This window comes from Leptodactylus fuscus, chromosome 1 (genome assembly GCF_031893055.1).
Source record: "Leptodactylus fuscus isolate aLepFus1 chromosome 1, aLepFus1.hap2, whole genome shotgun sequence".
Lineage (NCBI taxonomy): Eukaryota > Metazoa > Chordata > Amphibia > Anura > Leptodactylidae > Leptodactylus > Leptodactylus fuscus.
In genome coordinates, this window is record NC_134265.1 from 224,453,816 (window position 1) to 224,525,904 (window position 72,089).

Sequence of the window (72,089 nt, forward strand, 5' to 3'; positions counted from 1 at the left end):
TCTTTAGAGATGAGCGAACAGTGTTCTATCGAACTCATGTTCGATCGGATATTAGGCTGTTCGGCATGTTCGAATCGAATCGAACACCGCGTGGTAAAGTGCGCCATTACTCGATTCCCCTCCCACCTTCCCTGGCGCCTTTTTTGCTCCAATAACAGCGCAGGGTAGGTGGGACAGGAACTACGACACCGGTGACGTTGAAAAAAGTAGGCAAAACCCATTGGCTGCCGAAAACATGTGACCCCTAATTTAAAAGAACAGCGACGCCCAGCTTCGCGTCATTCTGAGCTTGCAATTCACCGGGGACGGAGGTTTCCGTCCAGTTAGCTAGGGCTTAGATTCTGGGTAGGCAGGGACAGGCTAGGATAGGAAGGAGAAGACAACCAACAGCTCTTATAAGAGCTAAATTCCAGGGAGAAGCTTGTCAGTGTAACGTGGCACTGACGGGCTCAATCGCCGCAACCCAGCTTTCCCAGGATCCTGAATGGAATACACTGACAGTGTATTCCCGTATACCCGATATATACCCCCGATACCCGTTCCAACGGTGTGCCCCCCCACCTTCACCCCAGAAATACCCTGCAAGTCCCCTAGCAATAGAATTGGGGCTATATACACCCACTATTTTTGCTACTGGTATATAGTGCCATTGTCTCACTGGGAATTCAAAGAATATATTGGGGTTACATATAACTTCAATTCCAGGGAGAAGCTTGTCAGTGTAACGTGGCACTGACGGGCTCAATCGCCGCAACCCAGCTTTCCCAGGATCCTGAATGGAACACACTGACAGTGTATTCCCGTATACCCCATATATACACCCCAAATCCCCGTTCCAACGGTGTGCCCCCCCACCTTCACCTCAGAAATACCCTGCAAGTCCCCTAGCAATAGAATTGGGGCTATATACACCCACAATTTTTTGCTACTGGTATATAGTGCCATTGTCTCACTGGGAATTCAAAGAATATATGGGGGTTACGTGCACCCACAATTTTTGCTACTGGTATATAGTGCCATTGTCTCACTGGGAATTCAAAGAATATATTGAGGTTACGTGCACCCACAATTTTTGCTACTGGTATATAGTGCCATTGTCTGACTGGGAATTCAAAGAATATATGGGGGTTACGTGCACCCACAATTTTTGCTACTGCTATATAGTGCCAGTTTCTGACTGGGAATTCAAAGAATATATTGGGGTTACGTGCACCCACAATTTTTGCTACTGCTATATAGTGCCAGTTTCTGACTGGTAATTCAAAGAATATATTGGGGTTACGTGCACCCACAATTTTTGCTACTGGTATATAGTGCCATTGTCTGACTGGGAATTCAAAGAATATATGGGGGTTATGTGCACCCACAATTTTTGCTACTGGTATATAGTGCCATTGTCTGACTGGGAATTCAAAGAATATATGGGGGTTACGTGCACCCACAATTTTTGCTACTGCTATATAGTGCCAGTTTCTGACTGGTAATTCAAAGAATATATTGGGGTTACGTGCACCCACAATTTTTGCTACTGGTATATAGTGCCATTGTCTGACTGGGAATTCAAAGAATATATGGGGGTTATGTGCACCCACAATTTTTGCTACTGGTATATAGTGCCATTGTCTCACTGGGAATTCAAAGAATATATTGGGGTTATGTGCACCCACAATTTTTGCTACTGGTATATAGTGCCATTGTCTGACTGGGAATTCAAAGAATATATGGGGGTTACGTGCACCCACAATTTTTGCTACTGGTATATAGTGCCATTGTCTCACTGGGAATTCAAAGAATATATTGGGGTTATGTGCACCCACAATTTTTGCTACTGCTATATAGTGCCAGTTTCTGACTGATAATTCAAAGAATATATTGGGGTTACGTGCACCCACAATTTTTGCTACTGGTATATAGTGCCATTGTCTGACTGGGAATTCAAAGAATATATGGGGGTTATGTGCACCCACAATTTTTGCTACTGGTATATAGTGCCATTGTCTCACTGGGAATTCAAAGAATATATTGGGGTTATGTGCACCCACAATTTTTGCTACTGGTATATAGTGCCATTGTCTGACTGGGAATTCAAAGAATATATGGGGGTACGTGCACCCACAATTTTTGCTACTGGTATATAGTGCCATTGTCTCACTGGGAATTCCACAAATAATTTGGGGATTCATTCACCCTACATCTCAGGCTCTTGCCATATTCACCCAGGTTGTCAGTGCTGCACCAGCTCGTTCCCAGACAGCTCGGCCCGAAAAACATGTTACCTATATAGAGGATTTGGACAATGAAGACAACATGTTCTAAATCTAATGTCTGCACCTTCTCCAGAATTAAAATAAAGGCAGCGTTTAACTTTCAAATAGCACTGCACAAAGGAAGAGCTTATCAGCTTGTCTCATGACATGCTACTGAAAAGTGTCATTTGTGTATCTTAATGTAAATATAGTTGTATAAGCTTTTTGGGTTTTAGGCACTGCCAAGTTATTTATTACCACCCGCTCCCTTATAATGATGATGACGCCAAAGTCACTGTGGGTGTTCAGAGCTCACAGCTTTGGTTGACATTTGTCTTGCTCTCTGTTGGTACCAGCTGTCTTTTTGGATACCGTAAAGTTATGTTGACTTTATTAACAGCTATAGAAGCTTTAGCCAGGTTGTGACGGTGTGTAACCCTAACAACACTAAGTGGGATACACATTAATAGTCAGTCTATGTACGCTAAACGTATCACTGAAGTAATTTTTTTTCCCTCTCCCCTAATATAAGAAAGGAACAGACATTAGACCTAGACCGGGGTTCGAGGCTTGTAAAAATCCAGTATTATTTGTTCTTCATGATGTGAAATATGTGTTGAAAAGCAACCCAAGATGAAGTCAGCCATGTGTGCCAGTGTGTTACTTGGCATGCCTTTGCTGGCCCCAACTGTAAGGGTCACTCTCCATTTCCTCCATTTTCCACTCCCCTTCACACCATTTGTGGTGAAGCAATGGGATGCACTGAAGTGCACCCTCTAGCCTCGTGTGGGACAGGGACATCAGATGCCACTCCAACCCCCTCGTCTTCCTCCGCCAGCCAACGGTGCGAAGATGAGAGGAGTGTGCTCTGAATGTTTTCTGCCTAGCAGAGGCTAGTTCTCACTTACGAAAATGGCCCCACTTTGACCTGTATATCAGGCACAATGGTGTAGGTTTCAAAGAAACATGGCACCAACAAGTTGGAAAATGTGGGCCATGCGTGGACCGTGTTTGAGTCTGGCAAGCTCCAGATCTGCTACCAGGTTCCAGCCATTATCACAGGCGCAAAAATGCTAGGCCCCAGGTGTAGCAGGGAAAAAAAAATGCCATCTCAGCCAGGATGGCATCCCTGACCTCGGAGGCACTGTGCTGTCTGTCCCCCAAGCTGATCAGTTTCAGCACGGCCTGCTGACATCTCCCCACGCCAGTGTTACAGTGTTTTCCGCTAGTAGCTGGGGTGGAGGTTGCAGCATCGTAGGGTTTCAGTCTACTCCTGCCATGAATTTTGGCCTGGGAGAGGAGATAGGCCACCCCAGTTTGCACCCGGGGACCAGACTCCACCACATTCACCCTGCCTGTCATTAAAGATAAGCACTGCAGCATCCCTGACCACAGGCGCTTGTCCATGTGTCGGTGGTCAAGTGGACCTTGCAGCAAAGCGCAGAGCTCTGGGCCCGACTGATGTTATGGGACACATGCAGGCGCAAGGCAGGGACAGCACACCAAGAGAAGTAGTAACGGCTAGGCCCAGCATAGGGAGGTGCCCCAGCTGCCATCTGCTGACGGAAGGCCTGGGTATCCAGAAGCATAAACAAACACCAACATCTCCAGGGCCAGCAGTTTATCGATGAGGCTGTTAAAGGCTTGGGCATGGGGGTGGGTTGTGTTGTACTTCTGCCTGCAATGAAAAGCTTGGGAAATGTGGAGTGGCTAGGAAGAGGCGCATGATGGTGCAGGCCAAAAGGGCGCATGAGGGTGAACTCCCCAATGTATCAGAGATAGGTGTGTAGGTGTCCTTGCATTATATACTTGCACCATATTTGGCTTTGGAAGTTAATTTTGTGCCAAAAAGTGGTTAAGACAGCGATCCCTCAGCTACTCCCGTTACACTGTCTAGTGAAATTACCATCTTTGGAAGTGGACCACCACTTGTAAGATCCCAAAGGAAGCAGGCAAGAGATGTGCAGTGCAGAAAAAAAGATGAGAAAATAAGTGTAGGCTGTAGAGCACAGAGGGATCGGAGAGGACAGAGCTGGTGTCGGCCAGGTATTCCCACAACATGCGCCTATACTTGTCCCTCCTGGTGACACTAGGCCCCTGAGTGGCAGTAATTTGTCCAGGGGGGCCATTAACGTGTTCCAGACCTAGGAATAAGTCTTCCAACAGGGTAGAGTTTTGCATGCCTTTGCTTCTACCCACTGTTTTTGCTGCTTAGCTTCCCTCCACATCTACACTGCTTTCACCCCTAAACATCACCCCAGTTTATGCCTTTGTTTCTACCCTGTTTTTTTTGTTGAATTAGCTTCCCTCCACATCTACACTGCTTTAGCCCCTAAACATCACCCCAGTTTATGCCTTTGCTTCTACCCTGTTTTTTTTGTTGAATTAGCTTCCCTCCACATCTACACTGCTTTAGCCCCTAAACATCACCCCAGTTTATGCCTTTGCTTCTACCCTGTTTTTTTTTGTTGAATTAGCTTCCCTCCACATCTACACTGCTTTAGCCCCTAAACATCACCCCAGTTTATGCCTTTGCTTCTACCCAGGTTTTTTGTTGATTTAGCTTCCCTCTACATCTACACTGCTTTAGCCCCTAGACATCACCCCTGTCCATGTGGGGTCGGTGGCCTCGTCATCTACCAACTCCTCTTCCAATTGCGCACTGGCCCCTTACTGCAAACCGCACATGACCACAGCTTGCCCTGATGGCAACTGTGTCTCATGATCCCCACTTAGGTCCAGACAAGTCGGTGGCGGGTCCAAAACCCCAAAATTGGAAGGAAATGGCAGATGCTGCAGTATTTCTAACACCTGTTCCTGGTGCTCGGGCCTGGTCTGTGTTGTACCCTGCACCCTGCTTAACGCAGCTGCCATATCCGAAGTTGTGCTGAGCGCATGCTAATGTTTCGTGTCCAGTGCAATGGATGGGATGGGATTTCACATAAGTCTGCCACCCATGGCCATTCATGGTTGAGCAACTGAGGGAGTTGACTTTGACGAACCCGAGGGTTTTGGAGTTGGAACTACATCAAAGGTCTGTGCTGCTCACACACTCTGCTCAACACATGATATGTTTAGTGCCAGCAGTGTGGAGACGTCGCACAACAGCCGTTGTTCCAGCAGGTACAGGCGTTGTAGGAGTGCATAGAGGCTAGCAGCGGCAACTATAGACTTTAAAAACTATCCGCACAAGCGCCACACTTTCACCAGTAGCTCAGGAACATTGGGGTACCTTTTTCAAAAGATTAGCAGCAATGAGTTAAAAACGTGGCCCAGGCATGGAATATGTTGCAGGCTGCCAAGCTACAGAGCCGATCCCAGGTTACGGCCATTATCACACATGACAACATGCCTGGGCCCAGGTGCAGTGGCAAAAACCACATTGCCGTCTCATCGAGGATGGCATGACTCACTTTGTAGGCAGTGTGCTGTCTGGCCCCCAAGCTGATGAGCTTCAGCACGGCCCGCTGACGTCTCCCCACACCAGTGTTGCAGCGTTTCCAGCTCGTAGCTGGGGTCAATTTAACAGCGGAGGAGGGTGGTGTTTCAGCCCTCCTCCCAGGAATGTTGTGTGGGGAGACAAGTCAGGCCACCACATTTTGCGACCCGGTCCACGCCTCAACTACATTCAACCACTGTGCCAAAATTGAAAGGTAGCGTCCCTGTCCGCATGCACTTGTCCATTCGTAACTGGTCACGTGGAACTTTAGGGCTAAGCGCTGAATTTAGGGACCGCCTCATGTTTGGGGGAAAGTGCTGGTGTGGACGGCACAGTGCGGTGGCGCAGTAGACACTCTGCCCAAAAAGGGCAGAGTGTCCCCCAGCCGGGATTCCAACATCTCCTGGGCCAGATTTCTTGAGATGAGGCCGTTGAAGCCTTGGGCATGCGGGTGGGTTGCGCTGTACTTTAGCATGAAATGAAAGGCTTGGGAGATGGGGAGTTGCTGGGAAGAGGCGCATGATGGCGCGGGCAAAAGGAGAAATGGCAGGAAAAGGTGAGGATGAGGGTGAACTCCCCAAAGTGTCAGAGGCAGATGTGGAGGTGTCCTGGCTGCTGGTCTGGACTGCAGCGCCAGCCCTGTCAACAGTGGGAGAGGCAGTGGCCGCCAGGCCAAACGACGATTATCCTGCGCTTGCTCTCACCCACTGAGCACAGGGCTTGCCTTCCAAATGATGGCACCCGCAAGAGGTGGTGAGATTCCTCTCTGCAGATCTCCAACCCATCTTGGACTTGCAAATTGCACTAAATTTGTCATGTAACTGACATGTATATGATGAGTCTATCCATTGTCTGTTCATTTTGGTGAAAGTCAGCCTGTCAGCTGACAGACAGCTGTGCTTGTCAGTGATGATGCCACCGGCTGCTTGTACCCCCAGTTTTTGCTGCTTAGCTTGCCTCCACATCCACACTGCTTTTGCCCCTACACATCACCCCTATCCATGCCTGTGCCTCTAGCCATAAGTCTGCCACCCATGGAAACTCATGGTGCAGAAAGTGAGGGAGCTGACTCTGAGGAACCCTTGGGTTTTGTAGCTGGTACTCCATCAAAGGTCTCTGCTGCTCACACACCCTGCTGAACATACGGTATCTAGGGTTAGAGCGTGTGGTGACCTCGCACAACAGTAGGTGCTTCAGGCAGATGTAGGCCTTGCTGGAGTGTATTGCGGCTAGCTCCAGGTACTGTAGACTTGGGAAAGTGGGTGTCCAAGTGCCGCACTTTCACCCTTAGCTCAGCTAATTTGGGGTATGTTTTTAAAAATCATTGCACCACTACATTGAACACGTGGGCCAGGCATGGAACATGTTGGAGGCTGGCAAGCTCCAGAGCCCTCCAACAAGACAAAAAAGACTGGCCCCAGGGGCAGCGGGGATAAACAAATTGCCATCTCATCCAGGATGGCATCCCTGACCTCAGAGGCAGTGTGCTGTCCGTCTCCCAAGCTGATGAGCTTCAGCCCAGCCTGCTGACGTCTCCCCACACCAGTGTTGCAGCGTTTTCAGCTTGTAGCTGGGGTCAATCTAACAGCGGAGGAGGAGGAGGGTGGTGTTTCAGCCCTCCTCCCAGGAATGTTTTGTGGGGAGACAAGTCAGGAAAATTCTTGAAACAGGGGAGAGTTTTGCATCTTTGCCCTTGCTGCCTATGGACATCCCTTTGCCTCTAGCCACCATTTTCCCTGCTTTGCTTGCCTCCACATCCACACTGCTTTTGCCCCTAGACATCACCCCAGTCCATGCCTTAGCTTGTACCCCCAGTTTTTCCTGCTTAGCTTGCCTCCACATCCACACTGCTTTTGCCCCTAGACATCACCCCAGTCCATGCCTTAGCTTGTACCCCCAGTTTTTCCTGCTTAGCTTGCCTCCACATCCACACTGCTTTTGCCCCTAGACATCACCCCAGTCCATGCCTTAGCTTGTACCCCCAGTTTTTCCTGCTTAGCTTGCCTCCACATCCACACTGCTTTTGCCCCTAGACATCACCCCAGTCCATGCCTTAGCTTGTACCCCCAGTTTTTCCTGCTTAGCTTGCCTCCACATCCACACTGCTTTTGCCCCTAGACATCATCCCTATCCATGCCTCTGCCCCTAGCCATAACTCTGCCACCCCTGGAAACTCATGGTGCAGAAACTTTGGGAGCTGACTTTGAGGAACCCTTGGGTTTTGTAGATGGAACTCCATCAAAGGTCTGTGCAGCTCACACACCCTGCTCAAGATATGGTATTGTAGGGTTTCAGCGTGTGTGAATGACGGACAACAGCCTGTGTTTGAACAGATGTAGGCCTTGCTAAAGTGTTTTTAGGCTAGCAGCGACTCCTGTGCACTTGCAAAAGTGGGCGCACAAGCGCCGCATTTTCAACAGTAGCTTCGGTACATTTGGGTATGTTTTCAAAAAACTTTGCACCACTAGGTTAGACGTGGGCCAAACATGGAACGTGTTGGAGGCTGGCAAGCTCCAGAGCCGCTACCAGGTTCCAGCCATTATCACAGGCGTAAAAATGCCAGGCCCCAGGTGTAGCAGGGAAAAAAAAATGCCATCTCAGCCAGGATGGCATCCCTGACCTCGGAGGCACTGTGCTGTCTGTCCCCCAAGCTGATGAGCTTCAGCACCACCTGCTGACGTCTCCCCACACCAGTGTTTTAGCGTTTGCCGCTAGTAGCTGGGGTGGAGGTTGCAGCGTCGTAGGGTTTCAGTCTACTCCTGCCATGAATTTTGGCCTGGGAGAGGAGATAGGGTACCTCAGTTTGCACCCCGGGACCAGACGCCACCACATTCACCCTGCCTGTCCTTAAAGATAAGCAGCATCCCTGACCACAGGCGCTTGTCCAAGTGTCGGTGGTCAAGTGGACCTTGCAGCAAAGCGTGGAACTAAGGGCCCACCTGATTTTGAGTGACACGTGCTGGTGCAAGGCGGGGACGCCACACCGGGAGAAGTTGTGACGGCTAGGGACGGCATAGTGAGGTGCCACAGTTGCCATCAGGTCTGGGAAGGCGGGAGTTTCAACAAGCCGGAACGCCAACCTCTCCTGGGCCAGCAGTTTAGCGATGTTGGCGTTCTAGGCTTGCGTGGGTGGGTGGTTAGCGGTGTATTTCTGCCGGCGCTCCAATGTCTGAGAGATGGTGGGTTGTTGTAAAGAAGCGCCTGATGGTGCCTTTGATGGTGCAGGAGAAGGGGATAAGACAGAAACAGGGGAGGATGAGGGAGAAGTCAACAAAGTGGCGGAGGCAGATGAAGTGATGTCCTGGCTCGTCCTCTGGAGTGCATCGCCAGCACTGTGAGCAGAGGCAGTGGCATGAACGGCGGGCGACATTTGTCCTGCCGTTGCTGCCTGCCACTGATTCCATTGCTTGGATTCCAAATGACGGTGCATTGAAGTGGTGGACAGGTTGCTCTTCTCAGGGCCCCTACTCGATTTCGAGAGGCAAATTGTGTAGACGACACTATATCTGTCCTTGGCACATTCCTTGAAAAAACTCTACACCTTCAAGAAAGGTGCCCTCTATGGGGGAGTTTTTCTGGGCTGGGTACAAAAGGGAACATCTTCGGACATTCCGGGTCTGGCCTGGCTTCGGCAAAGCAGCTGACCTCTGCCTCTGGACATGTCTCTGCCTCTAGCTACCCTTTTTGGTGCTGCACCTGCCTCAACATCCACACTACTTTCCCAGCTTGACATCCGCCTTGTCCAGGTGGGGTCGGTGTCCTCGTCGTCCACCACCTCCTCTTGCAACTCCTGTCTCGCCTCCTCCTCCTGCACAATGCGCATGTCAACTGGCTGCCCTGACAGCAACTGCGTCTCATCGTCGTCGATGAGGGTGGGTTGCTGGTCATCCGCCACCAAATCGAGCGGAGATGGAGGAGACTCTAGTGTTTGAGCATCTGGACACAGATACTCGTCTGTTAGGTCCGTGGAATCGCGAAATGGAGGGGCAGGTTGCGGTACAGTCAAAGGAAGGGAGAACAGCTCTGGGGAGCAGGGACAGTTGGGGTTATTGTTCTGGGAAGATTGGGAATTTTGGGTGGAAGGAGGACAAGACTGTTGGGTAAGATGAGGTAGAGGCTGACTGGCTGGTGGACAATGTGCTTTAAGCGTTATCCGACAGCCATTGCAAGACCTGTTCCTGGTTCTCGGGCCTACTAATCTTTGTACCATTCAGCCTAGTTAATGTGGAACTTTTGTGCAAAGCGCAGAACTTAGGGCCCGCCTGATGTTAAGGGACACACGCTGGTACAAGGCTCAACTCACCCTAAGTGCCAAAAACACTGCTGGTGCAAGGCTCTACTCATGCCAAGGGCCTCAATCTCTGCTGGTAGCTCAGCTTAAGGTCATGTAACTTTGTTTGGAAGGGCTCATGTTAAGGGCTAGAAAAGTGAATTTTGGAAGGTCTTACCACATCACACACACACACACACACACACACACACACACACACACACACACTCAAAATGACAGTTAAGGGTGAGGGCTTTTGGAATTCCCATTGCCTATTCCATTTGTGGTTGTCATGGGGAACGTGATTTAAAGGGGTGGTTGTTACTGTTTGTTGAGCTTAAATTGGGGTTTGTGTCCATCCATTTGGGGAGTAAAGAAGGTTTCCAGGTATTTTCCCACTTTGATAGAGGTTTTTTTTGAATGTGGAAAGTGTGTAGTTGTTAGGCAGTGATGTTGGGGTAATAGAGGGTCTTTGGTGTGTTAGATGCCCCCAGACATGCTTCCCCTGCAGTCCCAGTGTCATTCCAGAGGTGTTGGCATCATTTCCTGGGGTGTCATAGTGGATTTGGTGACCCTCCAGACACGGATTTGGGTTTCCCCCTTAACGAGTATCTGTTCCCCATAGACTATAATGGGGTTCGAAACCCGTTCGAACACACGAACATTGAGCGGCTGTTCGAATCGAATTTCGAACCTCGAACATTTTAGTGTTCATCTCTATTAGTCTTACTTGCAGAAAGGTATTGAACTATAGAAATTAGCAAGAATCTGAAGCAACATTACATTGTGAATATTATTTTGTTTACTCAAACCAATACATAATGACCATAAGCTGATCTTGATATTTTTTAATAATTAATTCATTATAATTTTTTTCCAAACATCAAATCTGAGTTTCTGTTGTATTGAATGGTGATGTTAAAGTTCATTCACTAAGGAACATTGTAGACTGTGCTGTGTACTGCCTGTGCCTAGAAAGCCCACTGGAGAGAGCTGGGTATTAAAATAAAATCTATATGGCAGAAATTTATCATAAGAACTGGCACCAGGGAGTCTAATCTATTTACTCAGACAGGAATCTTAAGCTGAGCAGCTAATGCATCATTTCACCATAATAACTCTAATGAAAAAGGCTGCAATCCATTGCGGCAAATAGTATTACTAGAGAATTGTTTCAGAGGAAACTCTGACCTGAGGATAAATGTATTATCCCACAGAAGACAAAGTAGATAGATGTAGATAGTAGATAGGTCACGCCTGAAAAACAGACTCAGACATTGAATAGGTATATATCAACAATTCTCAAGACAGTCTGGAAAGACGTAAAATAACAGTGCGATTCATTAGAAAATCTAGAAAAAAACACAAAAAAGCACCGCGCGGCACCTAGTGCATTACCTTTGATAGCAACACAAGACCAATATTAATGCATATGCAATCACCTTATGGTGCTGTGAAATGATCACAGCATTCAAAATAGCCCCACATCCAAATTAAAAGTCAAAAGCAGCAGATGACAAACGCACTAGGCGTATACAGGATATCCAACCATGGACCAGTTCAAACTTCCACCAACAGTGTAGGGAAAATGAAAGAAATCCGCGCTTACCGACTTTATTCTTTGCCAATAGACCTTTATTAAAACCTTCCACTCACACAACGCGTTTCGAAACCTATAGCTGGTTTCTTCCTCAGGTGTACATAAGGGTAGTAAAAGAACAACATGCCCCCTCCATATATATATATACAAATGACCGGGACAAGGAGGCAAGGAAAGGAACCCGCCCCCTCATCTCGTTCCATTACAAATTATCTCTCTTATTTCCCAATACCTTGTATAGTCCACATATTAAACATACATGACATGCCGGCATAAAAGAAAAAAGAAAAAAGAGTCATCATTACCTTCCGTCGGCACATGTCTGCGGCGTCTACCACTCCCCCGCTACACAACGGTGTTGGGAAGGTCGCCCGGAAGTTGTCATACAAATGCCGGTGGAACGCAAATGCGCTCCAAACACCGGAAGTGGTCATACAAATGTCGGTGGAACGCAAATGTGCTCCAAACACCGGAAGTGGTATATGCAGGGCACATACGCTCCTGCATTCCATACACCGAAAGTGGTGGGATCCCGACAAGGATCTCTTCACCCAAACCTATCGCTGGGAAACTATTTATCCACATCAGTTACTTAAAAAAGAGGGATAACATACAAAATGTAAAATACACAATAAAAGATTAAATAGAAAACATAAATATACACATTTCTGTCCTATTTAAACTACCATCATCAGATGTCTCCATTCTCCCTCCAATACCACTCAGATAATTTCAGAACATTCCCACCATTAGATATAGACAATTACAACTAATAAATAACTATACCACTAAATACATAAACAAATATATATAATACACATAATACTATTAAAATAGATCCCCACATTTGAGAGATATAAGTATAAATATAAATCAATAAATAAACTAGAAAATAAATAAACTGACTACTCACCATAACTGTAAACACCCCCTCCCCGAGGATTATCTTATTTAGGAGGTAATGTCTTCCAACGCCTCATTTAATCCAATTGGACTCAATGTATTCAATTGGTAAATCCAATATATTTCTCGGCGTTTAAGTGCCTCGAATCTATTTGGTGTACTTTCTGGAATATAATCCAAGGGGACAACATGAAATCCTGTAAAATCTCTATTATGTTTATATAAGAAATGCCTCGAGACACTATGTTTAAGGTACCCATTAAGTATATTAGATCTGTGTTTGTTTATTCGTATACGTAAATTCATTATTGTTCTCCCTACATATTGGAAACCGCATGGACATTCCACGACGTATACTACATAGGACGTGGAACAGTCCATGCGGCAACCCAGCTGGAATACTCTTCCAGTTGATCTACTCGAGATCTCAGTCACACCGTGACCTATACACTGGCAACACTTACACCGTGTGTGTCCACACCTATAGCTCCCTTTCACCCCTGGAGGGGTGAAAGGGAGCTATAGGTGTGGACACACACGGTGTAAGTGTTGCCAGTGTATAGGTCACGGTGTGACTGAGATCTCGAGTAGATCAACTGGAAGAGTATTCCAGCTGGGTTGCCGCATGGACTGTTCCACGTCCTATGTAGTATACGTCGTGGAATGTCCATGCGGTTTCCAATATGTAGGGAGAACAATAATGAATTTACGTATACGAATAAACAAACACAGATCTAATATACTTAATGGGTACCTTAAACATAGTGTCTCGAGGCATTTCTTATATAAACATAATAGAGATTTTACAGGATTTCATGTTGTCCCCTTGGATTATATTCCAGAAAGTACACCAAATAGATTCGAGGCACTTAAACGCCGAGAAATATATTGGATTTACCAATTGAATACATTGAGTCCAATTGGATTAAATGAGGCGTTGGAAGACATTACCTCCTAAATAAGATAATCCTCGGGGAGGGGGTGTTTACAGTTATGGTGAGTAGTCAGTTTATTTATTTTCTAGTTTATTTATTGATTTATATTTATACTTATATCTCTCAAATGTGGGGATCTATTTTAATAGTATTATGTGTATTATATATATTTGTTTATGTATTTAGTGGTATAGTTATTTATTAGTTGTAATTGTCTATATCTAATGGTGGGAATGTTCTGAAATTATCTGAGTGGTATTGGAGGGAGAATGGAGACATCTGATGATGGTAGTTTAAATAGGACAGAAATGTGTATATTTATGTTTTCTATTTAATCTTTTATTGTGTATTTTACATTTTGTATGTTATCCCTCTTTTTTAAGTAACTGATGTGGATAAATAGTTTCCCAGCGATAGGTTTGGGTGAAGAGATCCTTGTCGGGATCCCACCACTTTCGGTGTATGGAATGCAGGAGCGTATGTGCCCTGCATATACCACTTCCGGTGTTTGGAGCACATTTGCGTTCCACCGACATTTGTATGACCACTTCCGGTGTTTGGAGCGCATTTGCGTTCCACCGGCATTTGTATGACAACTTCCGGGCGACCTTCCCAACACCGTTGTGTAGCGGGGGAGTGGTAGACGCCGCAGACATGTGCCGACGGAAGGTAATGATGACTCTTTTTTCTTTTTTCTTTTATGCCGGCATGTCATGTATGTTTAATATGTGGACTATACAAGGTATTGGGAAATAAGAGAGATAATTTGTAATGGAACGAGATGAGGGGGCGGGTTCCTTTCCTTGCCTCCTTGTCCCGGTCATTTGTATATATATATGGAGGGGGCATGTTGTTCTTTTACTACCCTTATGTACACCTGAGGAAGAAACCAGCTATAGGTTTCGAAACGCGTTGTGTGAGTGGAAGGTTTTAATAAAGGTCTATTGGCAAAGAATAAAGTCGGTAAGCGCGGATTTCTTTCATTTTCCCTACACTGTTGGTGGAAGTTTGAACTGGTCCATGGTTGGATATCATTAGAAAATCTATCATTCTTAAAAAAAAAATAGCAAATTTGCCAAATACTGCTTTAGGCGAAGACCCCCACATAGCAAAGCGCATCAAAAAAAAAAAAAATGCACGTTTTCCATCACGATTTCACAGAGTTTTACACTTTGTGCCATTTAAAAAAGAAAGCATGAGCGATGTGAAAAACAGAATCATTTCCTTTCCTTTTTATTTTTTTGGATATTAACATAAAGAAAATACATGGAAAAATAAAAAAATTAAATTTGGGGCAACACGGTGGCTCAGTTTTTTGCACTGCAGCCTTGCAGTGCTGGAGTCCTGGGTTCAAATCCAGCCAAGGACAACATCTGCAAGGAGTTTGTATGTTCTCCCCGTGTTTGTGTGGATTTCCTCCCATACGCCAAAGACATACTGACAGGGAAACAAAAAAAAAAGTACATTGTGAGCACTATATGGAGCTCAGAATCTACATAAAATAAAATAATAATAATAGTAAGGAACAAAAAAAAATCTCTATTTATCACCAATAAATGATGCAAAAGTTCGAATAAACCAAATGAAATTTTTTTTTATAGACCTCAAAAGTGTATGCATGAAAAAAAAAAACAACTTAAGAAACCGTCCCTCAACCCGTCCTCTCCTGCCAACTATCGTCCCATCTCACTACTCCCGTACGCCTCAAAACTTCTTGAGCAACATGTCCACTCTGAACTCTCCTCCTATCTCTCGTCCAACCTGCTCTTTGACAGACTTCAGTCAGGCTTCAGACCCCGGCACTCCACTTTAACTGCCCTAACAAAAGTCACTAACGACCTGCTAACCGCCAAAGCCAAGCGCCATTACTCTGTCCTCCTCCTCCGCGACCTCTCCTCTGCCTTTGACACAGTTGACCACTCCCTCCTGTTAGAAATTCTCTCATTCCTTGGTATCTCAGACTTGGCCCTTTCGTGGATCTCCTCATACCTCTCTGACCGCACATTCAGCGTCTCCCACTCGCACACCACCTCCTCACCTCGCCCTCTCTCTGTAGGTGTCCCCCAAGGCTCCGTCCTAGGACCCCTCCTGTTCTCCATCTACACCCTTGGCCTGGGCCAACTCATAGAATCTCATGGCTTTCAGTACCATTGCTATGCCGACGACACCCAAATATATATCTCTGGACCAGACATTACCTCCCTGCTGGCCAGAATTCCAGATTGTCTAGCGGCCGTAGCCTCCTTCCTCTCCTCCCGCTTTCTCAAACTCAACATGGAGAAAACAGAGTTTATCATCTTCAGCCCATCCTGTATGGCCCCTCCACCTGACCCATCTATCAAAGTTAATGGAACCCCACTTACCCCTGTCCCACAGGCCCGATGCCTTGGAGTAACCCTGGACTCCGACATCCTTCAAACCACATATTCAAACCCTCAACACCTCTTGTCGCCTCCAGCTCAAGAACATCCACCGAATCCGCTCCTTCCTCACCCCAGAAACTACCAAGATGCTCGTCCAGGCCCTCATAATCTCCCGCTTAGACTACTGCAACACCCTTCTGCATGGACTCCCGGCAAACACCCTCGCCCCCCTCCAGTCCACCTTAAACTGTGCTGCTCGCTTAATCCACCTCATGCCCCGATCTTCATCAGCTGCTCCCCTCTGCCAGTCCCTCCACTGGTTACCCATAGCCCAGCGAATTGAGTTCAAGCTACTAACGCTAACATACAAAGCCATCCACAACCTGTCCCCTCCATATATCTCTGACCTAATCTCCCGCTACCTGCCCACACGTAACCTCAGATCCTCCAATGACCTCCTACTCCGCTCTGCCCTCATCCGCTCCTCACACAACCATCTCCAAGACTTCTCCCGTGCATCCCCCACACTCTGGAACTTCTTACCACGACACATAAGACTGACCCCCACAATCACAGGCTTCAAGAAGGCCCTGAAGACTCACCTATTCAGAAAGGCCTACAACCTCCAATAACACTATCACCGCACCCCCATCTCTACAGTCTCCCCCTCTCCTTCTGTCTCTCCCCCCTTCCCTCATAGACTGTAAGCCCTCACGGGCAGGGCCCTCTACCCCACTGTGTCAGTCGGTCACTGTTAGTATTATATCTACCTGTATATTCTGTGTATTGTATGTAACCCCCAAATGTAAAGCACCATGGAATTAATGGTGCTATATAAATAAACAATAATAATAATAATGTGTCTGGTTAAAGAAAATGTTTTTTTTTTGTTTGTTTGTTTTTTAATCACAGCAATAGATATCTCATAAAATTATTTTATATTGCAATCAAATATATTTTTATGAAATTTTTGGATGTCTTTTTGAAATTATCACTGACTAAATAAACAAAAAAATAGAATTTATCTCATTGGCATCATACAATGTCTTACAATGAAAGGTCATACCTCCATTATAAAACTGGAGATAGATAACACTTACTGACAGTAGGTACAGCTTTTTACCCTCTGTGCAGACTAACCTGTATAGACGTGAAAGAACTTACCTATAACATCCCTCAACACATGTCAAGATGCACAGCGGATTTCGTATACACTATGCACATGCAATGTTTTTCCATTTTGCTGCTACAGTGCATCACAAGACACTATCTGAATGGCAGCTAATCTGCTGTGTCTATATCCTATGATCCTGTGGATCCAGCAGCATCTATTATATTTTTGGTCTTGTGGACACACAATTTATTAAATTTTTTTGTTTCCTTTCCAGGAGTCATAACTTTTTAGTTTTCCCAGTGCTGTGGTTACATAGGGGATTCTTTTGTGGGACAAGCTGGATTTTTTAATGGAACATTTAATCTCTTGAGAAATATTTATAACTTATGTTCTCCTACTTTTACAAATAACAATACTTAAAAAAAAACAACTAACTTTTGTGTTACTGAAATCCATACTGTAGCTTTCTTATCTTACCATCAATGTAGTTATACAGTATGAGGGCTTGCACTGATGTTTTCAGTGGTGCTATTTTGGGGAACATAAGACATATTGCTTAGGTTTTTTTGTAAGGGTGCAATTTAATTTTATTTTATTTTTTCTGTATTTTTATTTTAATTTGAATATTCTACCAAATTGCAATTTTTAATAACTTCTTGAGTTGTACTTTATCTTGTAGGGGATCTGACTTTGCTAACATAAAATCATGCAATAGTTGGCTGTCGCAGTGAAGTCTCTACTGCAATATGCGACCAACACCCACTGTGGATGGTGTAAGCATACAGAACTGACACCCACTGTGGATGGTGTAAGCACACAGAACTGACACCCATACAGAACTGACACCCACTGTGGGTGGTGTAAGTATACAGAACTGACACCCACTGTGGGTGGTGTAAGTATACAGTACCTTCTGTGCAGTGCCATCCCAGTACTATATACAGTCCTATGAAAAAGTTTGGGCACCCCTATTAATCTTAATCATTTTTATTTCTAAATATTTTGGTGTTTGCAACAGCCATTTCAGTTTGATATATCTAATAACTGATGGACACAGTAATATTTCAGGATTGAAATGAGGTTTATTGTACTAACAGAAAATGTGCAATATGTATTAAACCAAAATTTGACCGGTGCAAAAGTATGGGCACCTCAACAGAAAAGTGACATTAATATTTAGTAGATCATCCTTTTGCAAAGATAACAGCCTCTAGTCACTTCCTGTAGCTTTTAACCCCTTCCCGCGATGGCACTTTTTGACTTCCTGACCAAGCTCGATTTTTCAAAACTGACATGTCTCACTTTATGTGGCAATAACTTTGGAACGCTTTAATTTACCAAAGTGATTTTAAGATTGTTTTTTCGTAACACATTGTACTTCATGTTAGTGGTAAATTTTGGTTGATATGTTTTGTGTTTAATTATGAAAAAATAGGAAATTTGGTGGAAATTTTGAAAAATATGCATTTTATAAAGTTTGAAATGATGTGCATTGCATACAGATAGTCAGACCACCAAAATTATATCATAAATCTCATGTCCCAGATCTCTGCTTTATGTTGGCTTCAAACTTTAGTCACCCTTTTAATTTTTACGAACATTAGAAGGTTTACAAGTGAAACAACAATATTCAAAATTTTCAAGAAATTTCCAAAATCCATTTATAAAGGGACTAATCCAGTTATGATGGGGTTTTGAAAGACCCTTGTATTAAAGCCCCCCATAAATCACCCCATTTCAAAACTGCACCCCTAAAATAAGCCAAAACAACATATACCTAGTAGTTTAACCCTATAAGTGCTTAACAGGAATTAATACAAAATGGAGGTGAAATTTTCAAATTTGATTTTATTTTACTAATATTTTCGTTTGGCCCTAGAATTTGCACATTCACAAGGGGTTAAAGGAGAAAACACATCCCACAATTTGTTATGCAAGTTCTCCCGACTACCATAGTGTAAACTATTATATGGACGCACAGTGAGACGCAGAAGGGAAGGCGCGCCAAAGAGCTTTTAGAGGGCAGATTTGGCTGTGAGCAGTTTCAGGAACCATGTCGCATTTACAAAGCCCTTGAGGAGTCAGAACAGTGGAAACCTCTAGAAAGTGACCCCATTTTGAAAACCGCACACCTCAAAAAATTTATCAAGTGATGTAGTGAGCATTAGTAACCCCGAAGTGAATGTGTAAGCTGTGCGGAGTAAATTGGGTACACCAAATCCCATTCTATTTTCCCACAAGCTCCTATGACACGGATGGGGAAGAGGGGCATTCTAGGGGATCAGCGCTGGTGTATTATCTCTCATAAGATCTAAATATGGGGGGTCCCCTGAAAACGCTCGCACAGCTTATACATTTCCTTCTAGTCGCAGCCACTTACGTCCTAATGATTTGGCGACTTTTGGGGGTTTTGTCTTCACATTGTACAAGCTAGATTTTTATTTTTATTTTCTGGCAATGTGGCCATATGAGGGCTTGGTGTTTGCGGTATTAGATGTGCTTTTCAATGCCACCATTTTGGGACCTGTAACTTATTGACTACATTTTATTAACTCTTTCTGGGTGGGATGTAAAAGGAAACATCAATTCTGGCATTGCTTTTTAGCATTTTTTTTTTCCCCATGCAGTGTACAGCATAAGTAACATGTTACCTTTATTCTGCGGGTCAGTACGGTTACGGCGATACCTCATTTATATGATTTTTTAATGCGTTGCTATTTGTGCAGAATAAAATTCAATTTAGGGAAAAAAAATCAATTATTTTTGCATCGCCATCTTCTGAAAGGCATAACGATTTTATTTTTCACTAGACAGAGCTGGTTGAGGGCTTTTTTTTTGCGAGAAGACCTCTTCTTTTTATTGGTACCATTTTGGTTTTCATCTGACCATTTGATTACTTTTTATTGAACATTTTGTAAGGGAAAGGTGGTGAATAATCATTATTTTGTGCAGTTTTCTACGTTTTTTTTTTACGCCGTTCGCCGTTCGTCGGGAAGGGGTTAATCAGTTCCTGGATCCTGGATGAAGGTATTTTGGACCATTCCTCTTTACAAAACAATTCAAGTTCAGTTAAGTTTGATGGTCGCCGAGCATGGACAGCCCGCTCTCAAATGATCTGAAAACAAAGATTGTTCAACATAGTTGTTCAGGGGAAGGATACAAAAAGTTGTCTCAGAGATTTAACCTGTCAGTTTCCACTGTGAGGAACATAGTAAGGAAATGGAAGACCACAGGGACAGTTCTTGTTAAGCCCAGAAGTGGCAGGCCAAGAAAAATATCAAAAAGGCAGAGAAGAAAAATGGTGAGAACAGTCAAGGACAATCCACAGACCACCTCCAAAGAGCTGCAGCATCATCTTGCTGCAGATGGTGTCACTGTGCATTGGTCACAGCGCACTTTGCACAAGGAGAAGCTGTATGGGAGAGTGATGAGAAAGAAGCCGTTTCTGCAAGCACGCAACAAACAGAGTCGCCTGACGTATGCAAAAATACATTTGGACAAGCCTGCTTCATTTTGGAAGAAGGTCCTGTGGACTGATGAAACAAAGATTGAGTTGTTTGGTCATACAAAAAGGCATTATGCATGGCGTCCAAAAAAAACAGCATTCCAAGAAAAACACTTGCTACTCACTGTAAAATTTGGTGGAGGTTCCATCATGCTTTGGGGCTGTCTGGCCAATGCCGGCACCGGGAATCTTGTTAGAGTTGAGGGTCACATGGATTCCACTCAGTATCAGCAGTTTCTATGAGAATAATGTCCAAGAATCAGTGACGAAGTTGAAGTTACACCGGGGATGGATATTTCAGCAAGACAATGATCCAAAACACCGCTCCAAATCGACTCAGGCATTCATGCAGAGGAACAATTACTATGTTCTGGAATGGCCATCCCAGTCCCCAGACCTGAATATCATTGAACATCTGTGGGATGATTTGAAGCGGGCTGTCCATGTTCGGCAACCATCAATCTTAACTGAACTTGAATTGTTTTGTAAAGAAGAATGGTCCAAAATACCTTCATCCAGGATCCAGGAACTGATTAAAAGCTACAGGACGCGACTAAAGGCTGTTATCTTTGCAAAAGGAGGATCTACTAAATATTAATGCCACTTTTCTGTTGAGGTGCCCATACTTTTGCACCGGTCAAATTTTGGTTTAATGCATATTGCACATTTTCTGTTAGTACAATAAACCTCATTTCAATCCTGAAATATTACTGTGTCCATCAGTTATTAGATATATCAAACTGAAATGGCTGTTGCAAACACCAAAATATTTAGAACTAAAAATGATTAAGATTTATAGGGGTGTCCAAACTTTTTCATAGGATTGTATTTATCACACTTGGCCCTAACAATACCAGCTCTAAAAATACCAGTATCATATATATATATATATATATATATATATATATATATATATATATATATATATGGTAGATAGCAACAAGGGATTTAACAGTTAACCAGTGCTAGAGATGAGCGAATAGTATTTGATTGAATACCTCGCTCCTATAGGAATGCGTTAAGCGCAGTGAATATTTGATGCACTTAACCCATTGGTGTTCGGCCGCTTACACACATTCCTATGATAGCGAGGTATTCAATCGAATACTATTCGCTCAGCACTCTTGACCACTAGATTTAATTACATCACGCCAGGCCTTTTTTTTTTTTTTTTTTCTTGTATTCCAGTTTCAACTAAATCAAGTTGAAGTTGAAGTTGAAGTTACACCGGGGATGGATATTTCAGCAAGACAATGATCCAAAACACCGCTCCAAATCGACTCAGGCATTCATGCAGAGGAACAATTACTATGTTCTGGAATGGCCATCCCAGTCCCCAGACCTGAATATCATTGAACATCTGTGGGATGATTTGAAGCGGGCTGTCCATGTTCGGCAACCATCAATCTTAACTGAACTTGAATTGTTTTGTAAAGAAGAATGGTCCAAAATACCTTCATCCAGGATCCAGGAACTGATTAAAAGCTACAGGACGCGACTAAAGGCTGTTATCTTTGCAAAAGGAGGATCTACTAAATATTAATGCCGTGAGGCAAAGCTCTGGAAATGTGTCCTGGTATATTATGGTAGTAAATTGTACATACACAAGCACTGGTCATATATTGTGGAGCCAAGTTGTCGAAAGCCTTTTTGATTTTTCTTTCTAAACTCCCAGTTAATATAAATCTTCATCTTGAAGTCAGTCCAATACCCCCAACATTCATGTAAAGAGTGTAAATTTCCTTCTACAGTGGGGAGTAGCAGAGTCTTCAGCAGTAAGAATCCAATGAAGTAAATTAAGAGGTCACAAGTCTACTTAGAATGTGTACAGAAGGCAAATCCCCTATTGAGAAATATTAATGATTGGCCATTGTGAAATTTTGTGTGGTGTGGTGAATATTAATAAATCGGAACACTTATTGTGATTCATATTTAGTGCAGAACATAAGAAATTTGCTTTAAGCTTATTCTGCAACATGAACAAGATAAGCTATGATTTCCATAGCACAACAATAGTCACATTTTCTTTCTATCATCCTACTCCATTACTAGACAAACTGGATATAATTATATTCTGTATTTGCCCCACTCGTCTCTACATGCAGACAATATGTGGCATATAAATACATAGAGCTTTTGCAGCATGTAGGACGTTTATTTTGCATTTTGCTTTATAATAACAGATGAAATAATAACATGGGAGAAGTTGCCATATACTCACCCTAAACCACAGTGACATCTACTGGCACAAATAGATATAACTCACAAAAGCCCTAATAAAAAATAGTAAAGTATATTTATTTGTTGTAGGACGTAAATAATTGTATCTTTAACCCCACCAGAATTGTGATATAGTTGAATGAAATGACCAGATAACATTTAGTACATTATGGCAGAAAATAGCTACCCCACAAGCCTCCAAATAAAAGCTCTCCCCCTCTTGAGAGCCAGCCACAGCTCCCCCTATAAAAATGTGTCCTTCCTTACCTTTCCTCTTAGCTGGACACAGTGGCATCATGGACACAGGGGGGACCAGCGCGACTGGGCCCAAGAAGGGTATGGGGCCCGCAGCCAGCTGGAAATGGCCAGGGTCCAGGACCACCATGACAGCGGTAGGGGAAAGCCTGGTTTCCCGACCACTATACATATTATTAATGGATGTTAATTGCAATAAATTCCTGGCCAGGGATGGTGATTAAAGAGAGTTGGATGGCGTGAGGATGCCCAGAAGAGGTGAGGCACAGTAAGTAGTGTTTGTTACTTTCAATCACTTACCCTGGGCCTCTACTCAGAACCCAGGGTATATTAATTGCACCAGGGCATATTATACTTTGTGGAGTCACAGTGGAGTATATTACACTATGTGGGGGCCACTGTGGAGCATATTATACTGTGAGAGAGCATCTAAATGAAAAGTTACCTTTTTAAAATGTAATATTTTTATTTTGCTGTTATGCTTCTCCTACTTGCATGTGAAATAAAATGATTGCATTACGGTCATTTCACCATTGCACATATGATGCAGAGGCCAAATACATCATACTTCATTATGTACACACTAGCTGCCACTGGAGCGTGTTTATGATATAGCCCTAGTGGAAAAACTCTTAATAGTCTTCCTTTTAATTTTTTTTTTTATAGCAGCATTTTTTTATTATTTTGTTTACTTCAAACAAATATATGAGATCAATATTTATTTATTTTAGGGTTTAAATTTTGTGTACACTGTAGCATGTTGGCATGGAACATTGGGGCATACTTTTCTGTCTACATTTTTTAGTGCACAGCATTTATGACGTATTTATGAACAATGTGCACCAGAAATAAAATTAAAAAAATGACAGGTTAGAAACTTTTGGAAAATGTGCACCAGAACGGGCGAGGTTTAGAAGTGTCTCACTTTACGACAAAATTATAAAACAGAAAAAAATGAATATGGTGCAGATTTCCTGTCCAAAGTAGACCAAGCTTAAAATGGTGCAAAGAATTTATGACAATTTTACTTTGTGTGCCAAAAATTCCCACGCCACATATTTGCAAAACAAGACGAAACACAAATTTGTCATATATAGGGCATTGTCCCCTTTACAAAGTCCTGTACAATGGCATAACTAAAGTCCTGTGGGCCCCAGTGCAAATTTTGACCAGGGCCCCCTACACCATTCCTATGATATATTATTGATAGCCAATGTTATGGATGCCACTGCGGTGTCCCATTGACTGGAAAGGAATACCCAGCTATAGTACCCACAAACACGATTATTAAGTGGCACTTCACTTAGTGTATAAATAATGCTGGGCACTGCACACTCTGAGAAACAGCTGATCTGTGGGAGTCCTGACAGACTCCTGCTGATCTAAAATTGATCACCTTAAACTGGATGTCCAGCATATACAGTTTCTCAGTATGTCATCTACCATGCACTCCCATATAAATTTGTAATTGACAAAGTATACCTAAATTGTACCTGTCCTATATACCAGTTACATGACCTTGCTATTCTTGATCTCTTTGTATCTGCTGACTTGGAGGGATAAGAGTAGTCTAGGCACATCCATAAAAAGACCTGATCAAGAAAAGGGTTGGCGGTATCATGTCTCAGTTGTTGTGCATTCCCTCTCCTCTCTAACCACACCCAGTGGACATAGGAGGACACCCAAGAAGTGGGCAAATTTAGCCCCGTCCACTGTTGTGTTGACCCCGCCCATTCTCATTAATTTTTCATGTGCCCGCACACAGTATAATCCTCCTACAGTCACCCGTAAATCATATGTCCCCCTCTATCTCTCCCCCAGTTTCATATACACCCTTCATCTGACCCCAGTTTCATGTCCCCCCTCCATCTCTGCCCCCAGTTTCATGTCCCTCCATCTCTGTCCCCATTTTCATGTCCCTCCATCTCTGCCCCCCAGATTCATGTCCCCTCCGTCTCTGCCCCCAGATTCATGTCCCCACATCTCTGCCCCCAGATTCATGTCCCTCCATCTCTGTCCCCAGATTCATGTCCCCCATCTCTGTCCCCAGATTCATGTCCCCCCTCCATCTCTGCCCCCAGATTCATGTCCCTCCATCTCTGCCCCAGATTCATGTCCTCTCCATCTCTGCCCCAGATTCATGTCCTCTCCATCTCTGCCCCCAGATTCATGTCCCCTCCATCTCTGCCTCCAGATTCATGTCCCCACATCTCTGCCCCCAGATTCATGTCCCCTCCATCTCTGCCCCCAGATTCATGTCCCTCCATCTCTGTTCCCAGATTCATGTCCCCTCCATCTCTGCCCCCAGATTCATGTCCCCACATCTCTGCCCCCAGATTCATGTCCCCTCCATCTCTGCCCCCAGATTCATGTCCCTCCATCTCTGTCCCCAGATTCATGTCCCCTCCGTCTCTGCCCCCAGATTCATGTCCCCCCATCTCTGCCCCCAGATTTATGTCCCCTCCATCTCTGCCACCAGATTCATGTCCCCACATCTCTGCCCCAAGATTCATGTCTCCACATCTCTGCCCCCAGTGTCATGCCGCTCTCTCCACGCCTCTCTTTCTCTTGCACACAGTTGTAGACGTGATGTGACATCATCACATCGAGTCTACAAGCCAGTAGCCGGTGTGCAGCGGTGAAGCATGGAGCTGAGCTGTGACAGCTCCTTGCTTTAGCCGCGTATGTGTTCAACTCAGGAGGAGGATGCAGAGGACGCAGATCTGAGTTGAAATCGGGACATACCTCCCTCCAACCGGGACCGCGGGACACGTCACCGGAATTGTGAATGTCCCACGGAAATCGAGACGGTTGGGAGGTATGATGGTGGTGATGTCACAGGGTAGGCTGAGTACACTCAAATTAACTTTTCCAGCTCACCTCCCAGGTTAGATACTGACGAGGGGGGCCTGCATGGTACCTGATGGTGACGCTAGTTGTTCCGCCAGGACGATTCCATTTGGAGAGGAGTCCTCTCTCACCCTGAGCCATGTGGTGGAGTTTGGAAAGTACCCTGATGGTAAGCGCAGGAATGACTCAGGAGGCAGTGGTGCTCTGAGAACAATGTAATTCTCAACTTGTGCAACTTCCCGGTGGGGGTAGTAATCTCCAACTTGCTGGTTACACTCAGGCTTTGGAAGAGGGATTCCCAGACTATGGTGATGATGGTATGGTTTTGCTCCACTCCAAATAAGTAGTATATCTCCCTTCTCCCAGTATTGAGAGGGGGGATATATTTTCATAACTCTCCGTTTTCCCCCTTCCCATATGGGAAAGTAGTGGACCACATACCTGTACTAAAGTGATAATCTGCTCAACAATTTTGCGTAAAATTGCTTACATGCTCAGTATTATATGCTGCTGCCCAGTAACTTGCAACATAGTCACACACAACTCTTCCTGTCTGTCACTTAGGCAACGTTATCTGCAATTGCAGAAGCCACAGATGTGTATCCGTAGCTCCTCTGCAATATGCACATGCCCATAGGGTTAAACAGGTTCATCCGCAATGCAATCCTACTAATATTATAAGTGTGAAAGTTTGTGTGTTTGGATGTTTGTGAGTTTGGATGTTTGTTCCTCAATCACGCTAAAACGCCTGGACGGATTTGCGTGCAATTTTCCACAAACATAGTTTTCCCTTAGGAAACAGATTGAGTCACAGGCTACTTTTGGTGCCACTAAACAACATGGCTTCCTAGCAGGAGACTCACAAAAGCAGGACTCCTAGCCCCAGCTATAGACTCACACACACTGCCTGGCATTTCCTGCCTCAACCTGCCTGCACACTCCTTACTGTCACCTCAGGAGTAGCCCTGACTCTACTCACTGACATTTACATATAGCTTTCCACTATATAACACATCACATTGTCTGTATCACGACATACACAATACAACACATCACATTGTCTGTATCACGACATACACAATACAACACATCACATTGTCTGTATCACGACATACACAATATAACACATCACATCACATTTGCTAGCCCACCAAACTTTTTAAAGCACTTTTACAGTTTCACACGTCTGTGTCCACCCAATTCTCAAATCACCGCAGACGAAGTCGCGGGTAAAAGCTAGTTGCAAATAAAAATAGGACATGCTTAATATTTTGTAGTCCCTTTGTATGGTCCAGACACAAGTCCATGCATGCGGATGTGTGTACAGGCCCAACAAAATGCAATTGCAAATAAAATTAGTCATGTGCATGGGATCTATGAAAATATATATTAAAAATACACATACACTTATCAAAAAGAGGACAACTCAAGGTCTTTAGGTCTGGGCTAGACAACAGTCAAGTTAGTGTAGGCAACTACAGTTCAGCACACATAAAAGCTTGGGTGACAGATGCATAGAAGTTGCAATAGTCCATGCTCTTGTGAATGTGAATATTGGACAACCTCTCTTATTCATTGAAAGTAATAGGTAGTAAGCAGAAAAAAAAAAGTCTGGATTATTGTACAAGCGATTTTATTCTCATTTTACAAAAGGAAAGACACATTTTCTTTAAGTCCATGATAAATTTTACTCCACAGCGAAACTGGAATATAAACTAAATATTGTAGAAAAGATGAATCCCTCTTCATTCTGACATGTGTACAAGTACAAATATAGAAGTATGAAAACGAGATTATACCCACTAATAATGCCAAAGAGCTTTCCAAGCTTATCCCATCCTTATTATGCTCCCGCAGCACATTCACTGCCCTATCAGCACAGCATTGCACTTCTGCATGTGTCATTGTCAATACTATGGGCTCAACTGGGATCACATGAACAAATCTTGCAATGGCTAGTAGTTTAGTTAGAGAGTAGGGTTGAGCCGATCTTGAGATTTCGAGATTGATTTTAAAATCCTATTTCCGATCACTTTCCAGCCGATCTCGATCCTAATCGTGAAATTTACTCGATCGCCGATCGGAATCTGATCTTTTCCGATACCGATCTACCAACCCTATTAGAGAGTTCATTTATTCTAACAAATAGAGGTGGGCTCCTTTCCAATCCCACGCTGATGGCCTGAAAAGAGCCATCATTGTAAAATCTAGGAAAGGCCCTTAAAAAGTTAGAATGATATGCTGTTAGCATTCTGATAATATTCCACTGTTACAGAGCAGAGTATGGATAAAGTGCTTATTAACAGTATGTCAAACATTAGAAGATGGGAAATATACAATATATCAGACTCACAGGTTAGTGAAATATTAAAGCATTATCTTGATTCTAATCCGTATGGTTCTAGACCACATCTACAATTCCAACCAAAAGAAGTCTAATGTTTGAAAACAAGACTCCAAAATTCTTGAGATGTAAAATTCCTGTTCCTGTCGACAAGAAGTCTAAGAGCTTTGGCTTCTTTTACAGACTGTTCAAAGGTGGGCTTCCACAGTTCCCTCATACTGGTCTTGGATGAACGTTCAGGAAAGAAGGAAAATGGCTTGGGAGCTGGACAAGACAAGTGGTTTGAATCGGCTTTCCACTGCTTAGGCTGCAAACCCTGTAAAAGAAATGAATCATTAGTAAAGGCTAACCAATGCAAATACATTACCCAGTTTGCCCTCTAGTCAATCAATTTTAGTTTGTTTTTAAAAAAAACCCAAAAAAAACAAACAAAAACACAGCAATACAAATGGCAATAAAAACAGTTATAAATATAATCATTAAAAATAGATGAAAAAAAAAAAAGAACAGCACTGAGCCATATATGGGTCGGGTGAGGGTGTAACAATATGTGTCACGTGGACTCACAACTACAATGAGCGCCTAGGAACCGTTTAACAGGGGGTTCCTCCCTGGGTGAGATGTAGCAGCTGGATCCTATTCACCAGTGGTGTAAACCGATATGCCAAAGGACCAAAGTAAAGGTCCGCGCTTCACCAGATGGAAATCAAACCTCTTTATTAAAGTCCATGTTTCGGGCTTTAATTGCCCTTTTTCAAGTGTAAAAGAACTGCTATGGGTAGCCGGATGTGTCACAGAAAAGGGCAATTAAAGCCCAAAAAGTGTTGTTGAACTTTAATACAGAGGTTTGATTTCCATCCATCCGGTGAAGTGTGGTCCTTTACTTTGGTCCTTTGGCATTAAAAATAGATGGGTTTTTTCCCTCCCAAGTGTTTTCAAATGCTGAAAAAAAAAGTGTGTGAAGATAACATCACTATGATTCCAAGACAGATTTTCCACACATTGCAGAAAAATACATGCAGCACACATTGCAGTTTTGGAAGTCGCAGCATGTCAAAATATACCTATGGAAATGTCGGCAGTTTCCCTGTAGGTATAATTGAAGCAGAAAGTCAGCAGAGAAAACCTCTGTGAACTTTCTGTGAAAAACACTATGGGGAAAAAACATGTTTTTTCCTGCAGCACTTTTTTGCTGCGGATCACTTACATGGGGCTTTAGCCTTAACCCCTTCTCACCGGTAGCATTTTTTGATTTTCGTTTTTTACTCCCCCCATCCAAACCCCAGAACTGATTTCATTTCTCTGCTCTCAGAGCCATATGAGGTCTTAGGGAGCGTTCACACTACCGTCGGTGTCCGACATCTAGTGTCCGCTCAAAATCTGTCACGGACACTAGGAGCGGACACTAGCTGTGTCCGTGACACCTGTCATTCACTTGAATTGGCATCGGGTGCGTTCTTTTGCACTCCGTGCCCGTCCTTTCCTGTCTGCAAGTGAAGATGTCCGACTTCTCAAGCGGACAGAGGAACCCTGCAGGGTTTTTCTGTTCGCTTGAGAAGTCGGACATCTTCACTTGCGGACAGGAAAGGACGGGCACGGAGTGCAAAAGAACGCACCCGATGCCCATTGAAATAAATGACAGGTGTCACGGACACAGCTAGTGTCCGCTCCTAGTGTCCGTGACAGATTTTGAGCGGACACTACATGTCGGACACCGACGGTAGTGTGAACGCTCCCTAAGACCTCATATGGCTCTGAGAGTGGACACTAGGAGCGGACACTACATGTCGGACACCGACGGTAGTGTGAACGCCCCCTTAGTGTTTTTGGGACAAATTTTTACTCATGATGCCACCATTATTTATTCTGTACAATGTACTGGGAAAAAAATTCAGAATGGGGGGAGGGTTGAAGAAAAAGTGCATATGTGCTATTTTCTTTCGGGATCCATTTTTACGGCCTTCACTGTGCCAAAATGACATGTCATCTGTATTCTAGGTTTTGGTACGATTCTGGAGATACCAAATTTATATGGTTTTATTTACATTTTAACCCCTTAACAAAAATCCTAATCTGTGGCAATTTTTTTTTCTCTAAAAGTCGCCATATTAACTTTTTTTATACTTCTGTGTACGGGGATGTATAGGGCGTTTTTTTTTTGTTTTTTTTTGCGGGGCGGGGTGTACTTTTTAGTTATACCGTTTTGAGGAATGTCAATTGCTTTGATCATTTTTTATTCAAATTTTTATCAGAGGCAAAACAGTGAAAAAAATGGCGGTATTGACGTTTACCCGCTACGGCGTTTACCATAGAGGAAAAATATTTTTATAGATTTGTAGAGCGGGCACTCTCAGACACAGGGATACCTAACATGTATGTTTTTCACAGTATTTAACTACTTTTATATGTGTTCTAGGGAAAGGGGGGTGATTTGAATTTTTAATAGTTTCATTTTTAAAAAATTTTTTTTACTTTTTTTAAAAAATTTTTTTGCATTTAATTAGACCGCCTAGGACTCTTGAACCCCAGGGGGGTCTGATCACTAATGCAATGCATTACAATGATAATGCATTGCAATACATTGTGTCAGGGTCTGGGGTTGCTAGGTGGGGTGGCAAGTTTGCATAGAGCAGCCTGCAAAAGAAAAAGTACTGCAGACAGGCTGGGGATCCTTTACAAGGCTTCTGGCTGTTATGCGAACATGACATCGGCCCTGGAGAGCCGCCAGAAGGGTTAATGCCCACGATCGGTGTGGGCACCGACCGTGGGCATTACCGCATGTTGTCTGCTGTATAATACCAGGCAGCCACCCGGGAGTCGGGCATAGTTACACACACGGTGTCCGCTGTACTAGTACGGCGGATGTCGGGGAGGGGTTAAATAGGGGTTTGATTATCCATTGAAAGTGAATATTGAAATGGAGAAATGCACATAGTGGGGAATGAAGGGTGCCATCAAAGCATGAGTTTTAGATTTTTCCAATAAGGAAAGCATATTAAGAGTCTAGCATTTGGCCCCTCTTTAGTCATTGACAGGCATAAAATCCTGATATTTTAAGACTATTCTAAGACTGTACGGATGGAAAAAAAAAAAAAAAAAAAGCATTTGCAGTTATCTGTTCTCCCTTAGTCAAAAAAGGAACCTCCGTTTCGTCGTAATTTCTTTTGGCAGTGTTAAAGCTTTTTGATGAAGATGGTATTATTTTAGAAACAATAGAGGAACCTTATTTCTTATTTGGCCAGCAAAGCTAATACCAGCATAAACATATACGGAAGCAAATGATGAATATTGGAATATTGGAGGGGAAATAAAATGTTTAAAGTATAACTCCCATTTCTTTTTTACTATTGTATCAGGGGTGTTTGCTGAACATTTTTGTAATATACCCAATTAGCTTATCTAACTTCCTTTAAAATAGAAAACAGGCTGTAATGTTCCCGCAAGCCATGCTCTAGTATTGCCAGAAAGTGTGCGTCTGGTACACCTCAAAAAAAGGAGTTTCACTTTAAATGGGATCCAGCTCTTACGAATAAAGAGTTATTTCTCGAAGATAAAGCCAAGGCTGATTTATGGTATGAGAAGCTGGAGTCCTGTTATCGGCTGAGCGAGATCTCAGTCTCTATAATTTTGGTAATAAGATGGTTCATTGGCTAAGTGCGAAAAAGACACTTTATATATGACAGCAATTACCGAAGTAGTGGAGGTGTGTGCACAGTTCCCTGAACAGTTCTATAAAGGAACTTCAATCAATTCTTACAAAATAAAAGATTTGAGCTGTCACCATTATCAAATGATCATCTGACAAAACTAAAATGATCCAGTTACTTTGGTGGAGGTCAAAAAGGTTATTGAAATGGTACTGAGGGAAAGCCACGGGCTAGGATGGATTCACAGACCAATATTCACAGACCTCTATAACTGTTAGAAAAGGGGGAATATTTGCAGTCTTGAAATAGTGCATATATGAAAGTATTGATGAAGAAGGGGATGGATTCCTACAGTACTGGGATTAAGAACTTTACGCCCTCTGCTGCAAGTCTAGTCAAAACAGCAGTTTATGCCACATGTATGACACTGTTGTACCCAGGCTGAACATAGGCCCTGTTCACACAGAGCAAGAGGGGGCAGATTTTGTTGCAGAATCCACATCATAATCTTCCCCTTCACAATGGTGGTCTATGTAGACTGCTAGCAAAAAAAAGAAACAAGCTGCCCTTTCTTCAGGCGGATTCTGCGGCTGAATCAGCCGCGGTGTCCGTCTCACGGCAGCACGCTGCAGACTAGGCCTATTCATTTGACAGCCGCAACGGAATATGTAAATTCGGAATTGTGTGTGAACTAAGCCTTAGTGTTATATGTTGATATAAACCGCTATTTGGGTACAACCGGGCACAAAAGGGAAGGAACGCTAATGTGGCTTTTGGAGACAAGTTTGGTTTATACATTTCCTTGTCGTATGGCGACTTTAGGGGATTTTGTCTTCACCAGAAAAATAAAAAATATAGTTTTCATAATGTGATGTAGCCATATGAAGGCTTTTTGTTTGTTTGTTTTTTTTAATGCATTTGGTATTCACAGCATTTTGGGGTGTCTAACTTATTGACTAAATTTTTTGAACTCTTCTGTGGTGGATTAAAAAAATTAATAAATAAATCATAAATCAACCAACTCTGGCATTGCGTTTTACCTTTTAATAATTTTTTTGCCATGCAGTGTACAACATAAGAAATGTGTTATTCTATGGGTCGGTACCATTACAATAATAAAGAAATGTATATAGTATATTAATGGTTACAAATTTTTCAGAACAAAAACCGATTTGAGAACTTAAATCTATTTTTTTGAGGGTCTTATTTTCTGTGGGGGACCTGTTCTTCTTATAGGTACTGGTTTGGGATACATATGTCTTTTTGATCATTTTTTATAGGGTGAGATGGCGAAAAATCATTACTACTGGCAATTTTTTTTCTACATCCACTGCACAAGTTAAATAATGTTTCAGTTTTATTGTTCAGGTTTTTACAGACACGACAATAGCAAATATGTATTGTATTTATTAATTTTTATAAAATGTATTTTATACAGGAAAGGGGATTTTCTAGGGCTTTATTAAATTTTTTTTTACTTTTTCAAATTTTTTTTTTTTTTTTTTTAAATTGTTTATTTATGAAAATTTGTAACAATAAAGAAACACAACATGTCTACCAAGCCAGAGGAGATCACAAAGAACAGTACAATAGAAAATGACAAAATTACAAATGGTAAACTAAGTAGAAACAAAAAGAAAAAGGGGAGACAGGGAAGACAAACACAAACCAGACAAGAGAAGGCTGGGGAAAGGGAGGGAGAAAAAACCAGAAGTTCCAGAAGGCGGTGGAATTACAGAGGCTGGGTGGCCCAGAACGAGTCCCACAGGTCCCAAACAGCGTGAAACCGCTCCTCCTCATCGTTAAGCACGGCTGTTAGGTATTCCAGGGAGCGCGCATTCCTGATCCTGCAGTATAACTCCTCCAGGGATGGGGGTGCTGACTGATGCCAATATTTAGCAATCAAACACCGGGCAGAAGTGAGAAGAAACAGAAAAAGTCGCAGGGCCGGCTTGCGCAGTTTCAGTGGAGGGAGATTAAGGAGATAGGTTTTAGGGGATAGAGGGAGGCAAATGCCGAGAACCCGGCACAAAAGGTCCTGAACCTGAGTCCAGTAAGGGAGCAGGGAGGGACAAGACCAAAACAGATGAAAGATGTGTGCAGAGCGTGCACCACATCTCCAACAGCAATCCGGAATAGAGCTATCAAAGGAATGGAGGAGAGCCGGCGTGTGGTACCAATGCATCAACATTTTAAAGAAGTTTTCTTTATGAGTCGAGACAATTCGAGGTCCTGAAACCCCTGCTCCAGATAAGGGACCATTCTTCTGTCGAGATAGGTTGACCCAGATAGACCTCCCATCGTGTCATATACGAGTGTGCAGGCGGGATATCAGGTGAGGGGTCAGATAAAAAGTGATATATATCGGAAACCAGTCCTCTAGTTCCAGTGCTAGCTTTACAAATTCTCTCAAACGACGTAGGGACAGGTGCCACAGGACCCCGAAAGATAAAAGAAGCAAGGTGGGAAATCTGAATATATGTGAACTCACTGGACCCAGGAAGGCCAAAGCGGGATCGCAATTCGGCAAAAGACAGCAAAGAACGAGTCCTATGATCAATAATATCAGCGAGCCGAAAGAGGCCCGCCTTCAACCAAGGGCCCGCCACAGGCCCAGTGAGTCCAGGCGGAAAGTGGGAGTGTAGAAGGAAGGGCGTCATAGACGAGCTGGGGGAAGAAATAGGGAAACGGGACAAACAGGAGCGCCAGACATCCCTGGTAAGTGCCATGGGACCCAACAAGCTAGCTCTAGGGGGCGAATATGGATTAGACCATATCAATGAAGCAGGATGATGCGGAGCCAACCACAGCTTCTCAATCTCCATCCACTTAGAATAGGCATGAAGAGCAGACCAGGCCGGAATCCTACATAGCTGAGCAGCCCAATAATATAACACCAGGTCAGGAAAAGAAAGCCCTCCCCTCGACTTTGGAGTCATCATCAGATGTCGCGAAAGCCTATGTCTCCCTCCGGCCCACACAAACCAAAGAAGTGAGCCCTGTAGCGCCCGAAGATCCTTAAGAGGAACAGGAATCGTGAGGGTCTCAAACAAATATAGCAATTTAGGCAGCACGGTCATCTTAACCGCAGCTATGCGACCAAAGAGGGACAAAGGCAGACCCCGCCACCTGGTAAGAAGGGCCTGAACATGCCTATAAAGTGGAGGGAAATTCGCCTGATACAATTGAGAGAAAGACCCAGTCAGATGTATGCCTAAGTATTTTAAGGAGGAGGACCTCCACGTATACGGAAAGGAGGCCTGAAGGCCAGCCAAGGTAGAGGGGTGAATGCGGACGGGGAGCGCCTCAGTCTTAGAAGTATTAACCTTGTAACCAGATGAACGGCCAAATTTGGTAAGAATAGCATGAAGATTGGGAAGGGAAACGTGAAGATTAGTAAGGGTAAGGAGAATATCATCCGCAAACAAAGAAAGCTTAAACTCTCTGTCACGGACTCGAACCCCAGAAACATCAGGGCACAGCCGAATGGCCGCCGCCAAGGGCTCAATGCAGAGGACAAAGAGGAGAGGTGATAGCGGGCAACCCTGTCTAGTACCGTTATACAGGCGAAACGGAGGGGAGGAAGCATGAGGAAGCTTAATCCTAGCAGAGGGGGATGAGTAGAGGCTCCGAATGGCCAACAAAAATGGTCCCCGAAAGCCATAAGACGAAAGAGTCTCAAAGAGAAAGGGCCAGCCCAGGCGATCAAACGCCTTTTCCGCGTCTAAACTGAGTACCAACAGCTCCGACTCAGAGCGCGACGCAACGTCGATTAGATCAATAGCCCTCCTAGTATTGTCACCACCCTGACGACAGGGGACAAACCCAACTTGATCCTTATGGACCAAGGAGGAAAGACACATGTTCAGTCTAGAGGCTAAGAGCTTGGTAAACAGTTTAAGTTCCGCGTTCAAAAGCGAGATAGGCCTGTAATTACGACAATCAAGATGGTCTTTACTGGGTTTCGGGATGAGTGTGAGGAAAGAGTGGGAGAGAGAATCCGGGATGGCCTCACCTGCCATAAAAGCTGAAAATAGCGAGACAAGATGGGGGAGGAGCTCTGCCCCAAACACTTTGTAATACAGGTAAGTGAGCCCATCAGGGCCAGGAGATTTCCCATTAGGAAGCTCCTGGAGAACCTGAGAGACTTCCTCAGTCGAGATAGGCATATTAAGGCAGGCCAGGTCATCGGAAGAAAGTGTGGGGAGACAACAGGAGTACAGAAAATCTTGGAGGAGTGCAGAGCGTTCCGAGGGGTCTGCAGGAAGATCCGAAGGGAGAGAATATAGTTCAGAATAATAAGCGTGAAAGAGACGGGCTATCTCCTCCGGGTCGTAAGCCACCGCGCCATCAGAGTGTCGCAAAGCGTAAGCCGAACCCCCCTCCCGCTGATCACGCAGTTGGCGAGCTAGAAGGGTATGGGGTTTATTAGCTCAGTCATAGTAACGCTGCCTAGTGTACAGTAGCAATTTAGAAGTTTTTTGCAACAGCACTTCCCGAATTTGAGCCCGCAAATCAAAGTTCTAAGGAGAGCCCTAGAAGGGCGAGACACTAGGTCAGCTTCCACTCGACGCAACTGGGACCGTAAGTCCTCGAGGCGGGCATTAGCATCTCTCTTAAGTCGGGTACCTACAGCAATGCAATGTCCTCTCATCACGGCTTTATGAGCCTCCCACAACGTCGCAATCGAAGAAACCGAACCCACATTAAGATCAAAAAAAGTTTTAAGGTGTTGGCAAAGCTCTTCACGGGTCTGTGCCTTCTGAAGGAGACTCTCATTAAGCCGCCAATGGCAAATCCGGGTGGGGACAGGACCTGTGCGTAGCTCTATGGAGACTGGCGCGTGGTCCGACCAGGTAATAGAGCCAATCGAAGCGTCCCTAAGGAGGCGTAGAGCCAAGGCATTGCCAAAAAAAATAGTCAATCCTGGAGTGAGACTTATGTGGGGCCGAATAAAAAGTGAACGAACGAGCAGACGGGTAATTAATCCTCCAGAGATCGTACAAGGTATACCGCCGGATAATACGGCGAAATTGGGCCGAAAGTCTCCGCCGGGTAAGACGACGAGAAGATCCGGATAAGGAATGATGATCCATACAATCCGAAAATGACATGTTAAAGTCTCCTCTGACAAAAACAGCCGCAGGGGGAAGCGAATCTAGCTTGTTGAGAACCCTAACCAAAAAAATCGGACTGGGAAGAGTTAGGGGCATAGAGATTGCACAGAGTAATTGGCTGGCCCGCAAGCCTCCCATGCAAAATTACAAATCTACCCTTTGGATCCAAAACAGAAGTAAGAACCTCAAGGGGACAGGAGGAGGAGATAAGAATAGCCGTCCCCCCCCCCCTCCCCCCGTTTCTTAGAGTGGGTGGCAGAATATACAGTAGGATAATAACGACGAGCAAAGTTAAAGTAAAAGCCACATCCGCCCTAAGGGCACGTAGTTCCGTCAAGGCCAGTTTACGCTTGACATTAGAATTAAGGCCCTTAACATTGAGGGATACTATCTTAGCCATGGGGCAATAGGGGGAAAGCATGCGCTATTGAGGAAGGACTCACCACAGGATCCAAGAATCGCAGGGCCGGCAAAGCAGAAGGAAACAATGAAAGGGAGGTGCAGACCACGATGATGGAAACAAAAAGGAGATCTGGAACACAAAAGGAAAGAACACCAAGGGGGGGGGGAGACAAGACAACAAGAACAACACATGAAAAAAAAATAAAAATTCTCAACACTATCATTAGAACAAGGGAGAAAACTCCCACAAGGGGCATGGAGGGCCTATGGAGGCACAAAACCGCCATAGGTCCAACCAAAACAAAAAGCCGTGCAGGAAAACAATAGCCACGGCAAGAAGCCCCCGAGGGGACCGAGGGCGAGCGCAGGAAGGAAGGCAGACAGGACAAGCCAGTCACTGAGGAAAGGGCTATGTCTACCCGACCCTCCCCGCCATGCACCTATAAAGAGCAACTATAAAGCAACAAAAAAAAAAAAAAAAAAAAAAAAAAAAGTGAAACCATCATAAACCCTTAAGCAATAACAAACACAGTAAAACAGGAGAGAAAAAAGGCAGAAAACAAAACCGAAGATAACATATCAGGTCAGCTCAGCGCGGGGAACCCCGCTGTTGCAGATGGGGAGAGCCGGAACCAGAACCCAAGGACGGTAGGCGACGTCGTTTAGACTGCACCACAGTCCACACTGGAGGAGGTGGAGGAGGGAGAGTGGCAGAGTCCCAGTCCTCGATATGGGGGGCAGGAATGTCCAAGGATGAACAAAAAACCTCCAAATCTGCATGGGATTTCAGGGTCGCAGTGCGGCCATTCTTCCGAACTATCAAGGCGAAAGGGAACCCCCATCTATACTGGAGCTGATGATCCCTCAGGACTGAAAGGAGGGGTCGAAGCATACGCCGCTTCTGTAAGGTTATCCAGGACAGATCAGGGAACAGTTGAATTTTGGCACCATCAAAATCAAAGTCCCGTTGAGTGCGAGCTTGCTGCATGATGGCCTCCTTTAATTCAAAGTCCTGTACGCAGCAGATGACATCTCTCGGGGTGACAGTAGCGCCTTTAGGGCGGAGGGCCTGTGTGCCCTATCAAGCTTAATACGGTGTTCAGGCGGCTTGCCCAATAGCATGCTGAAGATGGCCTCCAGAGTAATTTTCAAATCCTCCTCACCAGTGGCCTCGGGGAGGCCACGAACTCTAATATTATGCCGCCGACCACGGTTGTCCAGGTCCTCGAGGTGTCTAGTCGTAGTTTTGAGGATCTCAGAGTGGGTCGAGACCACTTCCTGGACCTGGGAAACATAAGTACGGGTGTCATCATGCGAGGATTCCAGAGAGTCCACACGAACAGATAATTGACGCAAGTCAGCTCGGACCCCCGCCAGTTCCTGTTTGAAAGTTGTTTTAACTTCATCAATTAGGAGCTTGAATTCCTGTTGGAAATCTTGCCTGGTAGGAAGCTGTTGAAGAAGAGAGCGCCAATCTATAGGGGGGTCCTGGGAGGATCGGGGAGGGGAGTGGGGGGCTGGCACGGGACCTGATGGTTGCGTATCCCTGGGGTTCTCCACCTCTGCCAGAACCCCCAGCACCCCAGAGGTCGAAGGCAAAGGCGACTGTGTCAGCGGAGGAGCATTCTGCTGAGAGGAGGCGGAAGGAGCATTCCAACAGGAGGGGGCAGTAGCCCGGATATCGCCAGAGTACATAGGGCATTCAGAGGAAGAAGCGTCCAGTAAGGAACTGTTGAGAGAGGAGTTACTGTCCTCACCCGGGGAGGGGTGGGAAAGAGAGTGAACGGATCCTCTGGTTGTTGGGGTCAGCGCAGGAGTTTGGGACCGGCGCTGCAGGAAAGAATCAATTGAGGAGGGAGATTTACTGCTCCCCACAGTAGCAGAGGGCTTCTTAATGACGAGTTTCCTCCCCAAAGGGTTTGTCCAGTTTCACAATAATGTAGGCACAGGCAGGGAGGGACAGGGTATAGAGTCTATGTATACATGGTAGCCATCAGTGTAAAACACGCAGGGGAATGCCTCAGGGCAGCCACAAACAGTCAATAAAGGAGGGAGAAACGTCCAGCAGGCAGGCACCCAGAGGCAGGCAGCAAGGCCAGAGTCTGTCCTTAAAGGTGGAGAGGTATAGAATTGTGGGTGCTCAGTAGTATAGAAAAGGGCTGTGTGCCTGCACTAACCTGAGTGGAGAAGTATCAGTCCGTACATCCAGGTTCCCCTCCTCAATTTTTTTTAATGTCCCACTAAAGGACCTGAACCAGCAACACTCTGATTGCTGGTTCAGTAGTATACACTGCAATACACGTGTATTGCAGTGTATACAGGAAGTCAGACTATGCAGACACATAGGCTGACTTCCTCTCATTGTAGCAGAATCAGGTATGTGATCTACTGGCAACTTCTGTGTCACTAAGGGATCAATCAAACTGATTAGTTTAACTGGTGGTGGTAGTTTCCTCCTAGGGCACTTCCTAAGGCTGACTTCACACAGATTTTTGGTCAGGATTCTGAGGCTGTATCCGCCTCAAAATCCTGACCACAAACATGGCCCCTTTGAAATCAATCGGAGCCGCTCAGGTCTTTGTTCCGGCTCCCGGAAAAAGAAGCGAGATGCTCATTCTTCAGGCCTCGCAATTCGGCCTGAAGACACTCCTTCCTCCGGACTAAGCCCATTCTTTGGGCCTAATCTGGAGCGTGGTGCGCGGCTGGATGCCATTGCAGTGCACCAGCATTCAGTCATGGCTACCCATATTTTGGTCCGGAACCTCAGTCGGCCCCTGCCTCAGGTTCCTGACCAAAATACTCTATGTGAACTTACCCTAACAGTCTTGAGTCTTCCTGAGAAGGGTGAAAGTTGGCTCTTGATGGCAGTTGACAGAGGGTCGCAGGTGAACATTGAAGGCTACTATAAATAGTACTAACACCAAATATGGAGGTACATAATTAAAACAGCTCTAGTGTGGATTTGGGGTGTCTGGTGATGGTTTAACAGTGGTCCATGCTCAATAACAAATATTTTGGCGTCAGTATCTTTTGGACTCTCAATCTATGTATATCCGTTATATAATGGCACAATTTGACTTGAATCGCCTCTCAGCAGCTTACTCTTCCCTGCCTCAGCGCTTCAATAGGGGCACCATAGACTTTCTCACTGGTTCTGCTCCCATACAACCTCTCTCTCTAAAAGCTCAATTAAGACTCATTGACTCCTCCCTAGTTGGACTTAACCATTGCTCAAATACTCCCCCATCTACAGTGGAACAATCCTTAAAGGGAAACCCAGTAGTTACACACATGAAACAGTACAAAATTGGATGCCAAGATACAAATTTCATAGAGCAGCAATGTTTTATAGTATCCACTGGTATTCTGCAACTGAAAAATAAAAGTTATGGCTTTTGACAAGGCAAAAAAGTAAACAACAAAAACACGGAAATGAAAAAAAACTATATGTGCAAGGGGTTAACATTGTAGTCTAACAGGATGGATATAAATTGAACATTTTATGTTTGCATTGGCCAATTTTTATATCCATTTCTCCAACAGATTAAAATAACAAAACTGAAGATGGTAATATAAAGCTAGCCTAAGTACTATATACTATATCTCTAGGGTCAGTCATTATTAAGTTAATGCATTCTTTTTACATTCATTTAATGATCTGTGACTATCTTATACATGTAGACATTACACTCACCTTTCTTTTAAGGCGTATATTGTCCCACACTCTTCTGCATACCATGCACTCAAAAGCATCTATATAATTGTCCTGTGTAACGTCTTGCACACCCCATGTTCTATCTTTGATCACGTGGATTAAGTGATTGTTACTGATATGACCTTGCACTTTCCACTCTAAATACTCCATATACAAACTGTCATTTCTGTCCAGCTGTTTAATGTATTGTGCAAGATCTCGAGGATGAGAAAATTTGTTCACAATTATAGCGCTTTTATTGCTGGGAAGCCAGTCTTCAATATTAAAGGCTCCATAATATATTGGAACACATCCCAGCTTTAAAGGCCTCCAAAGTTTTTCAGTTATGTAATCCTCACAAACTGCATTTTCAAATGCAAGGATAAACTTATATTGAGCAAGTATATGATAGAACTGGGTGTCATCCATAAAAGATGGGTTATTGACTTGTGGAGGCAAGTCTCTATTATGCAAGCATTCACCATAAGAATCTACAGGGATATATTTCATTAGTTCTTGTACATAATTGTCCCGATCTGATGGAGGATCACAGTCAGACTGAACATAAACTATTGGAGCAAGTTTCTTTCTCAGAACATTCTTTTTCTGCACAGACACAAAGTACTCAAGTGATATAAGGGTCTGGAGATCCTCCAAATACTGGCTTGTCAAAGGCAAGTGGGAATGGCGACTAAATGTAGCTGTATGGTTAAACAAATTAATGGTTGGTGGATGAAACAATTTATAGTTGTTCTTTGGAGATTCTTCATGAAACAAAGCCCATTCATGGTAAAACTTCCGTGGTAATGGCAAGCTGTCTATGTTGAAGTCTGTGCCTAAAATAGTAAAAAAAACATAATATGAGTTTACCTGCTTCTACAATTCACGAGAAAGAAAACCTACATAGAAATATGGTAACCACATATAGAATAAACGTCTAATTTTGTGATTGTGAAGGGAAATTCTAATTTCACCAAACACTCATATTAGGGATAGGATTTGTTTAGAACTGGATTTGACTCTTTCCTTTGTATGTATTGGAGCAACACAAAAAAAAAAGTTAAATTACATAATTTCACACATATCATCAATATATTTAATTTTCAATATATAATATTTGAAAAACATTTTTTTTTGGAAAAAAAAAGCCAAAATCTGAAATCAATTGCTTCCTATAACCATCAATAAAATTTTTCGACCTCTCAGCTGGAAATTTGGACCACTCTATTGCAATTTGCTCCCTTAATGACCATGGACATAATATTAATCCTACTAATATTAGAAATGTGAAAGTTTGGATGTTTGTGTGTTTGTTACTCAATCCCAGAAAAACAGCTGAACGGATTTGGATGAAATCTGGCACATAGTTTGTAACCTCATTTGGCTTCAAGACTGTTATGAATTTATGTTCACATACTATATTAAACTGCTCTTGCCAGCAGGAGAATTAGCTAATTGCAGTTTGCTGATAAATCCTGGTCTGTTATCTCTCTATGTAAACACACAGATACCACTGACTCCATATACTCCATATTAACGATGTCAGAATTTTTTTTTTTTTTTAATACACCCCAGCAGTGTTATGAATTTTAAACAAAATTTAGTAAAATCAATAAGTTATAGGCACTCAAAAATAGTGTTATTATAAAATGCATCTCATTTCTCATGTGGCTAAATCACCAGAAACATAAAAAAAAATATATAGCTTGCACAATCTGAAGAAAAAAAAAAACCAAAATCGCCAAATCATTAGAACAAAACTGCCTGCAGTAGGAAGAGAATGTATAAGCGGTGCGATCATATATCAGGGTACACCCCAAATTAAGAGTTTACAAGAGAAAGCAAACCAGAAGTCACCCCCCACAATGACCTCCCCACCATTCTTAAGGTCTGAAGGGAAAATAGTAGGGAATTTGGTATTACCAATGTATTCCTTACATTTTCACTTTTCCCCATCTGGGAAAATAATGGTAAATACAAATAAATTCTATAAATTATTTGGGGGGCACAGTTTTTAATATGGGGACACCACCACTTTACTGGTAGCTTAGAGGCTCTGCAAACATGACATGGTGTCCAGATACCAAACATCTAAATCTACACACCAAAAGCCACATAGCGACCCTTCCCTTTAATGCCCTGCTTTGTGTCCAAACTGCAGTTTATGCCACATGTATGACACTGGTGTACCCAGAAATAATATACTTAATGTCATATGTGGGTATAAACTGCTGTTTGGGCACAGAAAGGAATAAGCGCCATGTGGTTTTGTCGGACAGATTTAGACGGTTTGGTTTTTAGACAGCATGACACTTTTGTAGAGTCCCTGAAACACCAGTAAAGTGGAATCTCCTGACATCTGACACCAGTTTGAAAACTACACCCCTGAAGGAATTCATCCAGTGGCACAGCGAGTATTTTTAACCCACAAGTGTTGTATTAAGTTATTTTTCAGAATGGAATACGAAATGGATGGTAAAAGGTGGCAATTTTTCTAGGAATATGTCATTTCGGTTCTTGTGTTCAGCCAGCATCAGAGATGAACGCTCCAAAAGCTGTTCGTGCCCGGGAAACCCACTTAACAGTTTTTGGAGTGTGTAACTTTGCTGACACAAGCTGGGCACAGCATATCGAGTACTGAAATGGCATTTCTCTGGAAAAGGTGCTAATTTCACTTTTCATTATAAGCTGTGCATTCATTTCTGAAAATTAAATTAATGCAACACTCAAGGGTTAAAAATGTTTGCTACACCTCTTGATAAATCCCTTGAGGGGTGTAGTTTGCAGAACGGGGTCACATGTCTTTAGATTCCACTTTATTGGCAACTCAGGGGCTCGGGCATGTTGTCCAAATGCAAACTATGCTCCACAAACTAAAATAGTGCTTCTTTCCTTCTGTGCCCAGTTGTTCCCAAACAGCAGTTTATACCCACACATTGCATAGTTAAGTGTGTTCTCCTGGGTACAAAAGTATCATACATGTGGGCATAAACAGCTATTTGGGCACACAGTAGGGCACAGATGTGAAAGAGAGCTACTGTATGTAGCTTTTGGACATTTAAATTGATGGTTTGTAGAGAACATGACATTTGTAGAGAACCTAAAATTGCCCCTACAAAAATGAGATCACTTCTTGGGGAATGCCAATTTACTGGCACCTCAAGGGCTCTGCAAAAACAACATGGCATCTATAAATCAGTAATTCAAGCTAAAATAAAAATAAAAAAAATAAAAAAAATAAAAAAAAAGCATAGTGTTCCTTATCTTCTGAAGCCCTGCTATTAGGCCAAAGAGCAGTTTATGCCCACATATGCAACTTTTTTGTGTACTCTGGATGTAATAGTTTTAGGAGTGCAGGTCTCTGATGACAAAAAGTCAGCATAACATATTGGCATAACATATTGGGCATTGAAATTTCATATTTCTTTAAAAATTTAAATTTTCACTTTGTACATTAAATTTATGGAATGCACTTTTGGGCTCAAAATGGTAATAGCCCTTGAGATATCCCTTGGAGGGCTGTAGCTTCCTAAAGTGGGGTAACTTTTTGAAGATTTCCATTATACTGGTACTTTAGGGGCTTTGCAAATGTGACATGGCATCCAAAAATTATTTCAGCAAAATATGCCCTACAAAGCAAAATAGTGCTTTCTATTCTGAGCCCCACCACGTACCCATACAGTATTTTATGACCATATATGAGACATTTCTTTGTTCAGGAGAAATTGTATAATAAAGAAGAAAAAACACACCACAGTTTAACACCTTGTAAAAAAAAACCTGGAGCTAAATTTATGGTTTATTAATATTTTTATGTCCCAACGTTAATATAAACTGTGAATCAGCTGTGAGGTCAAAATGCTCACTATATTCCTTGCTAACTTCTATGAGGGGTTTAGCTTCCAAATATATAATGTAAAGATTTAGTCAACTTTTATCTGGTTTCAGGTGTGATTTTTATATTGCCCACACCTGTTACTTGTCACAGGTAAGTTTGAGAGAGCATCACATGCTTAAAACAAAGTTATTAACTCACAGTTTTGAGAAGGTGCCAACAAATTTGTTGGCCTATTTTTGGAGTTTTGTGTGAGTTGTTGAATGTCTAATTTGCCTTTTTTTTTCTAAATTTTTATGTGCTGTTCCAATACACACAAGGAGAGTAAACATGTGTATAACAAAACATGTGTAACTGGAATAATTTTCAGGGAGAAATACTTTCACGGGTGCCAACACTTACAGACATGCCTTTACTATATATGACAGCAAGGTTTGGTGTCCATCAGCCACTTATTATTCTTCAGTAAATGGGAACATTTCTGTTCATACATCAGGATATACAGATATTAAAAACATCTCCGAATCATGTCCTGCTGACGAATGCAAGGCTCATTACACTTACAAGCGCCACACCTATGATGCGTTTTCTGCCTCTAAAACGGTCAACTAAAATATGTAACATTGTTAAGAAAAAATTATCATACCATAAAACAGAATAGCTTTCGTCATGGGGTTCTGAAGGTATGTTCTGTTTATAGTAAAAAAGCAAGTCTCTCCTCCGCATTGACCCAGCCTTCCATTTTCACCAGTCAGTGGTGACCACCACAGCATAATGGGATAAGTGCCCACTCCATGGTCTAATTTTCTATAGAAGATGGATTCATGTAGTCCTTTCAGCAATGAGCTGGATTGTTTCTGTTGGTTGGCATCTTGTACAAGCGAGTTCACCTTCTGCTTTTCAAAATTACCCAGTTCTACTACCACCTGTGCATAAAGAAAATTGTGAATATGATTATGAAAATACATATTTTTGTCTTCACTCAGAACCATAACAGAGGTTTCTGCCCATAATGGAAAGCAATGGTGAGGATGGTTAGTGAAAATTCTGGACAATCCTGACAAACTCAGTACTGCTGGCAACACTGGGGCTCAGAGGGAGTCTCAGGAAAAGTAATTATGCCTATAATTAATAATACTAACCTTTACTATCTTTTTTTTTTTTTTTACAATGGTCACTCGGGCTTTATTCTGATTCATATGTATTTTTATGGTGTACGCATCAGAGCCCAGCATGGGAGTTCTGTGTGAAGCACAGTCAGGTACCTGCTCTTCATACTCAGGATCAGAAAACTCTTTAGAGCCCACGGTCAATGGCAACCATGGTGTTTAATTGGTTCCTGAGGGAAAGAGGCCTCTGTCAAGCATCGGCACACACACAAATACAATTGCGAGGTGACAATGCTATTACATGGTAGCCTGGGCCTAATTAAGGCCCCTAGATTGGACTACAGTATATGCCATTAAGCATATACTACCTGTCAGTTTGATACAGACAGAATAATACATCGCATTACATAACTAGTGAAAAGTATTATGTAAGTGATTGAAAAGTGTCCCCTTCGAGTTCAAATTTAATATCAAAAAAACAAAAACACATTTCTCACCAAAACGTTTTGCATAAAAAACAGATATAAAGAATAAAATATACATATTGTGTATTGTTACGTGCTTAAAGACCCAACCGATATAGTTGTCAATTCCATTGTTAAAAAGATAAGAAAGTTATGGCCTTGGAGAGGCAATAAGTTTAAAATAAATTTATATATACAGACACAATAAAATATTATTTTGTATCACTGTAATCATATCGACTCGAAGCATAAATTTGTCTTTTCATTCTCTTCTAGAAAGAGTTAAAAAAAGGTTAAATCAATGACATGTTCCCCAAAATGGTGCTATTAAACACTAGAACTTGTCCTGCAAAAAACAATAGGCATATTCTTAGAAAAATAAAATAGTATCAGTTTTTGGTATGAAATAACGGGAAAAAAAAAAATACAAAAAAAAATGACTAGGCCAGTATCAAGCTAAAGCCAGTGCCTTGTAGGGCTGCCTTTACACTGTCCAAAAATGCCTCCATAGTGTAAACGTTATAGTACCTGCATGGTGGATGGGATTTTGGTTAATCCCTGCCACACATTACAGAAAAAAAATCCACATCGGAAATTTGGCGATTGAAAATATGATCATGATTTTGTAAATTGCATCATGTCAATTCTTCCTACAGAAACGCAGGTGTTTTCTGTATAGGTATAACAGAAGCAGAAAGAAAGTTTTCGTCTTCGAACTTTCTGTGAAAAACACTGCAGTTTCCTCCATGGTTTTTCGCACAGAGCATTTGGACTTCGGCTTGCTACATGGAGCCTTAGTCTAAGGCTGAGTTCATACAGTTTTTTGGTCTGGAAAATTCTTTAGGAGTTTTTGGAAGCGTTTCTTGAAGTGTTTTCGCCTGAAAAAAAAAAATCAATGCAAGTCAATGGGAGGTGGAAAATTTCGCCTGGCGTTTTTTGAGGAGTTTTTTTGCCAAAAAATGCGCCAAAAAACACTAGTGGTTTTTCCGCCTCCCATTAACTTGTATTGATTTTCTGAGGCGGAATCCACCTGAAGAATGGACATGTAAAATCCACTAGCAGAAAAAAAAATAAAAAAATGATTACATAGGACTGTACGGTGAGGCATTTTTTTGAATTTTGAGGCAGATTACTGACCAAAAAACTCTGTGCGAACTCAGCCTTAAGGCTGGGGCCCCACGGACCGGAAACGCCACGATTTGCCCGCAGTGGAGACGCTATGTGAAGAAACATGGCATTGTACAGTACAGGCAAAGTGGATGGGATTCATGCGAATCCCATCCCCACTTTGCGGAAAAGTTCGCAGCGTGGACAGCTGCGATTTGCAAAGCCGTTGCAGCTTTGCAAATTGCAGCATGTCAATTATATCTATGGAAATGCCGGCGGCTTTCCCGTAGATATAATGTTAAGAGAAAGTCCGCAGAGGAAAACTCTGGGAACTTTCTCTTAAAAGCGCTGTGGAAATAACTGCAATGCGTTCACGCAGCGGTTCTTCCCGCAGCGCTTTAGTGCTTAGCCTAAAGGTGCAAAACAAGCTGCTCATTAAAAGCATTAATAAACCTATATTTAAAAAACCCTCTTCATTCACCTTTTCGAACCATAGTCATTTTTGTATGTTTGTTTTTTATTCTCTGCCTCCAAAAAAAGTCATAATTTATTTTATTTTTCCATTCACAGAGCTGTATGATAGTTTAATTTTTCTGGGACAAATTGCACTTCATAATGGTACCATTTAATGTTCTGTAAGATGTACTAAGCCTGTAAAGCACTATGGGATATGTTGGTGCTATGCAAGTAAGAATAATAAAGAAATAAATTCATAAATAAAATTATTTTCTTACCTGGAGTGTCACCAAGAGAAAAAAGAATGCTATAATTAGGCACGAGACCCAAAACTTGATTCCCCAGATTTTAATCATTTTTTAATGCTCATCATGGTCACTGAATAGACAGATTTTTTCAAATGTGTTGTTAAATACCGTAGAATGCTCATTGTGGGCGTTGAAAGGTCTACTTCAGAGTCTAGAAAACAAAATATACCAATTAAAGTTTACAATGCAAGCCATAAGTTGGATTTGTTCCAAATTTTCAGCCGAATTGAATATTTTTGGGAATTGCTACCGTTAACTACCGTTTAACTTTGGAATTTTCTCATACCTAAAAATATAATAAATGGATGGCTAGGGGAGGTGCAGTAAAAGCTTCCGATGCACATTCTCTGGCATCTTTAGACCACGTGTGATATCACAAGTCACAAGGACTGCTGAGGCCAGGGATTGGGCCTCTGAAAGGACCCAGAAGTATAATAAAAACACTTTCCTCCTATCTCTCGTCCAACCTGCTCTTTGACAGACTACAGTCAGGCTTCAGACCCCGTCACTCCACTGAAACTGCCTTAACAAAAGTCACTAATGACCTGCTAACTGCCAAAGCCAAGCGCCATTACTCTGTCCTCCTCCTCCTTGACCTCTCCTCTGCCTTTGACACAGTCGACCACTCCCTCCTGTTAGAAATTCTCTCATCCCTTGGTATCTCAGACCTGGCCCTTTCCTGGATCTCCTCATACCTCACCAACCACACATTCAGCGTCTCCCACTCGCACACCACGTCCCCACCACGCCCTCTCGCTGTAGGTGTCCCCCAAGGCTCCGTCCTAGGACCCCTCCTGTTCTCCATCTACACCCTTGGCCTGGGCCAACTCATAGAATCTCATGGTTTCCAGTACCATAGTTATGCTGTTGACACCCAAATATACATCTCTGGACCAGACATTACCTCTCTGCTGGCCAGAGTTCCAGATTGTTTAACATCTGTATCCTTCTCCCCCCCCCCCCCCCCAGCTTTCTCAAACTTAATATGGAGAAAACGGAGCTCATCATCTTTGCCCCACCCCGTATGGCCCCTCCATGCGACCTATCTATCAAAGTCAATGGAACCACACTTACCCCTGTCCCACAGGCCCGATGCTTTGGAGTAACACTGGACCCCGACCTATCCTTCAAGTCACATGTTCAAACCCTCAACACTTCCTGCCGCCTCCAACTCAAGAACATCCATCCTTCCTCACCGCTGAAATGACTAAGACACTCGTCCAGGCCCTCATAATCTTCCACCTAGATTACTGCAACACCCTTCTCCATGGACTCCCAGCTAACACCCTCACCCCCCCAGTCCACCTTAAACTGCGCTGCTCGCTTAATTCAGCTCTCCCCCGATCTTCATCAGCTGCTCCCCTCTGCCAGTCCCTCCACTGGCTACCCATAGCCCAGAGAATTGAGTTCAAGCTACTAACGCTAACATACAAAGCCATCCACAACCTGTCCCCTCCATATATCTCCAACCTAATCTCCCGCTACCTGCCCACATGTAACCTCAGATTCTCCAATGACCTCCTAATCCACTCTGCTCTCATCTGCTCCTCACACAACCGTCTCCAAGATTTCTCCCGTGCACCCCCCATACTCTGGAACTCTTTACCAAGGCACATAAGACTGACCCCCACACTCACAGGCTTCAATAAGGCCCTGAAGACTCATCTATTCAGGAAGGCCTACAACCTCCAATGACACTATCATCACACTGCCATCTGTACAGTCTCCCCCTCTCCTTCTGTCTCTACCCCCTTCCCCCATAGATTGTAAAGCCCTCGTGGGCAGGGCCTTCTACCCCACTGTGCCAGTCAGTCACTGTTAGTTTTATATCTGCCTGTATATTTTGTGTACTGTATGTAACCCCCAAATGTAAAGCACCATGGAATTAATGGTGCTATATAAATAAATAATAATAATAATATAAATGAAACATACTGTATCATAATAAATAATAATAATAATAATAATAATAATAATAAAACACTTTGTTAATACAATTAAATCCCTAAATAAAATAAATAAAATTAGCCAATAGTGGGGCTTCCGTCCACTTCACTCACTGCTATTGGCTAGTCAGCGTCTACTGACCAATAGACGCAATTTGTGACAACAGATAAAGACTTTATCATTTGACCCACCTTAACGGTCTCTGTTAAGTTTGGCGAGTCATTCAGGCTGGATTTTTTGTTAGAGAGCTACAATCCATTTGAATCATTTACATCTTATCCATAATAACCAAAATTTACCACCAACATAAAGTACAATGTGTCGCAAAAGTTAGAATTATTCTCAAGCGAAGACTCTGATACAGATATGAACCTAGCCTCCATGACAGCGCCAAAACCAGTAAGATTGAACCTAATTAGATCAGGAACACAAAGAGATTAAAAGGCCCATCTCCCCACAAAGGGAGGTAATAGTGACTACGTTCATGATGTTGTAATGGGGGCTACTGAAAACCATGCCACCATGACAGAACCAAACACTGGAGAAATTCCATACCATATTTAGTAGGGGGGTGGGGGCCACATCTTGCAAGACATTTTTCTATCTTGAGCCTCCTAGTGATAGATGTTTTAGGGTATGTTCACACAGTTTTTTGGCAGCGGATTTTGACGCGGAATCTGCCTCAAAATCCGCTTGCCAAAACAGCTCGCATTGAGTTCAATGGGAGCCACTCGCTTCTTTTTTTTGCTAGTTAGTAGCGGAAAAAAGAAGTGATATGGCCTATCTTGCCGCAGATTCTGCAGCTGACTTAGCCGGGGTACGAGACTCCCTCCTGATTAGGCCCATTCATTCATTCTGGAGTGGAATGCCACGACGGGATGCCGGTGCACTACATCAGCATTCCGTCGTGGCTAACCACGCGGTATGTTCACATGCGAAATCCATTTTCCGCTGTGTGAACATACCTGTCAAAGCTTTTTTTTTTCTTTGGTGGACCCTTGATACTGAACATAGAGGTTTGTATCCAGTCTTCAAGGGCTATCTGTATGCAGCAATGGATGTTGAGAGCATGGGACTCCTATTCCTTACCGAACTTGGGGTTAGTGCAAAAGAATAGAAGGACTACATCCAGGGACCTATGGAAATTTGACACCACTTTAGACAGAAATGCAGGGTCTGTTTTCAATATTACCCTGTCATCCAAGATTATAAAAAACGGCTCTATTGCTATCTATCCACAGCTAGATCTTTTGAACATACTGAGCCAAGATCGTTTTTGGGTTAAGGCATTTATCGAAGACTTTTTCTGTTCAAGAGCAAAGACCTCTTGATGCAGAGACCATTTCCTCAGGTCCAGATAGTTCCTGCTTGTATAATCCACCTTTCCTTTTAGGTGGACTGCCGAGATGGAAAGAACATTCTTTTCCGCCCAGTGGAAAATCTACTCGGATAAGAACTGAAGATACCAATCTGTAGTTTGATTAATGAACACTCACTGGGGACCAGTGCTCTGAAGTAGATGTTCTTGTGAACCCCAACCCCAGGCATTTATGTCCATGGTCAGGTTTATCGCCGGACTATTGAACCAATGGACCCCTCTATTCAGAATTTAAGCCTGGAGCCATCAAGTCCAGAGAGTGATGGACCAGTTTTGGCAAGAACATCTTCTTGTCCAGTGTTCGTTGAGAACGGTTCCAAGATTTAATGGAAGTTAAGTTTAACGGAACTGACTCAAAGCCACTGCTGGAATACAAGAAATCATGAGATCTAGGATAGACATTGCATCCCTGACAGAACAGAAGAATTTTTTTTCTGAAAAAATGCAAGATTGTGGAGAATTGCCTCATTTTTCTCTTCTGGTAAGATGTTTATCTGTCTCTGAAAATCTAGTCATTAGCAGAATTTTTTTGTTGGTACTGGGAGTAGGTCAGATTTCTCCCACTTGATGATCCAATCTTCCAGTAGTTTTATCGTATATTGGATATACTGCTGCAAAAGAGGATTGAAATTTGCTGTTGTCTAGATATGGCACTATTCTGATATTTTTTAGTCTGAGGAACACAGTGACCTCTACAATGATTTTTGTGAAGAGTTTGGAACCTGAAGATATCCCAAAGAGAAGAATGACAAACTGGAGGTGACAGAAAGAGCAAATTTGAGATATTTTTGATGAAACTGGTTGATTGGAATAAGACTGAATAAGAGCAATAGTTTCCATTTTGAAACATTTATTGACTATGAATTTGTTCAGGAACTTGAGGTTTATAATTGTCCTGGAAGACCCATTTGGCTTCTGTACTAGATAGTGGAACAGGGACACAGCATCTAACAAAATAAGATTTTTTTTTTACTCCTTCCTTCATCCTCTCCTGAAAAAGAGGGGTGTGGGGAAATGTCTGAATATATCTTAAAAGGAGGTGGGGGGACAAATTATAATATATAACCTCCCCTTAAAGTTCTTAAAATCCAAGGATTCTGTGTTACAGACTTCCACCTTTGGAGAAAAAGTCCCCCTCCCCCCCTTACCCTCCACCTGTAGGACTTCATTGCTGCTTGGGTTGTTGATATGGGTTAAGGAAGAAACCTCTTCCTTCATCCCCTTGGGATAACTCCAACAGCCCTGCCTCTACAATCCTTATTTCCAAATCTGAAGGGATGAAAATGTTTCCTAGGTTTAGAAAATTTATCCTCCAGGAAACTTTTTTTCTTATCAGCAGCTCTTTCAAGGATTCTCTCCAAATCAGGACCAAAGGCTAATTTACCCTGAAGGAAGGTCACAAAGAGCCTTGCAGGCAGTATTAGGGTTAGTTCACACGTTGGGGGGTCCGCGCGACCATCGCGGATTGCGGCTTTCCCCTCCGTAGCCGGCTCGAATGAATGAGCCAACACCGGAGGGTGCTGCTGCTAGGTGGAATTCGCAATCCAGCACGCCGCGCAACGCTAGTTCTGGTGGTATCACGCTGGGGAGGGGCAATGTGGGCATTTTAATCCCTTTTGTTCCTGTTCCTGTTCCTATTAGATTCAATTTCTCCAGTGTTTGGTGCTGTCATGGTGGGAAAAGAAAAGCAAAAAAATACTAATACCTTGGAATCACCTGAATAGGGAAATGCGTTATGAAGCTATTCGCACATGAAATAAATTATGTCAGATATGAAAAATAGAATCTAAGCATTCATTTCTAAACAACCCTGCATCCTTGAGAGATTTTTTTTTTTATATACCAATTATGTGTGCACAGCATAGTTCATCAGTATGTGATCTGTGAGGATTTGACACCTGGATCCAGTACAAATCAGCTGCTCCAGAGGGAGCCACACGGTGGCTCAGTGGTTAGGACTGCAGCGCTGGAGTCCTGGTGTTCAAATCCTGCCAAGGGCATAAAACCGCCTGCAAGGAGTTTGTATGTTCTCCCCATGTTGGCATGGATTTCCATCCCATATTCCAAAGACATACTGATAGGGAAAAATGTGCATTGTGAGCTCTATATGGGGCTCACAATCTACACTTTAAAAAAAAAAAAAAATCAGCTGCTCCAGCAGCCTCTGAGCATCTGAAGTTACAGCAGGGAGTTTGGGCAGCTGCTCCTATTCATGTAATAGTGGTGCAGCATAGCAATGGTTCTGGGGAATTGCAGAACTGCTCCTGTTACTGTAATAAGAGCAGCTCCACATGCCTCTCATTCATTGCTGACATTTCCAACACACCTATGCTTTAGATAGGTCATCAGTATGAAAAATTATTTTGGGACCATATAACCCCTTTAAATCTGCCCAGATGCACCAAAATTGTGTCTTAACATTCTGGCTCAAAGTAAACTAACTAAAAGCTGGTAAAAAAAAAAAAGTAGACTATATAGTCTAAAGTAGGGGTAGGAAACCTTCAACACTCCCGCTATGGTAAAACTACAACTCCCAGCAAGCACACTTGCATACCTCTCAACTTTTGAAGAACCGAAAGAGGGAAAAAATGCCCAGCGGCAAATTTAGCTCCACCCACTTTTATGTTGACTCCGCCCATTTTCATTCATTTTTCATGTGCCCCCACACAGTATAATCCTCCTACAGTCACCCATAAATTATATGTCCCCCCTCTATCTCTCCCCCAGATTCATATACACCCTTCATCTGCCCCCAGTTTCATGTCCCCCCATCTCTTCCCCCAGATTCATGTCCCCCCATCTCTTCCCCCAGATTCATGTCCCCCCATCTCTTCCCCCAGTTTCATGTCCCCCCATCTCTTCCCCCAGTTTCATGTCCCCCCATCTCTTCCCCCAGATTCATGTCCCCCCATCTCTTCCCCCAGATTCATGTCCCCCCATCTCTTCCCCCAGATTCATGTCCCCCCATCTCTTCCCCCAGATTCATGTCCCCCCATCTCTTCCCCCAGATTCATGTCCCCCCATCTCTTCCCCCAGTTTCATGTCCCCCCATCTCTTCCCCCAGTTTCATGTCCCCCCATCTCTTCCCCCAGTTTCATGTCCCCCCATCTCTTCCCCCAGTTTCATGTCCCCCCATCTCTTCCCCCAGATTCATGTCCCCCCATCTCTTCCCCCAGATTCATGTCCCCCCATCTCTTCCCCCAGATTCATGTCCCCCCATCTCTTCCCCCAGATTCATGTCCCCACATCTCTGCCCCCAGTTTCATGTTCCACCTCAATGTCTATACACAAAAACCACTTAAACTCACCTTTTCCTCGCTCCCCCGCCGCTCTCTCCGCAGTCGCGCTAACACAGTTGTAGGTGCGATATGACATCATCACATTGTGTCTACACAGCCACTAGCCGGAGTGCAGCGGCAAAGCAAGGAGCTGAGCTGTGACAGCTCCTTGCTTTAGTTGCGTATGTATTCAACTCAGATCTGCGTCCTCCAGGCGCAGATCTGAGTTGAAATCGGGACATACCTCCCTCCAACCGGGACATGTCACCGAAATCGTGGATGTCCCACGAAAATCGGGATGGTTGGGAGGTATGTACTTGCTCTGCTGTTCTTGGAACTCCCATGGAAGTGAATGGAGCATGTTGGGAGTTGTAGTTTCACAACAGCTAGAGTGCCGAAGGCTGCTGACCCCTGGTCTAAAGAAATGACAGATTTATCATCCATCCACTGTGAGAAATCTTGCAAGATTTCAGAATGCATGTCTAACTATTAGTAAATCTTGATGCAACTATGGAGTCATGCCCTGGGTGCTTGAGGAATATAATGCTTAGGCAGACCACATTTTTAAGAAATGAAATTTTACCATAAACATGCCACTTATCATATCAGAATCAAGCAACAGTTACTTGACTATTATGTGGTCTATAACCATGCAATGGAGGCATATAAAGCTGCTCTGACTCCTCTAAGAATTAAGAAACATAAACATTACCTTGTGATGTAGACATGAAGCAAAACTCATGTCTCTCACCCAAATATCAGACATCAACAATACGCCACAACCTCTGCAAAGATTCAGCAGCTGCAAAACTGGAGCGGCTGTAAACACAGAAAGAGGGGGTAGTGACAAGAGCAGTCATGCCTCCATTACTAAGCAGCCTTTCTGCAGCCTCTACTTCCTCTATGGCTCAGCACAGCTCTCTGTAAATCCTGGTTTGAAGCCTCCCCTTGCTCTGGAGAGTTGCATTGTTTATAGCTTTAACTCCATTCACAGGATTCCAGCTCACAGCTTGCTAGATGTAGTCACAGCATCATGTAAAGTAATGAGACAGACGGCCCTGGAAAAGCCTGCACTGGAGTATTTGCAGCTCTTCAGCGACTCCTATCGCATTAGATCTTTATCCAGAGTTTTCAGTTTACTGCATTTACTCTGAGAACCAATATGTAGAAGCCTGCCTACTTGGGCAACAAAATCTCTATGTTTATCAGTTTACATTATTGCAAAGTTGAGTTAAATATATACAAATATATGTAGCAATAAACAAGAAATCATTAAAGTATGCCACCCACTGTCCTGGAAATGTCCAGGTATATCATCTTCAAATCATTTGTGTGTGCTCCCTGCTTCACCCTGATCTCTTGCTCCCAGTGTCTTGGAGGCAGTAGACACCATGTAGTGACAATGCCTGCCTCAGAATCAGGGGAGGATTGTAGGGGAATGCGGCGAGGGGAGTATTATTTTTTTTCTTTGATGCATTATACTAAGAAGGCACCAGGGGGGAGATATTATAAGGTCGTAGCATATTCAGAAGGGAGTGATAACGTGTAGGCATAATCAGGAGGACATTATAATAGAGGATGTTATTATGTGGAGGCAAACGTGAACCTATCCTCTCTGCTGCCTGAGGCAGACAAACAAAAGACGCTCCCCCCCCCCCGGACTGAATACCGTCGAGTGCTAGCAGGGCCGCCGATAGGCCAGTACTACTGGTACTGGCGTCAGGGGCCCGGCCAAATTGAAAAATGGGGGGGGGGCCCCGGTTTTGGCCCGCCACCGTGTGCCGGCCCCCTGGCGCCCGTAGCAGTCATTGTGTATGTCCTATTTCAACTCAGATCTGCATCCAGAGGACGCAGATCTGAGTTGAAGACATACGCGGCTGAAGCAAGGAGCTGACCTGTGTCAGCTCCTCGCTTCGCCGCCGCTGCTACTGGCTTGTAGACGCGATGTGATCACATCGCGTCTAAAAGCCAGTAGCCGGCGGCAGCAGCGAAGCGAGCAGCTGACACAGGTCAGCTCCTCGCTTCAGCCATCGCGTCTACAAGCCAGTAGCCGGCGGCGAAGCGAGGAGCTGACACAGGTCAGCTCCTTTCAGCTCCTTGCTTCGCCGCTGTGCGCCTCTCTCGCTGTCACATATGCGGCTGAAGCGAGGAGCTGACCTGTGTCAGCTCCTCGCTTCGCCGCCTCCGCTACTGGCTTGTAGACGCGATGTGATGACGTCACATCGCGTCTATAACTGTGCGCCAGTGAGAGAAAGGCGCGCAGAGAGCTGCGAGGGAACGAAGGAGAAGGTAAGTCAGTCAGTGTAATGTGGAACGTGAAACGGGGGGCAGAGAGAGGACGGCATGACACTGGGGGCAGAGATGGAGAGGACGGCATGACAATGTGGGCAGAGATGGAGGGACATGTATATGGGAGCAGAGATGGAGGGGACATGAATCTGGGGGCAGAGATGGAGGGGACATGAATCTGGGGGCAGAGATGGAGGGGACATGAATATGGGGGCAGAGATGGAGGGGACATGAATATGGGGGCAGAGATGGAGGGGACATGAATATGGGGGCAGAGATGGAGGGGACATGAATATGGGGGCAGAGATGGAGGGACATGAATCTGGGGGTAGAGATGGGGGACATGAAACAGGACAGAGATGGAGGGGACATGAAACTGGGGGCAGAGATGGAGGGGGGGACATGAAACTGGTGGCAGAAATGGATGGGCAGACATGAATCTGGGGGCAGAGATTGGGTGGGAGACATGAAACTGGGGGCAGATGAAGGGTGTATATGAAGCTGGGGGAGAAATAGAGGGGGGACATATAATGTACGGGTGACTGTAGGAGGATTATACAGTGTGCGGGCACATGAAAAATTAATGAGAATGGGTGGAGTCAACATAACAGTGGGTGGGGCTAAATTTGCCATCAGGTGTGCGGCACTGTGGAGAGGGAACTGGGGCAATAATATATAATATATAAGTTTTTAGCTGGAGAACTACAAGGCACACAATACCTCCAAAGGTCTGTGTGCTTTGTATTAATAATGATGTAGGCGGCTATGTTACTAGCATAGCAGCCTGTTTGGGGGTGGGACTTTCACTTTAAAGGAGTGTTCACATTGCGTTTTTGGCCTCCCTTGCCGGGATACGTTGGTAACCAGTCACAATCAGCTCCCCACTTATCCCTGCACGGAGAACTGCAGGCCCCCCTTTTTTTTAATGGCCAGTTCTTCGTGCAGGGATTAGTTGACAGCTGATTCTGACTGGTTACCAACGTATCCCGGCAAGGGAGGCCAAAAACGCAATGTGAATAAGCCCTGAGGATTTATTAGGAGAGCTCTTATAGGTGGTGTTGGCTCTCTATAGGCGCTGTCACACGTAGCAGATTATACCTGCAAATAGAATCTGATTAAGCCTTGTAATGCTGCTAAATAAAGGGAAATGTAATACAGAATGGGTATGTCGCAAATTAAAGTAGTTTTAAAATGGCGGCGGGGGGGGGGGGCAGACACTTAGGCTGTATGGGGCCCCAAGGTTCCTGATGGTGGCCCTGAGTGCTAGTGATAACATTACATTGAATACAGTGCAGAAACATTTTATGACTTACACTGGGTTCAGACCAGCGCCCGATCTCCGTTTCCAGGTTTCTGTCTTCTGCCGACAGAAGACGGAAACCTGGCAGACCGTGTCCGGCACTGAGCGCCGTGTCAGGCGTGAGTGGCGGTGAGCGTTTTGTGCTCTCCGTGGCAAAAACGTTTTTTTTTTAACTTGACACAAAGTCCTGCATGTCCGACTTTTTTTTTTTTTTTTTTAATGTAGATTGTGAGCCCCACATAGAGCTCACAATGTACATTTTTCCCTATCAGCATGTCTTTGGAATATGGGATGGAAATCCATGCAAAAACGGGGAGAACATACAAACTCCTTGCAGATGGTTTTATGCCCTTGGCGGGATTTGAACACCAGGACTCCAGTGTTGCAAGGCTGCAGTGCTAACCACTGAGCCACTGTGTGGCCCCCTGCATGTCTGACTTTGTGTCTGGTTAAAAAAAAAAAACGGTTTTGCCGCGGAGAGCACAAAACGCTCACTGGCACTCACAGCCAGACACTTTTGAAACCCATGGGGTACATGCTGTGTAGTGAATAGGATAATCTCCCACACTGCACACTCAGCTCGCTATTCCTTAGTAGTACTAACACGCTCAGCTCAGCTATTCCTTTAGTAGTTCCGAGCCATAGGAATGCATTAACCAGCATTGATTGGCCACTGTACGAGCATTTGGCCAATAAAGGTTATCCCTAGCTAACCCTGCCTGTAGATCTGTCCCTGTCTCACATTCATATAGTTCACAGTCCCAAATTAGTCGAATGGTAAATCCACTATTCGTCTAAATTGGAGGTTATCTGTTTCCGGCCGCCAATTCCTTTTTCTGATTTTTTTCACTGCCTACCTTATCGTAGTTCCTGTCCCACCTCCCCTGCGCAGTTATTGGTGAAAAAAAACGCGCCAGGGAAGGTGGGAGGGGAATCGAATTTTTAGTGAGTTTGCCACATGGTGTTCAATTGGAATTGAACACCTCGAACGGCCTGATATTTGATCGAATATCAATTCGATCGAACGCCGTTTGCTCATCTCTAATTATAAAGTGTCGGGGAACCACTGGAGAGCATAATAAATTCTCTTGGGCCACTAGAGAGCAGTATAAAGTGTATGAGTGCATTATAAAGTGTGCAGGGGACCTCTGTGAAATACTATACTGTATTGGTCCTTGAGGAACCTTATAATGTGGGTTGGGCCCCTGTGGAGCATAATACTATGTGAGGGCCACAAAGGCAGCATGGTTATGGTAAAAGGTGAAATTTGATACATATACTGGGTAGGTGTGGTTGCGTGTGAAATATAGGATAATGTCGCCTTGAGGGTGAAACACGCTGTGCAGTTGTGGTGCAGTCAATGGAAAAAAATGCAGTTTTGATGCAGTTTTTGGTGGTTTTCTACTTTTACAAGTGACAAATTGTAACATGTTTAAATTTTAGCTTAAAAAATCACACTAGCCATTTTGGATTTGGGGAAAAATTATTTTATTAGGGGGACCCAAATGAATTTTTTTTCTAGGCATGCCCCAAGTCTGAGAGGGCTATAAAATGTACTCTCAAACAGCTTCTCCAAATAACACAGCCATTCTCTCTGTATGAGAAAAAGATTCGGCTGCAGAATATATAACCTGTTTTTAGCCCATATTTGGTATAATGCAAAAATTTTAAAAAAATGTCTCAATAGTGTACATAGCTTTCTGCAGGCTCACATAAGAACCGTTGCCTACTTGTGATAATGGATAAGATATAGCAAACACGGTATACGGTATAATCTAGCTGGCTGCTGTAAAAAACCAACAATATTGTATAATGTTGTAGTAATGATAATTAGTTATGTATTTATAGTATGTAATGCTTTAATGGCTGGAAGGAATCTACTTATGATGACACCTGTTTAGTATAGGATCACGATGTGCAGTTTATTGCAAGCACTTATAGCTAGTCTGCTGCGGTTATGTGTATTGCTGCTGATTAGTCACAGCCATGGCCACTGTTGTGGAGAGGAAGCATCTTGGAAGTTTGCTTAGCATCTGAATAGCTATTAAATATTCTTGCTGAAATGTTAGTTTTTTATGTGCAGTAGAAATATTAAATTTATATTGTGACCCGTTATAGCTTTATACTTGCCAAGAAACTGCTGGGTACAGCGCCAGGGGAAGCATTACATTTTAGGAGTTCTGATGTTGCTAAAGCTGTAAATAAATTAATTTTTAAAATGCAGCACATGTATTGCATGTACTTCATGTATTTCATGTATTTCATGTACTGTATTTCATGTATTGCATGTACTTCATGTATTTTATGTATTTCATGTACTGTATTTCATGTATTGCATGTACTTCATGTATTTCATGTACTAAATTGTATTTCATGTACTTCATTTATTTCATGTACTTCATATACTTCATGTATTGCCCGTATTTCATGTACCTCATGTACTTCATGTACTTCATGTATTTCATGTACTTGATGTATTTCATGTATTTCATGTACTGTATTTCATGTACTTCATGTATTTCATGTACTTCATGTATTTCATGTACTAAATTGTATTTCATGTACTTCATGTATTGCATGTATTTCATGTACTTCATTTATTTCATGTACTTCATATACTTCATGTATTGCCCGTATTTCATGTACCTCATGTACTTCATGTACTTCATGTATTTCATGTACTTCATGTATTTAAAGGGGCTCTATCAGCAAAATCCTGCTGATAGAGCCCCACATATGCGTAAATAGCCTTTAAAAAGGCTATTCAGGCACCGTAAATGTTATGTTAAACTACCCCCCCCCCCCCCCCCGTTTTAAAATAATAACCTAAAAAAGAATGCGATCTACTTACCGAACGTGCACGCTGGGCGGGCTTTCAGGGTGTGTCTTCATCTTCGTCCACGCCTCTTCTTCCTCCGATGTCCTCCGGTCCCGTCCTCCTCCGGCGCTCGCAAACGGACACTGATATAAAAAAAAATAGTCTGGGCGCATGCGCAGTAGCATGCGGCTTCTACTACGGCTACTGTGCATGCGCGCAGGCTATTTTTTTTTTTATCAACGTCTGTTCGCGAGCGCCGGAGGAAGACGGGACCGGAGGACATCGGAGGAAGAAGAGGCGTGGACGAAGATGAAGAGACATCCTGAATGCCCGCCCAGCGTGCACGTTCGGTAAGTAGATCACATTCTGTTTTAGGTTATTATTTTAAAACGGGGGGGGTAGTTTAATATAACATTTACGGTGCCTGAATGTGTGGGGCTCTATCAGCATGATTTTACTGATAGAGCCCCTTTAATGTACTTCATGTATTTCATGTACTTCAAATATTTCACATATTTCATGTACTTCAAATATTTCATGTACTTCAGGTATTTCATGTACCTCATGTATTTCATGTACTTCATGTATTTCATGTATTTCATGTACTTCATGTATTTCATGTATTTCATGTACTTTATGTATTTCATGTAATTCATGTACTATATGTACTTAATGTACTTCATGTATTTCATGTACTTCATGTATTTCATGTACTTTATGTATTTCATGTAATTCATGTACTATATGTACTTAATGTACTTTATGTATTTCATGTACCTCATGTATTTCATGTACTTTATGTATTTCATGTAATTCATGTACTACTGTATATGTACCTCATGTACTTTATGTATTTCATGTACTTTATGTATTTCATGTATTTCATGTACCTCATGTATTTCATGTACTACATGTATTTCATGAACTTCATGTATTTCATGTACTTTATGTATTTCATGTACTTCATGTACTTTATGTATTTCATGTACTTCATGCACTTCATATATTTCATGTACCTCATGTATTTCATGTACTTTATGTCCTTTATGTACTTCAGGTACTTCATGTATTTCATGTACCGTATTTTTCGGACTATAAGACGCACCTAGGTTTTAGAGGAGGAAAATAGGGGAAAAAAAATTTGAAGCAAAAACTGGTAAAATATTTAATATATGGGAGTTGCAGTTTTGCAACAGCTGCAAGGCCACATTGACAGGTGACCCTGCAGCTGTACGGGGATGTATAGGGCGTTTTTTTTTGCGGGGCCAGATGTACTTTTTAGTTATACCATTTTGGGGAATGTCTATTTCTTAGATCACCTTGTATTGAAAAAAAAATAGGAGGTGATTTAGAACTTTTATTTATTTTATATTTTTATTATATATTTTAAAGCTTTTTTTTTTTTTTTTACTATTTTATTCCCCCCCGGGGGCTTGAACCTGCGGTCGCTTGATTGCAAGTCCCATAGACGGCAATACAACTGTATTGCCGTCTATGGGACGTTCTGTCTATTAGTATAGAGACCAGCCACAATACTAATATAGCCGTGACAGGCCGGGGAGCCTCATTAGGCTCCCGGCTGTCACCCGAACAGGTCGGCTCCTGCGATATCGCCGCCTGCAACGTCACAGGTACGGGGCCGGTGGGGACCGGCCCTGGGGGAGAAGAGGCCACCGATACTGACCCGGCATCCGCTGTACTAGAGAGGCGGATGCCGGGGAGGGATAGAAGCCATCACAGGTGCCGGGGCCTGAGACATCGCTCCTCTGCCCTGCCTGAAGCCAGCGGCGGGGGGACGGAGGAGCGGAATAGCATCACTCCTCCCGCTGCTGGCTTCATGCAGGACAGAGGAGCGCAGCGATGTCTCAGGCCCCGGCGTCTATCACTTGCCGGCTTCCGCCTCTTTATTACAGCGGATGCCAGGCGCCACATTCAGACTATAAGACGCACCCTTCTTTTCCCCCCAAATTTTGGGGAAAAAAAGTGCGTCTTATAGTCCGAAAAATACGGTACTTTATGTCCTCAATGTTCTTCATGTATTGCATGCATTTCATGTGCTTCTTGTATTTCATGTACGTTCCCACATTCCCGCCGCAGTTCTTCCCACAGCGCTTTAGTGCTGTGTACCAACCCATGGGGCCTTAGCCTAAAAGACTGTATTTATTCAGAGAAGAAAAGCAACAGCGTATATTAGTCTGTCTTAAAGAAAAAAATATAGACTTAAAGGGGCTCTATCAGCAAAATCATGCTAATAGAGCCCCACATATGCGTGAATAGCCTTTATTCGGGCATACCTGCCTCTTCTATCTTCTTGGAGTAACGCCCTCTGGTTCCGTGTCTTCTGGCTTCTTCTCTTCAAATCCCGCGCCTGCGTAGTAGCGCTTCCCTCTGAAGCGCTACTGCGCAGGCTCACTCGCGAACTGCCATTAAGTAAAATGGCGAGGGATTTGAAGAGGCGCGGGATTTGAAGAGAAGAAGCCAGAAGACACAGAACCAGAGGGCGTTACACCAAGAAGACAGAAGAGGCAGGCGTGCCCGAAGCTGACGTCGTATCGTTTATCCCTGCCCAGGGTGCATGTTCAGGTAAGTTTTGCATATATGTTTTTATCCTTTTATTTAAAAATGGGACCGGGAGTTAATAAAAGATTTACGGTGCCTGAATAGCCTTTTTAAAGGCTATTCACGCATATGTGGGGCTCTATTAGCATGATTTTGCTGATAGAGCCCCTTTAATACGATATAAAATCATGTCAAGTCACAGATTCACCTTTCACCACCTCCACCAACTTCAGCTCTTTGCACCCTTCCACAGGTGCCACCCCTTTTGGCACAGTTGGAAATGTCTATTTAGCTCCCACCAATCCCTATGCAATTATTGCTCAGTCAGCATAAGTATGATCTCTATTGTTACAGCAGAGAGCATGATTATGCTGAAACTAACGGCATTGATTACTTGGGAATTGTGGGGGCTACAAAAAAATCCATTTTCGGAAGCAGTGGACCTCTGCTTATGGAAGAATGCATAGAGCTGGTGTTGGTAGAGGTGGTGAAAGGTCCTCTTTGAATAGTGATTAAATCCTCCATAATTTCTCGTCTAAAATCCATCACAGCTGTAGGTTAAAAAAAATCTGATCTAATAATACCAATAGCTTATGTACATCATTGTGTAAGCAGTGACATATTAACTACCTGTTCATGTGAATCATATAACAATGTATTATAAATATCAGAAAATCATCAATAGAAAGACCAGGGAGCAACCACAGAAATAACTCAAATGTATATAGTATCAGAGAAAACGGTGGTATCAGTGCTCAAGTGATGGAACAGTGCATGTCCCCAATCCCATCAATGAAAATCATCAAAGTCAAACCACACCCAGGAAGCCCTCCAACAGGGCCTCATACGTCAATACAAACAAAGTGACTCCTCATAGACAGGAACACAGCTAAGTATGTGGATCAGCTGGCCTATCTAAGTCCCATAGCTAGAGATTGGAGAAATTCTCAAGATTCAACTTGTTTCAGGTGGTCCGGGTCCAAGATTTTATATTCTATAAATTCTCTGTGAATCACACCTTAAAATGGCTTAAAACAAAGTTTAGAACACTCTCAGGATTCCAAGGAACCTGTCTACCTAATTTTTAGCATTTCTAGTTGAAAAATTTTTGACTGGTAAGTGCTACATGCTTGTAATTTGGAGGACAAATTTGTGGCTGTGAAACTAATTGAAAAGTGATGAAGAACTGATTTTTCAAAACAATAAAAATAAAAAAAACAACTTAAATTATCGCTTTATGAGAGCAGAAATTTGCTTCAATATTGCATTAGTACTGGAAGAAGCAATGGTGGGGTTGTTTGTTTAATTTTCTTTTTTTGCCAGTGGAGTGGTAATGGAACTTGGCACTGCCAGCTATAAAATTTGAAGAAAAATTTGTGACACCCTGTCAGCGTACCTCTCACTTTAAGGGCCCCTTCAAACGGAGGATACTCTGGCTGATTCGGAACGTGTAAACGTTCCGAATCAGCAGCGTTTAAAGCAGGTCCCGTTGCTTTCTATGGGAGCCGGCAAACGTGCGCTCCCCATAGAAATGAATGGGCTGCTTTTTCCCATTCATTTCTATGGGGAGCGCGCATATGCCAGCTCCCATAGAAAGCAATGGGACCTGCTTTAAACGCTGCTGATTCGGAACGTTTACACGTTCCGAATCAGCCAGAGTATCCTCCGTGTGAAGGGGCCCTAAAAGTAAAGAACTGACTTAGTAAAAAAAAAGCTACCAAAACGTGTTCCTTTATGGGAGTAGATGCAGTATCAATGAGTGACAAATACATGAAGAAAAAATTGGAGAGGAATAGATGGAGATAATGTTAATAAATGAGTAATGATGATGACCATGTGCTAGGTGTGGAATGAAGTCACCTACAAAGACGATCGTGGGGAGAGTGTATAGAACAGTATTGCTCACGTGGAGCCACTGCCAATTCCCTTTAGCCAAATATGTTGGTAATGTCATTCATGTAAGTACATAGTTCCTACACATTCCCATGGCCTATTATCTGCTTGCACCTAGCACCTTGCCATTGATTTTTAATTCGGTAATGTACAAATTCCCATGTGGTGATGACAACATGTAGCTGCTGCCACAAAAACCAGCAGCGGCTGTGGCTCATGGAGGGGCAGTCAAGACCAGAAATAGTGTTGCTGTTACCATTAACATTTTTATTGTTAGTACTTGCACAAGTATTGCTAATTCCCCTCCTTTTCCCTGTCCCTGATTCTGTTTTACTCAAGTCATTTTTAACTGCACACACTGCCCTGATTTAATTAAAGTGATTGTCAGGTATTCTGACATTATGTTTATCAGGGTCTTTTTTTTGTGTGTGTTTTTTACAATCAAGTATTTCAGGAAAAGTCAGCTTTATGTAACAAAGTTTTTTTATGGGGACACAATGTGAAAAAAAAATAGAAATGTGAAAAAAATGCAATAATTAAAAACAATAAAGTATGTCAATAAAATGCTCCTTATTAAAGGTTCTAGCCCCACCCGACGACATCATTCAAGTGGAGTAGCAATTTTTAGTAGCGCTTTGTGTTATTAGATAAAAAAAATAAAAGTGAAAACAGACACGTTTTTCCTCCTCTTTTATTTATATTTTCCTGGATATAAGAAAATTAAAATACATGCAACAATAAAAACAATATAAAAGTAAGCCCTATGTGACACCCAAAAAAAGAGCCAGAAATTAATTGAATAACGTAAATGATAAAAATGTTACAGCCCTCGAAATCACACATACAAAAAACCTGAAAATGTGCCTGGTCCTGGACCACAAATTGGCCCGGTATTGCAGTGGTTAAAGAGGCTGTGGAGTGAAAAAAATATTTATAAAATACTCCTTGGTTGCCAATAGGCAATGGGAAATTAATTACTGTTTGAACAGCAGTTGCTATATATTTAATGAGAAAAAATGTAACTCTTGCCCAAAAACGCCCTTAACAAAAGATTTTTCACTAACAGTATTGTTTTGTTGGTAAAAACTATGTTTAAAGAAGACCTTTCATCAGATTGGGCACAGGCAGTTATATATACTCACAGAATATTTTGAATATTTTGTTTGATTATGCATATTGTCAGACATTCAAAATCCACATGCATATTATACTGTATGTGTGTTTTTTCATACTTAATCCTGACCTAGATGCATTTATGTATTTATTGTGTCCATGCATTTTTTGTTTCTATCCGCATCACACATGGGTGTCTACTTTTGGATCAGAAGCCCAGGTGTGACTTATCAGGTTGATTTGTAGGTATGAGGAGGGGTTTACTCCTAAAGGTTTAAATACAGTGGGGCAAAAAAGTATTTAGTCAGTCACCAATAGTGCAAGTTCCACCACTTAAAAAGATGAGAGGCGTCTGTAATTTACATCATAGGTAGACCTCAACTATGAGAGACAAAATGAGAAAACAAATCCAGAAAATCACATTGTCTGATTTTGTAAGATTTTATTTGCAAATTATGGTGGAAAATAAGTATTTGGTCAGTAACAAAATTTCATCTCAATACTTTGTTATATATCCTTTGTTGGCAATGACAGAGGTCAAACGTTTTTTGTAAGTCTTCACAAGGTTGGCACACACTGTTGTTGGTATGTTGGCCCATTCCTCCATGCAGATCTCCTCTAGAGCAGTGATGTTTTGGGGCTGTCGCTTGGCAACACGGACTTTCAACTCCCTCCAAAGGTTTTCTATAGGGTTGAGATCTGGAGACTGGCTAGGCCACTCCAGGACCTTGAAATGCTTCTTACAAAGCCACTCCTTCATTGCCCTGGCGGTGTGCTTTGGATCATTGTCATGTTGAAAGACCCAGCCACATTTCATCTTCAATGCCCTTCCTGATGGAAGGAGGTTTTCACTCAAAATCTCACAATACATGGCCCCATTCATTCTTTCATGTACCCGGATCAGTCGTCCTGGCCCCTTTGCAGAGAAACAGCCCCAAAGCATGATGTTTCCACCCCCATGTTTTACAGTAAGTATGGTGTTTGATGGATGCAACTCAGTATTCTTTTTCCTCCAAACACGAAAAGTTGTGTTTTTACCAAACAGTTCCAGTTTGGTTTCATCAGACCATAGGACATTCTCCCAATACTCTTCTGGATCATCCAAATGCTCTCTAGCAAACTTCAGATGGGCCCGGACATGTAGTGGCTTAAGCAGTGGGACACGTCTGGCACTGCAGGATTTGAGTCCCTGGCGGCGTAGTGTGTTACTGATGGTAGGCTTTGTTACATTGGTCCCAGCTCTCTGCAGTTCATTCACTAGGTCCCCCCGCGTGGTTCTGGGATTTTTGCTCACCGTTCTCGTGATCATTTTGACCCCACGGGGTGAGATTTTGCGTGGAGCCCCAGATCGAGGGAGATTATCAGTGGTCTTGTATGTCTTCCATTTTCTAATTATTGCTCCCACAGTTGATTTCTTCAATCCAAGCTGGTTGCCTATTGCAGATTCAGTCTTCCCAGCCTGGTGCAGGGCTACAATTTTGTTTCTGGTGTCCTTTGACAGCTATTTGGTCTTCACCATAGTGGAGTTTGGAGTCTGACTGTTTGAGGGTGTGCACAGGTGTCTTTTTATACTGATAACAAGTTTAAACAGGTGCCATTACTACAGGTAATGAGTGGAGGAAAGAGGAGACTCTTAAAGAAGAAGTTACAGGTCTGTGAGAGCCAGAAATCTTGATTGTTTGTAGGTGACCAAATACTTATTTTCCACCATAATTTGAAAAAAAAATTCTTACAAAATCAGACAATGTGATTTTCTGGATTTGTTTTCTCATTTTGTCTCTCATAGTTGAGGTCTACCTACGATGTAAATTACAGACGCCGTTCATCTTTTTAAGTGGTGGAACTTGCACTATTGGTGACTGACTAAATACTTTTTTGCCCCACTGTATATTGATTATTGTAACTATTCTTCCTGTGTAACTGCTTGACTCTTACTAAATTCTTTTATTCTAACTATTGATCACAAGCTTTTGAGAAACTTGCTCTATATGATGCACTATTCTATAGCTCCACCATTACTGCAACTAGCCTCTTGACACTCGCAGCACCTTACTATATATGAAATCATCACTTTAAGGTCTTTACCTACAGCTGTTTATTGGCTGAGAGGCTGTCAGCTGATGTCAGGTGGTGCTAGAACAACAATCTGTCACACACGTCTCTTCTGTATTTCCTGCTCAAAAATGTGGCGGTGGTCATTTTAGTTCACTTGAGATGAATCTCCATTTGTTCAGTTTTATCACAAACTGAACAATTTTGAAAATTAAGATGAAACCTCTGTTTTGTGACAAAGTGGTTCGCTCATCACTACACATAGTGTTCCTGTCTCCAGGAAACAGAAAATAACATTTATAGGCTACATAAACCATACTCTCCAAACCATGAAGGGCGCAGTTACTCAGTAATAGAGCTCAACAGTGTAAGGACCCCTTCACACAGCGTAAGCGCTCGGCTCATTCCGAGCCGTACACGCGAGCGCTTCCAAACACTTTCCATTCACTTCAATGGGAGTGCTCGTAAAGCTGGCTTTACGTGTGCTCCCATTGAAGTGAATGGGAAGTGTTTAGAAGCGCTCGCGTGTATGGCTCGGAATGAGCCGAGCGCTTACGCCGTGTGAAGGGGCCCTAAGGCACCTAACTTAACCGACTCCTCATCCTAGCCCTGCTGGACACACTGCATATGTCGTTAAATGCACAGTTTCTCAGTAATACATAGCTGGTGAAAGTTCAAAATAGGTTTAGAAAGTTTCTATATAAAAATACTACTGTAAAAATAATTATAAAAAGTAATGATCACTATAGTTTCCTATAGGGAATATAGAAAAAAAGTGGGAAAAATAAATCTATGAGTAATCTAGCAAGTCAATAACAATCAAATAAAGCTAAAGCTCTAGAACACATTTTCCTAAAATAATGTCAAAGGACAATTCAATTAGGTTCCCGAAAACTGTTGCCTACTTCCATAATGAAAGCTGAGCGGATATATTACATCAATATAAATGTAATGACCCCATATGGGAGAAGAGTAGAATTCCCTGTATGGTATGCTTTTATTTAGCATTTAGTGTTTTTAAGGCAATTACATTACAGGTTTCCTTCTTCTTGAAGTTATGCCTCTATTAACCGAGGAAAGATTTTTATGATGAATTATGGATATCATCCTAGAATTTCATGTTTCATGAATTTCTTAACTTTATTAAATCATATCCTGAGGCACTGAATGCCATTATGTGTATATCTATAAGGTATTGTAGAGACTTCGGCACTCTAACCTAATGGAAGCCATAAACAAGTGTTTAAATCTCTTCAAATGGTTGCAAGAATAGAAATAGAGAATTATATAAAAGAAAAATGACCTGCAAACCAATCCATACACTTGCCCTGTGGCATTTCAAAACTCATGAATTGCCTTGACATTTTAGCCCATGCAGTATTAACAGAAATAGATTGTGCCAAATACATTGTTAGGCAATAGTGAACTTTTATAAGCTAAGGCCAAACTAATGCCTAGAGATGAGTGAACCTCTCAAGGTTTGTTTCATTTCAGGTTTGGGTGGCTAGGGTCCCACATTTGTTTTGGGTTTAGTGCAAACAACAACTTAAATTGACTTAAAACTTATGGCGCTGTCAGGGCCCCGAAGAACTTATCTATCCAATTTCTAGCTCTCTAAGGCAAACATAGTTAAAGTTATGTCAAAGTGACAAGTAAGCAGTGGATACAAACTCCTGCGCTGCTACTTGCTTTAATGCATTTAAAATGCTCCAAAAATTACCCTTTTATTGGAGAAAGTAGCTTGGCCTTCGTTTTTTAGACGTACATGGTGGTTATATTGCAAAATGGATTTTGTAGAAAAGCAATGATTGTGTAGAAAAAATAGATGTCATGACTTGTGAGTGCTATAGGCTTGTTGTTATTTTGGAGACATTTACGGCTGTATGCCTAGTTGAAAAGTGATGAAGAATTGGCTTTTCAAAAAAATAAGCCAGCAAAAATCATCCCTTTATGACAGCATATGTGAAATCAAAATAGCTTTTTTTTTTTATGTCAACACTGCGGCATCAACAGTGTGGTATAGTGGAATGTGATGAGCCAAGCCGATGGACTCCATAGTAGTTGTGGTAGCTGTGACAGCATGAGTGGCAGTGTGGTATGGAATGATAAGATAGAGAAAACTGCAGGACCTGTCTGGTGAGTGGTGGCCGTGGTGGAACATGTGGAAACATGAGTGGCAGTATGGCATAGAATGATATGATGGACCAGACTGCAGGACATATCTGGCTGAGTGGTGGCAGTGGCGGTAGCTGTTTAAGAGTAGCAGGCAGCATCTGTACACAGTACGTGGAACATGGTACCACTACTTGGAGGCATCAGTCGAAGGTGTGTAAAATCCTCAAAGATCCATGCCAGATTCATTCTGACACCTTCTAAGTGTTACAGCACTGAACACCCTCTTGGTCATTACACTTGAGGCTGTACAAGATAAAACCCCCATGGCAAAATAGGCCAGCTCCTTCCATTGCTCTAATGTATTGGCCCATGGGGTCAGCTTTCTGTTGGAACATAGGTGCACCCTAGGCACGACTGTATCTGCTGGTGCAGTCACTAGGTGTCAGTTTCCTGTTCTGGTTCAAATTTGTGCTGTGAGCTGAAAAACTTCTGGTTCATCATGTTCCAGATACTGTACTGGAAGTTAATGCTGCTTTACTCCTGACAGTTGTAACTATGGCATTGGCACAGGAGTGGAGTGCTGGCTGAGTGAAGTGAACTAGGAGTGGACAGAGGCCACCTAGGTGCACGTGCCACTGGCAGTTGCAGTGGTCTTCCTAAGCATTGTAATAAGCTGGGTACACACCCTATCCTGATAATATTCCAATTTGTCTTTGCTTTGAGAGGCTGGAAAGAATACCTCTGCTTAATGCTAATAATACGCTTGTCACTGTTTAAACACCGAACCCAAGGGGCCTGCTGTGGTTGGTGTTCCTGGCCAGTGTGGTCATCATTATCGTCATCTTGAATTGAATAAGTGTCAGCCTCTGTCTCTGGCTGTGCCTGTGGCATACCAAGGGACCCCTCTGCAAATGAGTTTTCCCCCTCTTCCTCCACTTCCAGTCGATGAGTCCCAGTTTCTCCACTATAATGACCTGAAATCCTCATCCTCCTTCCTCAACTCAGTGCGGTAACATTGACTGAGAGGTGGAAGCTGTTCTTCTGTCCATGGTTGTGTGAGTGTGTTTCCTGCAAGATATATAATAAAGGGATCACATCACTGATGCTGTAGATGTCTCTGCTGAAAAATTTGGTGGCCTCTTCAAGTATGAAGCTGACACACAT

At 43.1% G+C, this 72,089-nt stretch overlaps 1 protein-coding gene across 1 annotated transcript; it reads right to left on the bottom strand.

Moving 5' to 3' along the window:
- Window positions 1–28,091: 28,091 nt before the first annotated feature.
- POFUT3 (protein O-fucosyltransferase 3) lies at window positions 28,092–55,661 on the bottom strand. Its single transcript, XM_075283732.1, has 5 exons — window positions 55,499–55,661; window positions 48,154–48,334; window positions 45,386–45,665; window positions 40,905–41,740; window positions 28,092–28,360 (listed from the first exon to the last, which is right to left on the bottom strand). The coding sequence occupies exons 2-5, from the start codon at window positions 48,229–48,231 to the stop codon at window positions 28,136–28,138; spliced, it is 1,419 nt and encodes a 472-aa protein (XP_075139833.1). The 5' UTR covers window positions 48,232–48,334; window positions 55,499–55,661; the 3' UTR covers window positions 28,092–28,135.
- Window positions 55,662–72,089: the final 16,428 nt, after the last annotated feature.

What these genes read in the sequence shown, in the direction of transcription:
- POFUT3 (XM_075283732.1), bottom strand. Translation starts at nt 48,231, where the DNA reads ATGATTAAAATCTGGGGAATCAAGTTTTGGGTCTCGTGCCTAATTATA. An exon ending in TTCTCTTGGTGACACTCCAG is followed by an intron (nt 45,666 to 48,153) that starts GTAAGAAAATAA and finishes CTTTATGCACAG; the next exon opens with GTGGTAGTAGAACTGGGTAA. An exon ending in ATATACGCCTTAAAAGAAAG is followed by an intron (nt 28,361 to 40,904) that starts GTGAGTGTAATG and finishes TTTCTTTTACAG; the next exon opens with GGTTTGCAGCCTAAGCAGTG.